The sequence below is a fragment of the Thermobia domestica genome, chromosome 14, assembly GCF_964235325.1.
Source record: "Thermobia domestica chromosome 14, izTheDome1.hap1.1, whole genome shotgun sequence".
NCBI lineage: Eukaryota > Metazoa > Arthropoda > Insecta > Zygentoma > Lepismatidae > Thermobia > Thermobia domestica.
This window is the reverse complement of record NC_137467.1, coordinates 164,062,345-164,134,433: the sequence shown is the minus strand read 5'-3', so window position 1 is coordinate 164,134,433 and position 72,089 is coordinate 164,062,345. Positions and strand designations below refer to the sequence as shown.

The following is a 72,089-nucleotide window of genomic DNA, read 5'->3' as shown; positions in this document are numbered from 1 at the left end:
AGTGGCCACAATATTTGCAGGTGAGGGTTGTGGTACGTCCAATGCGCAGAAGTCTTTCTTGTGTGGCAGGCAGTTGATGAACTATGGTCGTCCATACCGCTTGTGTGTGCAAAGGGAGGACATTGGTTCTTAGATTTTGCCAAATATGGCGCCATTGTTTATTTTGGAACATATCCTGTACCCGGACTCTCACATCTACAAGTGACGCTCTCCACAATTGCTGGTATAAGGTTTGGTGAGTATATGTAGTAGGGGAAGCAAGCTCACCAGAATATGTCCATGCTTGAACAAGATTGGTGACATAGGTAGGACATAATTTGCCATATCTTCAGAAAGGCGGATTCCTTGGTTGGGAGTATTCGGGCCAGAAACATTCGATCCACACCCGTGTATAGTCCATGTGGGGCTCAACGTCTTGATATGCATCTAGCATGTATAAAACTTGACTTTTAAGACGAATGTTTACGAGTCCAAGGCCCCCTTCGCTGCGAGGAAGATAAATAGTGTTGTGGCGGAGGCGGAAGAAGTAGCCCCGCCAAAGAAACCACATAAATACAGATTCAATTTGGCGAGCGTAAACAGAAGGGAGGGGAAAGGTGCGCGCGTAGTACCAAAGTTTAGCAGCAACATACTGGTTGAGATATTGAATCTTATGTATTATATGCAGACCTCGGAACCGTTGTAAGTATAGCATCTGCTTAATCTGATGAACGATAGGAAGCCAGACAGCATCCATTTGTTTGCGTACATCGCTATGAAAAGTTATGCCGAGTACTGTTAAAGCATCAACCGTGGGAATGTGAGAACGTGAATCAGGTAAGGAGGGTAGGGAGAATCCGTGAAATGACAGGAGTTTGGTCTTGTGTTTATTGTATGCCAAGCCGGAGCACTGGGTGAACTCGTTAGTTATGCGGATGGCGGTGAGCATATCTTTGGGCGTAGTTCCTATTAAGGTTACGTCATCCGCAAATCCGAAGACGTGTAATTGATGGTATTCCGGTATACCGGGAGAGGTAATCTGAGCCAGAGCCCGGAGATAGGTATCTACAACTATCACAAAGAGGCTCGTCGAGATGCTATCGCCTTGCCGTAATCCGCGTTTCAGAGCAAATGTGTCAGAAAGATGACCATTTATCTGTACTCGACATTGGGCCGATTGGTATAGTTGTCTTATAACTTGTTGAAATGCAGGAGGAAATCCCCAAGCGTCTAAAGTTTGAAGAAGAAACCCGTGATCAACGCAGTCATATGCGGAAGAAAAATCTATGCCCAGGACCCCCGCTTTAATGCGCCGAGTTTGCACGTACGCTATAAAATCCCGTAACGAACGTAACACATAGTAGATGTTATATTTGGGGTGGGTGGCTGCCTGAAATGGACTAATATACTTTTGCAATAGGGGTTTTAAACGTGCAGTCAGAATTTTCGTGAACAGTTTCAAATCGGTCGGCAGTAAAGTGATGGGTCTGTACTCCTGTACAGAATGGGAAGTGGCGGATTTCGGGATAAAGATTGTGATTCCGACGTTATCGCGGATGGGGCCTCCCTCTAAATATGTATTGAATAACTTGACTAGGGTATCTGAAAGAAAGGTCCAGTATTGTTTATAGAACGCGTACGGCAGACCTTCATATCCTGGCGCGCTCTTTCCTTTTGTTGCCTGGAGGGCCATCCATATTTCCTGACAAGTTATGGGGCGCATGAGATCACGACCCTCTTCCTCCGTAATCAGATTGGGAATAATCGACAAAAACTGAGTTGTAACATTGGTGTCAGAAGGTCGGGGTGGTACTAATTTATGGTAATTCTCACGGAAAACATTTAGGATCTGACTCAGCTACGAGAGCCGACAGCATTTAGCGTTTACTTTGTGCTATATTCACGTCATGACTCGTGATGTCACCAACAGGATCACGATATAGACGTCATTATTTTTCCTACATTGCAGAGTCCCCCGAGAATTGATCATTGTCTACTCGGACTGGAATTGTCATTTGGAACAAACACTTGAATATGAAGCCAAAAGTTCCTTTAAAATAGACGAAAACTTCGAAAGTTTTAAGAATTTTAATATTTTTGCCTTTTCCCATAAGGGGGTGTTAGCCGAAAAGCCCCCCAAGATTTGATCATTGACCACTCGGACTGAAATTCTCATTTGGAACCAAAACTTAATTATGAAGTAAAAAATTAAACTTTTACATCAATTTGAACTGACTGGGTTCCGGTTAACCACACTATTATGTTTAGTTAGTTAAGTGGTAATTTGTGACAGCTTCACATCATCAAAACAATCCTTCACTTCACCGCTCCCCCCCCCTTCCTCAGGAATCCGTGCTGGATCAGCCACTAGAATCAATAGACACTTTTCCTATTCTTTTTGTCACCCTTGGTTGTGTAGCAGCTCCCTCGAACAAATAAAGAAGCGGTAATATTACAATCAAGGGGAGCTATGTATTAGGTATCTCTTTAGTTACTTACCCCTACCCGCACAGGGTTATCTTCAGTAGAATTAAAAATGCTACGTGATATTCCAATCATAAACGGGGAGATGGTGATATAAATATATTTTCTTATTCATTTTGTCTGCCCTGCGTATCAGAAATTATGTAACGTTGTCCCTGTTTGTCAGTAACGTTGTCCTTGAGTTGAGTTGATTTTAGTTTAGCGTCCCTTTCAGCAGCGAGGCTATATGAGACGTGGACCTACTGATTAACGTGGAATCCGAACCACATGAACTCCCACCGGGAAACGAACCCGGGTCTCCCACGCCAAAGGCGCATACGCTAACCGCTTAGCCACGGAGGTAACGTTGTCCTTGTCTGTTGGGAGGGTACTGAAATGAGAGGGGCAAAAAACCGTCGTGCCACATCTAGTGATGGGCAGTGGGAATATTCCCGGTGGGAAGGAATTTAAAAATGGGAATATTCCCGGGTTTTTCCCCTGGCCAATAAATTCCCGGGAAGGAATTTATTTCCATTTCTTTAGTTTATCTTCCAAATTATAAGAACCATATGACTAATTACTTTATTTTAATATATTATGATTTACTTCTAGGTTTTAAAGAATTTGGAGGTTGGTACTTTATATAACTAATAATATAATTTCTTAAGTTCCATTTCCATTTGCACTAAAAAGTAAGGTAATTGTTTAGTATTGGAGAGCCAAAACTAGCAGAAAGTACGAAGATTTACAGAAGAAATGAGTAGATAGTAATGTTCAAGTAGTCAAGAAAGTAACGAACACATTTTTTTTAGAGCAGTAGGGGATTTATACGAAACGGAAAGGTAAGTGGATGTGATTTATGTGAGAAAAGAAAGTGAATTGTTGGTAACAAATATAGAAAACAACGTGCCATGCGGGGCTCTTACCCGCCTTCATTCGCTAACGCTCGCTCTGCAATGCTGTCTGAATTCAATGTTGGTAACGTAATTTAACGTATGAAACCACAAAACAACCGCATCGGAATAGAATATGTATCGCAAAAAAGTAGGTGCCAAATCTGGCCCCCAATGCTAAAGAACAGCCAAAATTAGCAAAGTAATAATTTACAAATGATGAAAAGGAAACATTTTGTAAAGTAATTTAGAATTATGTAGAAATAGAGATGAAGTAGGCTACTATTAATAAACATTGAACCACCACTAGTAGGCTTAATAGACGTCGGTCTGTCTCCTCTCTCTGACTCGAATTTCTGAAGAGGTACTCGGACTTCTTTTACATGTGAATTAATGTATGGAATTTCGAGAAATAGGTAGAATGAAAGGTTGTGTATGGCAATGTTACGTGCTAAAATATAAAGATAAGTAAGTATCTTGCAATTTTTGTGAACATAAATATGTATGCGCAACTGTTGATAAATTGGTGAGACATGTATCTTCTAGCATTTACCCAATCTAATTGGTTTATAACATTTATAAATATAATGTGTTCATAATATCAGTAATAGAGTCAAGTTCAGCAAATCCACTTACATATAAATTAAAACTGTTACTATATAATTTACTATATAATTTTATCACACATATTTAATTGATAGAACATATTGTAAATAAATATACATTTATGCGGCCTCTCTAAATATAATAAAGTAACATAGTACCGTTCAGAATATACATTTTAAAGAATACTCTGTGGACAAAAGTAATAATATGCTGTGATATAAAAATTAATTCGACTTTGAAATCATAATATAGTAATAGAATGCAATTATCTTTCTGATTGAACATAAATTCCCGGATAAATTCCCATTTTGGGAATCTTCCCGGGAATATTCCCAGGGAATATTCCCGAAAAATATCTTCCCGGGAATTTACCCATCACTAGCCACATCCCACATGGTTGCTCAAATTATTACAAAAGAAAGCATTTTAAACTAAGATGTCTAAGGTTACTACATTAGGTAAGTATGGCATCATGGGCGGCGATTAGGGGGGGAAAGGGGGGCATTTGCCCACCCACTTTTTTGAAGTAACCCATTAATGTATATAGTTTCATTTGGAAATGTAAAGTTTTTGTATGTATTACTGTCTCATAGAAAAAATGGTGCCATATAATATTGTGACTATATATTGCGTGAGTATATATTGGTTGTTTTCCCGTGAAGTTAAGAAAGCAACAGGAATTGCGTTTTAATTGCCACGGAAAACAACCCCAAAATTAACCTATTGAAGCACAACAATTCCAGCATACTTTCAATTCAGGGGTATAGAAGCAAAACCTGATAAATCCATTATTCAATTTTGTCAGGAAACGGAGAAGTGACGCCCTTATGCTTCAGAATTGTTGAACATTTTTTTTTTGTTCAGTGATCAATAATACAAATGAGTGAAATCAACAACTAAACAAAAAAGTTGTTCAGAAATTCTGAAAACATGAGGGCGTAACTTTTTCTTCGTTCCCAGACAAAATTCAAAAACGAATTTAGAAGGTTTTGCTTCTATACAACCTTCTTACAACGGCTCGATATGTTAGTCAGCCGCTTTGAAACTAATTGAGAGAACATTTGCAAAAAAAAAAAAAAAAAAAAAAAGTATTTCACAAGGAATTCTTTAATTGCACAAAAATTGACCGTTCCTAAAATGTCTTTTCTTCTTTCTAAAGTAAGGAATATTGATTAAAAAGAGCGTAATAAGAAACAACTTCTACCTTTTCCATTGTTTTGTAGTGTAATATACGAGTGAAGTGGTGTGTTTAGGGGTGTACGAGTGTATACACAATTAGATTTAGTAAATTCAACATAATTCTAGGTTTTAGAATTATTTTGTATAACTGGAGTGTGAAATGATTCTAAGTGTGTTTGTGTTTTGATGTATTCCAAGTGAGTTAAAACTGCACCTAATGGCAACGAAAATGTTTCGAGAAGCTGCACAAGCAAATACATGTATTGCTTTAAATGTCGCAGCAAATGTTTGTTGTATTTACTGGCTTTTATTTTCCAAGAGTAATAACATTCATTTAATGGCATATGTGGAATTAAAAATTAAGTTGTTCATTAATCCCCAGTTTCAATATTACTTCTACATAGCATACCTTATTATTCATTACTATGATTAATATTATCCTTTCTATTTATTTGTTTTGTAAATTTGTTATTAAATAATCTGATTACACAATTTTCCAGACAGAGTGTTAAGAGAAAGAAATGAAATGAAAGTTTTGAGTTTTATGTCCCACGCTTATGCCGGCTAGGCTAAAGAAGACAGTGAAGATGAGAAATACTGTAAATGAAATGGTGGAATGAAGAAAGTGGGAGGACCCACGCACACGGTGTTTGTCCGCCACAAGGTCCACTTGGCGAGAGCAGGGTTTGGACCAGGAACCCCATGCACCAGAGGTGAACGATCTACCACTGAGCCACCGCGACCCCCAGAATTTTAAGATGTTCATGAGCAAGTAATCAAATCTCTTCTTACACCTCCGTTGTTTAAGAGTACAAAGGGCTAGTGCCTACTTCTGTTGCCCTTGTCAATTTATTTAATAAAATATAAAAATACGATGTACGGTATTTTAACCGAAAAAGATAGTATCCTATTAGTTATACAACCTTTTGTCAAACAAAGTGTTGGAAACAACCAGGGAAACTAGCAGTGATATACAAATATTCAGATCATGTCTTGCCCCCCCCCCACCTTTAACGTCCAATCGCTGCCACTGTATGGCATATTCAGGATTATTATTATTATTATTATTATTATTATTATTATTATTATTATTATTATTATTAGAGTCTATTATTATTATTATTATTATTATTATATGAATGTCTTTGGAGCACCGAAATTGTGTAAGACGAACCATGGTATGTAGAGGTGGTTTAAGATGGGTGGTCATAAAGGAGGAAAAAACAGGATTTTTCTCCATCTGACTCTCTAATGTAAAGATTATGTGCTGAAGGTAAGAAGCATCATCATTCTACAATAGGTTGCTTTTACGTGGAATATCAGCTACTTCAGTTCTCGGGCTACTTACCTCATGGGCTAAATTCAAAACAATTTCAATTTAAAACAAATACATTGTAAAACTTTTCCGTAATGAAACATCTAGGGAAGATTAAACATTTAATAGGGAAATCTGTTATCAAAATGTCCAAACAAGTAGATAGAAGATTATTTAATGATAAACGTTGTGAAACTTTATAAAAATCTCCAAATTAGAATTAACGTTTACTGGAAAGCATTTGTTATACACCAGCGAGCATATTGTGAGCAGTGAGCACAGGGAAAATAATTACGAAACTGATTGCAAACAAAAATTAGGGACACTAATGCAAGTGCGACAACATTTTTTCTTTTTTGGTATTGTCATGAGTTTTACACATATGTTACAATTTGATTCTTTCCCACATAAAAAAGTATATCAAATAACCATAATAATAAAAGTCACAATTGCACTTCTATGGGGTTCGAACCAGTTACCTCCGGCATACAGAGTCGTTGCTTTAACTAACTGAGCTATTTGTTTTCTTATGCAAACTGAACATGTTCTACGGTAAATATGATTTTTCATTACGATCGTGCTACCAATTCGTCCTTTTCCATAGGTAATTTCAACTATTTGCTCTATCTAAACGCTAATACTTGGCGTAGATTCATATATTTGGAGTTCGCTGATAATGCATATAATAAGACATATTAGAAATATTTTGTTAATATTTTCGTTTGTAGATCTAATCCACATTTCTCTCAATGACATAGATGTCGCTGCTTCGTGTTGAACTGCAGAATTCCCTCGCGTTCTTGAAAATTTCCCACTTTAGCAGAGTTGGTAATTCTCGTAATTTCGGTCGATTTAATGTTTTTTGCTTCTAATTTATTTATTTTAAGCTGATATCTAACACAAATATGTAAAACGGGCTTGTTATTAACGTTTCCTGCTGGGGAATCCTTCCGAAATTTCGAACATATAAAGAAAACGGAGATATTTTGAAAAAACTTCAAAATAACGAGACGCGTCATTTATTTTGCTCATAGTAGTACAGTCAAAGTGCAGAAGTTATATGTACCAAATTTGGTAGAAATATATTTGAGAATGAGCAAGTCAAGGAAATAACGCCAAATTTTGAAAACGTTGCCATCATGGATCCTATTTGGCAGCCTAAATAAAATAAGGAGTGTGTATGCACAAACCAAATGGCTGAAGCTATACGAACACAGAGTTTGGTATAAATGTGCATTATGATAAATTGGTAAATCCATTAGGTAAATTGGAGGGAATGCAAGAATGTAATGGAGGCAATACGAGGTATTCGGCGTATACTCACCTTCAATTTTGAGACACCATTGTATGGCTACCTAAAATTTATGAAGTCTATATACCGCATCTATAGAGTGTGTAATAAATGTCAGAGCGTATACCCACCTAAAATTTTAGGATGACATCACTGGAGACTTTGAAAATGTTGTCATCTTGAATTCAATATGGCAACCGTACATACAATTTCAAAGTAGCCAGCATTTCCGTACAATGTAAGCGTAGTTTGTTTTCGTCCACTTTTTCGAGGGCTTTTCAAATATCTTCGCTTTTTTTTCTGTATTTTCATTTTGTGCTTTAATTCAGATACCAATTAGTAGTTGTTTCGATTAAAGTCATATACAGGGAAAAGTTCCTATTTCGTGATTGCGACCATATTGAATCCAAGATGAAAACCATTTCAAAGTTTCATATTATCCCATTTACGTAGTCATCATAATGCACATTTATACCAAATTCAGTGTTTCTGCCTTCATCCATTTATTGGGTTGTGCATATACTTTCGTTATTTATTCAGGGCGCCATACTGATCCACAATGGGAACTTTTCTACATTTGGTATTCTTCCCTTTACCTGCCCATTCTCATGAACATTTCTACCAAATTTGGTACCTTCGATTTTTATTTTAGGAGGCCATTTTGGATTCAAGACAACGACTTTTTCACACTTTATTTATCATTTCGTGATCACATCTTGATAATCAATATGTGTGTTTCATTTGGTATTTCTATCCCCAGCGATTGTGAAATACATTCTCATCCACCATATTGGATTCAAGATGGCGACTTCATGAACTTTTTAAAGAAATTATTTTCGTAATACACGTTTGGTGAAAGATTTTTATATCAAATTTCGTATTTCTAATTCTCATTCTCATTCCCATTCATCATAATCAACATTTGTCTTTGGTGTTTCTAGCTTTAGCCACTTCACTTAGAAATATAGATGAAGGTTCTGAGGTCCAGGGACTTTACCGTCCTTTAAAAATAGGACAAATTGCAAGAAAGGGTATTTTTGCGGGGATATGGAAGATTCGGTGTAGGGAAGTTCGGTGCAGGCCCTGGACATAAGATGAACGCTTCCAGACCCTGGACCTGTTGTATCAGCAATCCATCATTCCTAGCAATTCTTGTGCAGTTTAGCACATTTTACAATGATATAATGCATTGAGGAAAAATAGTTCTTAAATAAATATATATATATATATATAATTTCATCATCATCATCATCATTTTCAACCGATGTCGATCCACTGCTGGATGAAGGTCTCTCCAACTTTTCTCCATAACCATCTATCTTCTGCTTTTCTTTTCCATGCTATTCCACAGTGCATTTTCATTTCGTCACTCGATCTTGTATTAGGACGCTTTCTTGTGCGTTTCCTGTCTCTAGGTATTCAGTCGAGAACTGCCTTTGTCCATCTGTCATAAGTTCTTCTTACGATATGTCCCGCCCACTGCCACTTCAGTCCCTTTATTTTCGCAATAATATCCGTCACTCCTGTCATCTTCCTGATCCACGTATTTCTTTTCCTATCTCTTCGGGTTATTCCGAGCATACATCTCTCCATGCTCCTTTGTGTAGTCTGCAGACTTTGAACAGGTGGGGTGAATAGGAACAATCATTAATTTTTTTGTGTTACTTTCCTATTGTATTGCAACTGACATGAATTATCATCATTCCCTTACAGTAAGGCTTTTTCTGCGAGAGTTTCCTTTTTACCTACCCAAAATGGAAATCGAACACATCTGGAACGTCGGGATAGCCACACACGAACTCGATATCTGAGATTTTTCGGAATGACGTTGAAGAAAACGTACAAGCAAATTATTTTTGAACTTTGGAAATGTTTTCCCTTATTTGTTAAGATGTCTTTTGATCATCAGTGTTATGTCATACTCTTGTAGGGAATAACCCTACTCTGCACACTCCACAATTTTATCAATAATCATTTCTTCTGTATTTTTTTTTACAGTATTCGATCTTGAGACTTCACGTTATATTGGTTTACATGTCTCTGTAAAACTGCTGTGGCTTTGTCATATTTTTTACTAACACATCTTTTACGTTAGTTTGTTAACGATAATGCCCTTTTAGCTTTTTCAGTTAGGTCATTTGGGTATTTGCGATATTTTTTGGCACTGGGTAATGGTTTATAAACTCAAGACATTATGTACCTGTTCACCTACCACTCTCAAAAATGCTGTTGTTAATTTATCAAAAATGTCTTAAAATCAAATTATGAAATTTCAAAACTAGTTTTGCACATGAAACATCGAAGTGCAGTCAAAAACAAATGCTTGAAGCCCCACACGTCAAATTTCTTGCAGCGCCACCTTTGGAGTGAACAAAGTTAAACTAAGTTAATTAGTATTAAGATTCTTCGAACAGTAGACCTCGCGATAAATTTCTGAAAGTTTTACTTAGGTTCGTCAGTTCTCATTTTTGGATAATTCATTTTCATTTTCTGGCTACATCCTTATCTGATTTCACCCCCCCCCCTCTACCTTCCTCCGAAACAACAGTAATTCTCGAAGTATATTTGTTCATTTCCTGTCAAAGTATCGTTTCGATTCATCAGATTCCATTTTTGATCACCTCTGTTTCATTTTCTGGCTACACCCTTAGCTATTTTACCCCCACCCCCTCCGAAAGAATATGCCGTAATCCGCTAAGTACATCTGCTCGTTTTCTGTGAAACCCACACAGCACATAATGTATAATATACGTAAATTAAACGTCTAATACACGTTGGAATGTTTATTATACGTTTAATATACGTATATTATACATTGTGTATTGCGTAGAAAGTTTTGTTTCGATTCGTCAGTTTTCATTTTTTGATCACCCCCTTTTCATTTTCTGGCTACACCGTATCTCCGGAAACAAAGGTCGTAATCCCCGATATATGTTTGTTCATTTGCTGTGACAGTTTCGTTTTAATTCGTCAGTTTTCAATTTTAGATCACCTTCGTTTTTGTATTCTTGCGATTTTATTCCTTATCCGATTTTACCCCGCTCCCTCCGAAAAAAAAATGAAATGAAATCTTTAAGTTTTACGTCCCACGGCTATGCCGGTTAGGCTAAAGGAGACGATGATGATGAGAGATGAGTGAAATGGTGGAATGAAGAAAGTGGGAGGAAACGGGAGAACCCCGAGAAAACCCACGAGCACGGTGTTTGTCCACCACAAAGTCCACACGGCGCGAGCTGGAATCGAACCAGGGACCCCAAGCACCGGAGGTGAACGCTCTACCACTGAGCCACCGCGACCCCTCCCTCCGAAACAATAGGCCGTAATCCCCAAATATGTTTGCTCATTTCCTGTGAAAGGTTTGTTTTGATTCGTCAGTTTTAATTTTTTTAGATCTCCCTTTTCCATTTTCTGGCTGCATCCTTATCCTACCCCTCCCCCCCACATATACACACCTACAAAGTAACAGGTTGTAATGTCCGAAATATGTTTTGGTCATTTCCTGTGGAAATTTCGTTTTGATTCGTCCGTTTTCATTTTTAAATAACCCTCTTTTCTACTTTCTGGTTACACCCTTATCCGATTGTACCCCCTCCCCTTCCTCCGAATCAATAGCTCATAATTGCTTATTTATTATATTAAGGTCTTGTAACAGAGAGGAGTTCATCAAATTCGTTTTTAATTGTGGTTTTCTTCGTTTTTGTATATTTTCGCACTATTAAGAGGGAATTTCACCACCTTCCCCTGGTCCGATTTTGTTTCCCAACGAACTCGACCTGTCATTTGAACCAATAAACACTCTGTGAAACGAACAGTAGACCTCGTGATAAACCTGCGAAAGTTTCATTCGTATTCGTCAATTTTCACTTTTAGATAACCCCCTCTTGTAATTTTCTAGCTACACCCTTGTCCGATTTAACTCCCCCCTTTTCGAAGAAATAGCTCCAGATCCCCGAAGTATATTTGCTGATTTATAAAGCTCTTGCAACAGAAAATAGACCATTAAATTCGTTTTTATTTTTTTAATTTTCTGTGTTTTTCTACATTTTTGTACTTTTAAGGGGGTTCCACTCCCTCCCCTTGGTTCGACTTTGTTCCCCAACGAATGATCTGTAACTTGAACCAATAAACAATCTGTGAAAGTTTCATTTGAATCGGTTCACGCGTTCGACTTTTATCGTGTGACATACACACAGACAGACAGACAACACAAATGCCAAACTTTCGACTAGGAAACCTTCGCAAGCTCGGTCAAAAATTGTCAAAAGCAAGTCGCCAATCCTATTATTGCATGCATAGCAAGATTATAATATGAAGAGTACCTAAAACAATTAATATAGGGTTTCTCTTGCATTTATAAAACGGAAGAGTGAACAAATTTTTTAAAAAAATGAAAATTTTGTTCGTATTCACCCCACTTGACGGTATAAAGAAATTAGTGTTTGTGATTGTATTACGTGGTGAACATTTTGGAGTTCCAATTCAAAATAGAATCAATTTCCAACTAACGTATTCATTGATTTTTCGCGTCTGAAATGTAGAGTGGCGACGGTTTTCTACATGCTTTCAATTTATGCTTTAAATCATGTTCACTTTCACACGCGATCACCTAAGAAAATGCAATGTTACGCATTTGATTTGCAAGATATCTTGATCAAAAGTTGTTAGTACATTCTCCTATCCTTCGACAATAAAGATATAAAACTAAACTATGATCACTCTGGCGGTTTCTTATACAATTTTTGTCCGTGAGCATCTCAGAACGTTTAGTTCCTAGACCCGGGTTTAGTAGGCCTATTGGGAAATCCGGGCCTGCAGGAACAGATGATGAAACCTAATTGGAAACTTTCGAAATGTGGGCATGGAGAGAAAGGTAAATTATCAGACAAAATATGTAATGAAGGAGAGCAGAAGAAATTAAGTGCTGTAACAGCAATAATAAAAAGATGGAATTAAAGAGAAGTAGAATGGGTGAGACTACGCACTAACTGAAGAATGCGATAGGCCAGGGGGAGCGAGAAAGAAGCTTAGTATTAATGCAGAATCTTCAGATCAAATCTGTAACACTTGTACGAAAAGCAAGTATCAACATTTAGCTGCCCGTCTGTCTCATTTTCCTTGGATTAAAGTGATAAAACTATCCACTCTTTCATACACTGATGTCAAGCAAGAGAGTTCCACACAGAATATTCTCTACCATTCAAGACTACATCTGTATAGCTCAAACGTTTGATTAAATTCTAACATTGCAGTTTGGAAACCCACACTTTCTTGTAACATTGTTCTCAATCGAGATGGCGTCCGTAGAAAAACACACTGTGCGATATTGGAATATTCTTGGTTTATATTTCAAAATTGCTCATGTTCTCATAGCCCGAAAATAACATCAAGATTAGCACAAATACTTGTTGTCCCAGCCTAATGCTGCTATGACACTGTTAGTTTCCTTTATTGTAGTTACTGGTTTAAATAAAATACAGTGATGCACCTCTGAAAATATCCTAAATATGGCCTATACCCTCCTCTAAATATTCTAAATATGGCCTATACCCTCCTTAAACAAATCCTGGGTACTGCCCTCTTTAAGACGAACCCCATTCTCAGCTTTGGAACATCCTACTAAGGGGCACGCAAACAAAAATGCTCTACATGGTCATAGATCATGATTTTTTTTTAGATATTCCTTGTTCTATCAGATAGTCTTCCAGAAACCAGATATACTTAATTTGCTTACGATTGCTCACCAGATGATCTCCCCAAATAACTCACTTCTTCCATAATTGTTCATCAAAAAAATGCAAATTTTTTTGCGAAGTGTAGGCCTACTCACACTAATAATTGATTCACCTCCCGTAACGAAATAAGCGCTTTCGCGAAAAGAATTTCATAACACTAGGCATTTAACCTGATCAAAGAAAGCATTTAACCTGGGCGATGTTTAAGAACGCGCCCCTAGAGTCAGCGGTGCATGAAAACGTGGCTTTCACGACAGAAAAAATGAAATGAAATTTTTGCGTTTTACGTCCCACGATTATGCCGGCTAGGCTAAAGGAGACGGTGGTGATGAGTAATGAATGAAATGGTGGAATGAAGGAAGTGGGAGGAAACGGGAGAACCCCGAGAAAACCCACGCACACGGTGTTTGTCCACCACAAAGTTCACTTGGCGGGAGCAAAGTTTGAACCCATGACTCCATGCACCAGAGCTGAACGCTCAACCACTGAGTCACCGTGGCCCCACTTTCACAGCAGAGTCGCACGGTCCGTACTTACCATGATTTTTTGGCGGAAATATTGCAACGATTGCTAAATACTGCTTGTAATTTTTTAAGTAAAACAAAAATTTTGTAAATAATAATAATCTCTTTTAATAAAAGATAAATAAATTTAAAACAATTCGAAAATCCTCTAGTAGAGGGCAGTAGCTGACTGGCGAGGATCAGCGAATAGCGATATAGATACGAGTCATGCAACTCTATATTGAAGGGCATGTATGTATGGACTGGAAACGCCTTAACTGGCAGAGTTTGTTGGAACAGACATTTCGAATTGGCTCGTTGACGACAAGCCTGGACACATTCCTGAGGTGTCCAATCTTGTCGCGGTCGATCCCGACAAGCCTGGACACATCTCATTTTGGGTCGTTGACGACAAGGTTGGACGACGACAAGCCTGGACACATTCCTGGGGTGTCCAAGCTTGTCGTGGTCGATCCCGACAAGCCTGGACACATCTCATTTTCGGTCGCTGACGACAAGGTTGGCCAACGACAAGCCTGGACACATTCCTGAAGGTGTCCAGGCTTGTCGGGATCGACCCCGAGATGCTTTGACATATCTCATTTTGGGTCGCTGAAAACAAGGTTGGCCAACGACAAGCTTGGACACAAAAAGTGTCCAGGCTTGTCGTCGTCCAACCTTGGCGCGGTCCCAATGAAATCCAAAGTCGAGTCGAATGTCTGCTCCATTTCCATAATTTTCCTGACGTTTTACACACTCTCCTATTTAATTATAATTAATTCAACACTAATTTTTGGTGTAAGACTTTTCGAATTAGAGACGAAGTTGATTGTGCCAACTTCACTCAGTACCAGTGGTTTTAAGTACCAGGGGAAATTACAAGAGTTTACATTTTACAGGCAAGAGTTTAGGAATTAGGCCTGATTATAGCTACATTTTTATTTGCTGGGCGCATGGTTAGTATTTGGGTGTCAGATTAGTCTCCCGGCCCGCCATTTTGGCCTCACCGCTTTATATAAACAATAAACCAAGTTCATCTAAATCAGTCATGAAGGCATTAACAAACACCAATACATTTTTGTAAATAGAACAGGGACACTAATAATAATATTACAAATAGATAGAAACTTCGCATTTTATCTGCAAGGAAAAAAACTGTATCGCTCAGACCCCGAATACAAAGGATAATGATTTCACACCACCCCTGCGAGTAAGCAAGGATTAGAAATACCAGTTTTCCAGGCTTTCAGCATCTATGACAATATTAGCCCTTTACGTATAAGAGATGACGTCCCTCCGCGACCACACTGCAGGTGGTATTGCAGAGCGAAAAAGGAATCAGAGTTGAGTTGAGTTGATTTTGAGTTTAACGTCCCTTTCAGTAGAGAGGCTATACAGACGTGGACCTGCTGATTAACATGGAATCCAAACCACATGAGCTCCCTTCATGAATCGAACCCGGGTCTCCCATGCCAAAGACGCGTAAGCTAACCGCTTAGCCACGATGGAGCTCAAATCAGAAAGGAATCAGAAAGTAAGGAGATGCCTGGAACCATTATTTTAGGTTCGACCGTAGTGTGAATGAGGAAGAAACAGGAAAACTTCACTCAAGATGACTGACCTGAGCTTTCAAAATGTTTCAGGCGAATGTACTTACCGGGAATTAAACCAGGGACCGAAGGCGAGATTGTTATCGCTTACGCTGAGCGTGCAAACACCTACGAATTAATATAACGTGCATTAAATTACATTAATTTTAAAGGTGGAAGCATTCAATAATCTACCTTAAATCCTATTTTATTCATCAAGTTTTTCATATTTCCATAAGTGCTGACAAAATGAAGAAATAATATTTCTTGTATTAACTTAGCATTTATAAAAGTTTTTTTTTTTTAAAAAAAAAGGAAAACAACGTTTATACTGGATACATTTATACGTGTGTCCAACAAGATGTTTCTTCGTGGACAATACTGTGATTTATACCGTGAATTCTATTTTGAAATTTGTAGAAAAGTACTCAGTGGAATTATAACATGCATGTTTCACTTTTGAAATATACTTTAAAGGTTTAGAATGGAGCTGGTTAACAATAAATTCGTGGTCGACTGCAGTGAAAGTTCATTTATTTTTCATAAGCGTAACATCATTTCCTTAGTGGATAGTTCCTATTAATATATTAACAAAATGTTAACTTCTATTGTGAGAGATATCATGCCATCGCATTTTTATTGCATTTTTTCAGTAAACCTTTAAGAAACATAAGACGTAGAATTGAAGTAGTAATTTAAGTTTTGCTTTTTCTTGATTTTGGAACATAAGCAATTTATTCAAGTATACTACTGCATTAACAACATAAACTAAAACCTATGTAGATATATTATGGGAGAATCATGTCCTGCCATCTTACCTAAGATAAACCCGAAAGGAAGTTAATGGTGGGAATATATATTTCCGTTTTGGATACTGACCAAATCTGAATCTAAGAAAAACGTATTGAATTGCAGCATTAAACAAGAGCACACATGTAGACTGAGAAATTTATCTTTAAACAGATGATTTCCTTCTTTCTTTTCTTTTGCTTCCATTCCTTTGACAATGCAACACCGAAATAACGACATAAGTGAAATGAATTAACAGTGCCATATCTTCTATAATTTACGTTACATAAAACAACTCCTCTTCTGCGTCTTTAATTACATTACGGGCAAAGGCTTAGAATGCCTATCTATGCCCCTCCAAAAAGTCTACAACATGTGGTTTTCCAGAACTGGTCCTGAAAAAACTTTTTTTTTAATGCTAGCCCGCAGGCTAGCTACCCTGTAGAGGGCTACACCCTCTTTAAGGGAAGGGTTGCATAGGAAGTATATGGATGTGGAGCGACGGGCGTTGGGCTATGAGACTTTATTTAACAATTACTACAGATGTCAGGTCATTATGGTCTTTGCGACCATAATCATCAGTGAGGCAAAGGGTATACAAGACATAGAAAATATACACCATACATACATTATAGGTTACAGAACAAGTTGATTAAAAGTATTTTATTTGCAGAGATGATCATGAGGGATGAAATGAGTGCAGATGACGCCACAACACGTAGGGAATGTTAGCAGAACAAATGCGGGTTATCTTCTGCCTAGGGGCGACGCTAGGCCAATGAAGACGAGGGAGGCCCTGTTAGGTACAGAGGGTAATCACTGTGCTTGATGCGAGGGAAAAATATGAGGAAGATGGACATGCAATCGATGATCCTGCAATAGCTCTAGGTCGGGATGATTTGGCGGCAAGGTATAACAGTATAATGTAAACAGCAAATTTAGAGGGAGATGGTAAGAACGAGGGCGAGCAGATGAATTGGCAAGGTAGTGCATAGTGGCGAGGAGAAGTGGTTGCTGCTGCATATATCGGACAGTGATGAACTTGAGGCGAAGAGATTCGAGGTGGTAAAGTAATGTAGGGAAAGTAATGAGTGAATAGAGGTATCTAGTCGGACTGGGAAGAGAAATGCGGTAGGCAATGCGGAAGGCATGACGTTCAAATGTTGCAAGTTTGTAGTAGTACGAGGTAGGAGCTGAGAGCCAAGCGGTGAAACCGTATGTAAGGACAGGACGGAGAAATGCTTTATACGTGTTGAGAACCATGGTTGAGGTGGGGCCCCAGGTAGTGCCAGTGAGGCGTTTAAGGAGATTCAGACGATTATATACTTTGGTTTTGATGTAATTAAGATGAGGAAGCCAGGTGAGATGGTGGTCAAAAACTATACCAAGGTAAGTAACAGTTTTGGATGGACGGATCGCTGTATCTTGAATTTTTAGAGAAAGAAGTGATGGATTTCTGTGGGTCTTGGAGCGTTTGCGTGGCGGCAGAAATACTATGGCCTGTGTTTTCGAAGCATTTATGGTGAGGTTCCATTTATGACACCAGTGCGAAAAACGATTCATAGATTCTTGTAAGATGAGGTTGATATGGTTGATGGTGCGACCAAGCGCAAGGAAGGCTGTATCATCTGCATACTGGAAAGTATACACGTCGTCTGGAAGAGAAGGAAAATCGGAAACAAATAGTAAATACAGCAAAGGGGACAGAGCTGAGCCTTGTGGGACACCAGAATTTAGGAAGATAGGATGTGATAGATGGTTGTTGATATTAACATATATGATACGACATGCCAAGAAGTGAAAAATGAAGCGAATGTAAGACATGGGCAATTTAAGCTTGATGAGTTTGAAAATAAGTGCAAGGTGCCAGACTTTATCGAATGCTTTTTCTAGGTCGAACAGAACAAGGCAGGATGGACGAACGGAATTATAGTGATTTGTAATGAGAGTGGTTAGACGTTGAAGCTGATCGTTAATGGAATAAGATGGGCGGAATCCGGCTTGAAAAGAAGGAATGAGATTACGTGCGTGGAGGTATGGATGAAGTCTGTTGACAAGGATGCGCTCAAGAATTTTGCTGAAAGTGGAAGTAAGTTGTATAGGTCGGTAGGAAGAGACTACGCTAGGAGGTTTGTTTGGTTTCGGAAACATGAGGGTTTTGGACATCTTCCATTCAGCGGGGAAAAAGCCAGTTCTGAGAATAAAAGTGTAAATAGAGGCTAGAAGAAGAAGTAGAGAAATAGGACTTTCTTTGATATGACGATATGTGATGGAATCAAAACCAGGAGCAGAGTTTCGTTTATGCTGCACGACTGTTGTGATGTCTGTAACAGTGATTGGAGCTGTGAGTTCATGCTGCGGCAAAATATGATTGAGATTTGGTTGAAGGATAGGATGTGCGGTGTTGACATGATCGACTGGATGAGCAAAAATGTGGTCGTGACGGGATGGTGTGAAGATGTCTTGTAGATAGTCAGCAAAGGCGTTTGCTTTAGCTTGGTCAGATGGTGCGTGACTGTTGTCGATGATGAGAGGATATGGGGTTTTGCTGTACTTGCCACAAAGTGCGTTGAGACGTTTCCAATAACGTGAAGGGTGTGCATTGTCAGTAAGGTTATTACAGGCTTTGATCCATTGACGGCGTTTGTATGCTTGAATGTAGTATTTGACTGAACGTTGCAGTTGATGGTGAAGGTGAAGAGCTTCGGGGTTTCGTGTTCTTATGTATTCCCGATAAGCTTGCCGGGAACGTTTGATGTGAGTGAGGTAATGCGGAGGTAATTTAGGCTGATAAGGGGTGGAGCTGGTGGTGGGAACGAACAGTTCTGATGCATGGGTGATTTCTGAAGTGATCGTTTCAATATGTGTGTAAAGCTCCTCTGATGAAGTGGGAGGGTTTAAATGAGCTACGGCAGTGGTAAGATAGTTGCGATAATGATCCCAATCAGCTTTGTCGAAACGTGGAGTTCGAATTGGCGGAGGTGCATCGTGAGGTCGAGCATTTCCCATATGATATGAGAGCTTGAGCGGGGCATGATCACTACCGAGTAGGTCCAGAACTGTAAGGGTGATCTTAGCGGCAAGTGTATTTGAAGTGATAGCAATGTCAGGTGTGGTATTTGACACAGGTCTAGTAGGAGTCGGAGGAATGTGGAGAATGCCAGTGGTGTGAGTGGTTATATGATCTGAGAATTGTATGCGTTCAACAGGAGTGCGACTATGATAGTTTATGTCAGCGAGGATGATATAATTCTTATAGGTGTGAGAGATGTGACTAAAAAATGCGAGTGGAATAGGATGACCTGGGCGAACGTAAATAGTAGCGAAGGTGATCATGATAGACTTGAAATATAAGGTAGTGATTATATGCTCTGGGAGGTGAGGAATGGAACAAATGTGATTGCGATGAGGTATGTGATTTCGAAAACCTATTGCTACGCCTCCATTTGCCCGTAATGCTGGTGCTGTGTTGTCGTGACGCACAAGCGTATAACGAGGAATGCTACAGGAGGTGGTTTTCGTAAGAAATGTCTCGTTCAACAAGAAGGCTGAGATGTGTTCTTCAAGTAAAAGTGCTTCAAATAAAGTTTTATTCTTGGGCAGAGAGCGGATATTAAGGAAGAGAAAGACTAAATCCATAATGTACAGAGTTAGACGGCTGTTTCTTGTGGAGATGTATGGAAATGGACGTAGTTGTTCGTATAAGTGGCGTAGAAGTTAACGTTGAAAACAGATTTAGCGGCCTTGGTGAGTTGCTGTAGAATGTGATTGCGCTGAAAGGGATGGATGTTCTGTAAAGCGAGAGTTAAAAATTGAAGGAGTTGTTGAATGGTAACTGGATCGGTAGTTTGTTGGCTGGGAGGAGGTGAAGAGTCTGGGATACGGAGTGGAACTACTAAATGTGGGTGTTGTTGGTCAGGTTGTGGTTTATTCTTGCACTTATAGCTGTAGGCCGGATGTTGGTCGTGGCAGGTTGGACATCCTGAAAAAACTTTTTTTTAAGTTAGCTAGCTATGGTGTAGCTAGCACCCATTGCGAGGGCTACACCCTCTATTAGGGAAAGAGATTTAACATATTTCTGTCGGAAAAGAAATATTTTCTGTTGGGCAAAGAGACATTTATGAACTGTATTAAACCGCCATAAGTTTTATTTAATTATTTATTCATTTTATTATACGTGAGGAGGTCCTGTTAGAGACATGCGGGTTTACTGTGCATGATATGAAGGTGAGATATGGGCCGGTACGTGTGATGTGCTGAGGATACTGATGATGTTATAGTCCGGATGATTTGGAGGTACGGTATATTTATATAATGCGAAAAGCAGTGAGAGAGGTGTAGAGGTGTGGTGATGGCTGTGAGTGTAGGGAGCGTCGCTGTAAACGGTTTCAAAAAATAAAGCATGTTCGTTATCATACCGTTGAGTTATATATTTAATACGAAGAGCTTCAATATGATAAAGTAGGTGAGGAAATGTGATGCGGTCGTACAATTCACGGGTTGGACTTGGTAATTTAATGCGGTAGGCTAGGCGGAGAGCATGTCGTTCCATTATTAACAGCTTTTCGTAATGTTTTGCGCTTGCTGATATCCAGGAGGTAAAACCATATGTAAGTACGGGACGGAGGAAGACCTTGTAGGTGTTGATAAGCGTAGAAGAATGGAGACCCCACGTTGTACCTATGAGACATTTAAGTAAATTTAATCTATTTTTGGCTTTGCTTACAACGGTAGCGAGGTGTGGACGCCATGTAAGATGATGATCAAATGTTATACCCAAGTATTTCACTGTCTTTGAGTGCTGTATGGCAGCATCATTGACGGTAAGGGCAAGACGAGCTGGGTTTCGATGAACTCGTGATCGACGTTTTGGTGGAATAAAGACTATGGCCTGAGTTTTGGTAGCGTTTATTGTTAAGCGCCACGTCCGACACCAATCGCTAAAGCGACGGATAGCTTCATTCATCGCAGTGTTTATTTGAGAGATAGTCTTTGTTAACGCCAGGAAAGCCGTGTCATCGGCGTACTGAAATGTATGAATATTTTGCGGTAAGGACGGCATGTCAGCGACATAAAGCAGATACAGCAGTGGGGACAAGGCAGAGCCTTGCGGAACGCCGCTATGAAGAAAAACAGGATAAGAGACACTGTCATTGATGTAAATGTAAGCCAGGCGGTTTGAGAGAAAATTAAAAATGAAGCGGATGTACGTGATTGGAAGACGGAAAGACAGAAGCTTGAATAAAAGTCCCAGGTGCCATACTTTATCAAATGCCTTTTCGAGATCGAATAAAACTAAACAGGCAGGCTTGGAAGAATTGTAATGATTAGTGATCATGTTGGTGAGGCGAAGTAACTGATCGTTAATACTATATCCTGGTCGGAAACCAGCTTGATGTAAAGGTAGCAAATTTTTCACTGTTAAGTGAGTGTGAAGTCTTTTGACAAGGATGCGTTCCAAGATTTTACTGAAAGTCGGAGTTAATTGTATGGGCCTGTAAGATGATACGGAATTTAGTGGTTTGTGTGGCTTAGCAAACATGAGTGTTTTGGAAGTCTTCCACTGAGGGGAAGATAACCTGTGCGGAGAATAAACGTAAATATAGTTGCTAAAAGGTGTAGTAAGGCGAGAGGCGCTTCTTTGACATGACGATAAGTGATTGAGTCCAGACCAGGGGCAGTATTGCGCTTGCGAGCCGTGACGGAGTTGATATCTGTTACAGTGATAGGCGTAGTAAGAGGATGTGCGGGTAAAACATGAGACGTGCTGGGTTGAAGTTCTGGTGAATTTATGTTAAAGGTATGTGTGGGATGCCTGCGAGGAATGGCTGCTTCAGACGGAGTGAAAATAGATTGTAGATAGGTTGCGAAGGCGTCTGCTTTTTCTTTATCTGTGTGAAGAGGATTTTCATTCTCAAGAAGAGGATAGGTAGTGTGGGTCTTGCGACCAGTGAGCATGTTGAAACGGTTCCAGTATCTGGATGGGTGTGCATCGTCTGCCAAATTATTGCAAGCTTTTATCCATTGACGGAGTTTATATGCTTTAATATAATTGTGAACTGTGCGTTGAAATTGACGATGTAAGTGCAATGACTCTAGATTTCCTGTACGTTTGTAATCTTTGTAGAGCGCTCGTGCACGTCTGATAAGTGGTAAATAATGGGGTGGGAGCGTTGGGCGATAACTATGGGATGTACTAGTCGGAATAAAACGGCTGGTAGCGTCATGGAGTGCTGTAGTTATTCTATCCAAAGAATTATGAAGATCTTCCTCCGTTTCTGATAAAGTTGAGTTTGCAAAAATGCTACTGAGGTAATTTCGGTATCCTGGCCAGTCGGCTTTGTCGAAGCGCAATGTGGTACGAGTGACAGGAGGTAAGTGGGGTGTTGGACGGTGTGAAGAAGTGAGTGATAATTTAACGGGAACATGATCACTACCAAGCGGGTCGAGTACTGTGAGAGTACACCGTGCAGAGATACTGGCTGAAGTAATGACAACGTCTGGAGTGGTATCCGAGATCGGTCGGGTAGAATGAGGCAGGGTATGGAATGTGCCGGATGTTTCAGTTGCAATGAAATCTAGAAATTCTTCCTTTTGGCGGGCTGTTCGACTGTGAAAATTTATGTCTGCCATAATGATGTAGGTGCGGAAAGTGTCTGAGATATACTGAAAAAAATTTAGAGGTATGGCATGACCAGGGCGGATGTAAATGGTAGCCAAAGTGACATATATATCTTTGTAGTATAGAGTGGTAATGATGTATTCCGGGATGTTTGGTATTGACAGTAAATGTTGGCGATAGGCGATTGATGGAGAAAACCCAAGGGCGACTCCGCCATTTGCACGGCACATGGGTATGGTTGTGTCATGTCTGAGCAGTGTGTATCGTGAAAATTTGCAGCTTTGTTTAGGCTTCAGATGAGTTTCGTTAAGGAGAAATGCATTGACTTGTTCTTCTAGTAGCAGTTGTTCAAACAGTGGTTTATGTGATTGAAGAGACCGGATATTAAGAAACAGAAATATTAAAGCCATAATGATCGATATACAGTAAGTGAGGTTTTTAAGAGCTAGGTGGAACCGCAGTAGCATGGAAATAAGCATACGGACCTGAATATGTAGCATTTAATGTGACGTTTAGAGTTGCCTGAGCTGCAAGTTGGATTTGTTGGAGTACATATTGTCTTTGAAATGGATGAATGTTTTGCAGAGCTACGGTGAAAAATGCAAGAAGTTGTTCGATTGTGATAGGTTGATATACTGAAGTGATAGGTGGAGATTCAGATTTAGTTTCGGGCGTTCTGATAGGCACGACAAGTTCAGGTTTAGTCTCGTCCACTGGTGGCCTGGCTTTGCATTTGTAACTGAACGTAGGGTGTTGTTCAGGACATGTGGTACATTTAGGCGGTTGGTGGGTATTTGGACAGACCTTAGTGAAGTGAGACCCGGAGCAAAAGCCACACGTTGGTTGATTTGGGCATTTTGATGTTGGATGCGAATTATATTTTTGACACTTTTCGCATCGGAGCGGGAGAGGTTGTGGGGTGCGAGATGCCTCGACCCGGTGTCGACGTTTGAAGATAAATGCCCCTGAAGTTAGAAGTTCATCGATAGTTTCTTGGCGCGAAGTAAGAACACGCATCATATATGTCGGGCCCATATTATTCTTAATGCGGATGCATTTCGTAATGACATGGCCTTCCTGTTTGAGCTCGTCGGCAACTTCTTCGTCTGTGATCGACGGGTCCACACCACGTATAACTACAGACAAGGTAGGCGATTTTCGTGGTGGTGGTGGCTGTTTGGCTCTTTTGTCGGCTAATCGTGCCATAGTGGCTGTTTTGCCAAAGACTTCATAGCTGCAGCGGTTCAGAATTTTATAGGCCAGTTTCTCATCTGTGGATTTTATGATGATGCCATTGCGAGTGGGTATTAGTTCAGAAATTGACGTACGAGGTACGTACTTACAGAATTGCTGGAGCAGAATTTTGAGATTGGCGAATTTAGGATCAAACTGTTGAAGGATAAAGTTGTATAACGGTGGACGTTGCGGTGTTTGTAATCTGGGAAATTGCCGGTCGTCTCCTAGATCTATCTGAAGCTCAGATTCAGAATCGCTAATTGTGTGTGCTTTCTTTGATGGCTGGGACAGAGGTTGTCGTGAAAGAGCTGGTGAACGTGAGCGAGATCGAGATCCAGATGGAGATCGACTAGTGCCTTGAGCACGTTTGTGGCTTTCCCTGCGTTGTCTGTCAAGAGCAGCAGCGTCAGCCGGACCTGGGATGATCTGTGGTAATCCGCAATGCTGATATGAGGGTTGTGTAGGAGAAGCCATGGTACTGTTAGGAAAACAGAAAACGAATTCGTTTGCCGATAGATATGCCAAGGTCGTCAACTGTGTACAGGTATCTCTGCCTCCAAAGAGGAGAGTATCAAATAAATCTAGAAGCCAAAAACAATAGCAAGGGTCGTCAACTATTAGGATCAATTTAGTATTTTTGCCTCCGTGGAGGCTTATAATCAATTCGACGGTTGTTTCCTTGGACCTCGAGGAGGCAAGTAATCCAACCGTATACAGAAGATCGCGAGTAAAATCAAACAATGGGGATGGAAACACCAGAGGACTAGTTTATTTTTCTCCGCCAGCAACGGATACCCTATTTTTTTACCTGGTTAGAGATTCCAGGTGGCCAGTTCGTGAAAAAACATTTTTTTTAGTGTGTTTTACCGCAGACGATAACGTCGTCTCTTCGGGAGTGATTGAGATAGACATTGGGTATGAGTTATCACATATATGGGCTATGAGGTTTAACAACAATAATAAAGTAAGTCACTTTATTCATACACAGGTGAATTATTATTGTTGTTGTGAAACATAGATAGTAGAAACTAGAAGCACAGATATGAATATGAAATATTAACATGTAGTATTGAGGACAGATAGTAGATAACAATGATCACATGTAAGGATGATGAATTTTTAGAAGGAGATGTTTATTCAGTGAGCGAAGCGAATGATGAGATGAAGTGCTTGGACGCCACAGTACACAGGGAAGAGTTAGTATTCACAAATGAGCTTATCTTCTGTGTTGGGGCTACTCAACACTGATGATAGACACGGGGGAAGCCCTTGTTAGGTGGAGTCACTGTGCAGACGATGGGTAGATGTGCGGATTGAATTCTGATGGATGATAGGTAGCAAAGAAATGATGGTCAGGGTGCTCTGGATGCGTCCGGCTATAGATGGAGAGAAGATGTCGCAGTGGAGGATAGTAATATGTAGGTGAGGCGAAAAGTCTACTATCAATGTGTATGGTGTCCATAAGCGTATGATGGTGTATTCTCCATTTCTTGTCTATGTAGCGAGTGCGAAGGTCTTCCAGATGTCGAGTGATGGGCGGGAATGTTAGTCGTTCGTATAAGAGACGTGTCGGGCTGGGTAATTTGATTCGAAATGCGAGACGCAAAGCATGGCGTTCTATAATACGTAGACGCTCGTAGAAATCATCACTCGCACTAACCCAGGCAGTGTGACCGTGAGTGAGACATGGGCGAAGAAATGCCTTGTACGTGTTTAGAACAGTATCTGTATGCAAACCCCAGGTAGTACCGACGAGCCGCTTCAGGAGATTTAAACGATTTTGCGCTTTCTCCTTGATGGAAAGAAGATGAGGTTTCCAAGATAACTTGGCGTCGAAGGTTACCCCCAGATATTTAGCAGTAGTTCTAGGGTGGATGGGTACACCATCTACATTAATGTTAAGTAATGATGGATTGCGGCGTACTCGACTGCGTCTCTTGTGTGGAATGATGACGAGAGCCTGGGTCTTAGTACAATTTAATTTCAACTTCCATCTACTGCACCAGTTGGTAAAAGCATCTATGGCTTTTTGCAGAGAGATGTTGATTTGGTGCATAGTTTTGCCACAAGCGAGCAGTGCGGTATCGTCTGCAAATGTGAAGGTATAAATAGGCTCAGGCATGACAGGCAGGTCACTGACGTACAAGATATATAATAGTGGCGATAAGGCTGAACCTTGCGGAACACCGGTGTAAGGAAAAATAGGGAAAGATAAACTGTCGTTGATGGAGATGTATGCAATACGATTCGTAAGAAAGTGGTACACCATACGTATATATGCGGCAGGAAGATTGAAGAAGTGTAACTTATACACAAGACCATTATGCCACACGCGATCAAAGGCCTTTTCAAGATCGAATAAAAGTAGGCATGAGGGTGCAGTTTAATTATAATGGTTCGTAAGAATAGTGCTAAGTCGTAAGAGGTTATCAAGGAGACTATGCTCAGGACGGAAACCAGCTTGGTGTTTAGGTAACAGATCATGTATTAGCAAATGCCTATGAAGTCTGCGGACTACGATGCGCTCAAAGATTTTGCCGAGTGTGGACGTGAGCTGAATTGGCCTATAAGAAACTGTATCCGTTTTATCTTTGTGGGGTTTCAGAAACATTAGCACTTTAGAGACTTTCCAAGTAGGTGGATAGTAGCCGGTTCTGAGGACAAAATTGTAAAGCGTTGCCAAAATATGTAGCAAAATAGCAGGGCCTTCTTTAATATGTCGGTAGGTTATACCATCAAACCCTGGCGCAGTGTTTTTCTTGTGACGTATCACGTCTGTAATATCCACTGGCGTTATTGGCGATGTTAAAGGATGCTGGTCATCCAGAGTATGGTCGACGGTAATTTGAAGATATCCATTATGAGGGTTGGTATATCTGGCAATGCGTCTGTAAAGTATCGACCTATCTCGAAAAGAAGTTTCTGGTGTAAAGGTGGTCTGAAGAACATGCGCAAAGGCATCCGCTTTCGCAGAGTCCGTTGTAAGAGCAGTATTCTTGTCTAGTAGAGGATACTGAGTGGTGCTGGTTTTCCCTATTAGCCGATTGAAATGTTTCCAATACTTAGTTGGATGACTTTCCTCTGCTAAAGCGTTAACTGTCTTTATCCAGTTGCGTTTTTTGTATGCTCGGATGTAATTTTGAACCATACGAAGGTACTGACGATGAAGTCGCAGTGTGACATCGTTACGGCTGTGTAGGTATTCCTTATACGCTTTCCGAGCTAGAGATATGAGTGAGAGATAATGAGGTGGTAGTTTAGGCCGGTAAAGATTACCTGTGGTTACAGGAATGTGGTTTGCACCGCTGTTTTGAATGCTTTGCGTAAGGCGATCTAAAGTGGTGTCAAACGTAGGAATGTCAGATGGAAGTTCAATATCTGCTAGTGTGTCATGTATATCCTGCCGATAGTCTAGCCAATTAGCACGCTCAAAATTTGGCCGGGAACGGAGAAATTCCTGAGGTGGTTTTGATCGATTAGGAAAATTTATATCTACCTTTATAGCATCATGGTCGCTACCAATAGAATCGAGGACACTGATATCAAGGTATGGTACTATACTAGAGGAGGCAATCACCACATCAGGAGTTGTATTAGAGGATGGACGAGTCGCTCTAGGCAGTGGACAAATTTCGCCGTTCGTGTGAGTGTTAATGAAATCGGAAAAAGAGCGTTTTTCGATAGCACTTCTGCTATGATAGTTAATGTCAGCCATGACGATATACGATCGGAAATTATTATCCAGGTAAGTGAAGAACGAAGTGGGTATACGAACATATGGTCGGATATATATGGTTGCTACAGTGATAGGTCTGGAGTTGAAATAAATGGTGACAATATTGTGCTCCGGTAAAGATTCAGTGAATCTATGATTAATAGTTTTGCTGGGTAACTTATGTTTAGTTCCGATAGCTGTTCCGCCATTAGCTCGCTGGCCCGGTGGTCCATCGTGGCGTATGAATTGATAGCCAGGAAAATAAACAGATTGTTTGGGAGTCAGGAAGGTTTCGTTCAGGAGAAAACTATGAACCTTGTGCTCATTTAATAAAGCAGTAAGTAGGTTTTTTCTGGTACAGAGTGACTGTATATTGAGGTAAAGTAACGTAATAATGAAGCCCGTATCCATGATATATGACAATTAAACTTCGGTTGCGAGTGGATAGATTTGAAAATGTACTGTCTGTCCGGAATAAGTTGCTTTGACATCTAGGTTGTAGAGTAGTTTAGTTGCATAGACAACTTGGTGAATTATGTGAGTCCGTAAGAAAGGATGTATATTTTGGAGAGCTAGACTAAAGAAGCGAATCATGTCTTCGACTGTAACTGGTTCTCTGAGAGAATTATGCGGAGGCACTGGTGTATCTGGTGTACGTAAAGGCACCACCAGTTCGGGTTTAGTGGGTTCAGGTTGAGGTTTGGCCTTACATTTATAGCTGTAAGTAGGATGCGCATCATGGCAGGTGTTGCAATTTGGTGGCGCTGCTCCATTAGGACAGTCTTTAGTCAAATGATTTTGGCCGCAGTAACCACATTTAGAAGTGTTCGGACAGTTAGATGTCTGATGCTGGTTGTAAACCTGGCACTTTTCACAGCGAATCGGAAGGGGTGGAGGTGTGCGTGATGGTTCTACTTTATGGCGGCGTTTAAATATGTAGGCCCCATATTGTAATAAATGGTCAATAGCTTGCTGTTCGTTTGTCAGAACTCTAACTAGATAGGTCGGACCAGTATTGTTGCGTATGCGAATACATTTGTGGATCTTGACGCCTTCAGCAGTAAGCTCTTCTTCCACTTCCGAGTCAGTTATCTCGGGATCGACACCCTTGATGACGACAGATAATAGCGGTGGTTTTCTTGGTGGTGGAGCTTGCGTCTGACGTTTGGGTTGCAAGATAGTAATATTTGCATTCTTGCCAAAGATCTCAAAGGAAGCCTTGTTACGAACGTGGCGATGAAAATCTGGGTTCTTTGACTTGAGAATGACACCATTGTTAGTGAAACGAATCTCGGCTATCTCCAATCGTGGCACATATTTAACAAGCTGTTGAAAAATATGCTTCGAATTTTTGAATTTAGTATCAAAGTTTGTCAGAAGGAAATTATAAATTTGATCGCGAGATGGAGTTGGTGTAGGGTCAGAGCTAGTGGAAGGTTGGATGTCCATACTCAAGTCCTGGTCATCAGCAGTGTTAACATTGGCCGCCTCAGGAGCAGACCCCGAACGGGGACGCTTATCAACAGACTTATCCGAGGTATCCGATTCCCGCCTAGTGCGCCTACGTTGATCCCTAGGCTGGGGGGCCACAGGTGGTAGTTTATGCATAGGGCCAGCGGCCCTTCAAAAGTGATGAATGTAAACGTATAGATGATACTCGAAACCAGCTGAGAAGAAATGAAATGAGATGAAAACAAAAATACAGGTTTGAACCCTCCAAAAGGCGCAGAATCCTTTTGTCCACCCTGTAAAAAGCGTATTTGCACCGATCTCAGAAATACGTATTGCTATACTTTGTCATCGGAAGGTGCAATAACTGCTTTAAGACAGGTTAGGCTAACCCAGAGAACAATGATGTTTTGAAAAAACGTTTATTTATTTTATTTTTTTTACATTGCTAGCTAAGGCTAGCTACCTCTGAGAGGGTTACGCCCTCTTTTAGGGAAGTGATTTTAAAGGATTGTTGGTTTTTAGGGCTGTGGTTGGTCTAAGTGCTTTATTATTTATTTCATAGCAGTAATGGTCATAAGGAACTTTGCGTTCCTTAACATTAGGTGTAGAGATAAACATAAATACATATATTTAACATAAAACATACATACATAGCTGGTATGAAAGTAGATGAACAATGATTTACAAAATATTAAATGAGGAACACTAAATATACAATAAACACGATAAGGAGATTAGCAGATAAGTGATAGTAATGTAATAGTTATATAATTGATGAGGATGAAGGATGAGATGAGGTGCAATCACAGGACAACACATAGGAAAATGTTAGCGGACGAATGCAGTTATCTTCTTGCCTAGGGGGACTCTAGGCTATAATGAGAGACATGATGAACCCAAGTTAGTATGAGAATATTACTGTGCATGAAATGATGGAAAAATGAGAGGTAAATGAGCATGAGTGACGTAATCGTTCAGAAGCAAGAGTGAGGGATCATCAGGAGGAAGAGTGTAATGGTATAACGTAAACAAAAGAGATAATGGAGTGTGAATATAACGGGTAGGTGTAGGAAGTAGTGCTAAATAGTGCATTGTGTCGAAAAGTAGTGGATGGTGGATTTGAAATCGGCGGCGTATGTATGAGAGTCGAAGGGATTCGAGATGGTACTGCAGGGCGGGAAAAGTAATGCGCTGATATAATTCTCGTGTGGGGCTAGGTAATGTGATGCGATAAGCAATTCGGAAGGCATGGCGTTCGAGAATAAGAAGTTTGTGGTAGAATTTTTCTGATGCGGCAATCCAAGCTGTGAAGCCATAGGTGAGAGTAGGGCGAAGAAAGACTTTGTAGGTGTTCAAGACTGTGTGTGATTTGAGACCCCAGGTGGTTCCTGTGAGACGTTTAAGCAGGTTGAGACGATTGTAAGCTTTTGTTGAAATTGTTTTAAGGTGTTGCATCCAGGTGAGGTGTGTGTCAAACGTGATGCCTAAGTATGTGACTGCGTTTGTAGCTTGCAGAGGAACCTGGTCTACATGGAGAGAGAGGCAACGTCGATTTCTGCGGACTTTGCTTGTTTTCTTTGGTGGAATGAAGATGATAGCCTGCGTTTTTGTAGCATTGATGGTGAGTTTCCAGTGACGGCACCAAAGGCAGAAGTCAGAGATGGCTGTTTGTAAGATCTTATTTATATGCTGGATGGATGTTCCTAGAGCGAGAAAAGCAGTATCATCTGCATACTGGAAAGAATGAATGTTGTCAGGAAGGTGTGGCATGTCAGCAACAAACGGAATGTATAACAAAGGTGAAAGGGCAGAACCCTGTGGAACTCCTGACAGTAAGAAGATAGGATGAGACAAATGTTCGTTAATGGCAACATAGGTGATACGACCTGAGAGGAAGTTGAAGATAAGTCGTATGTATGCTGGAGGAAGTTGGAGCCTGATCAGTTTATAAACAAGACCGAGATGCCACACTTTATCGAAAGCTTTCTCGAGATCGAATAAGACTAAACATGATGGTTTCACTCTATTATAATGCGTAGTGATAAGGCTTGTGAGACGTAAGAGTTGATCGTTTATGGAGAAACAAGGACGGAAGCCTGCTTGAGTGAGAGGGATAATATTTCTGGTGTTGAGGTAAGTATGAAGCCGTTTAACGAGAATGCGTTCGAGAATTTTGCTAAATGTGCTTGTGAGCTGGATTGGTCTGTAAGAGGAGATCTCATGAGGAGGCTTATGTGGCTTTGGAAACATAAGAGTTTTAGATGTTTTCCAGGGTAGAGGAAAGTAACCTGTACGCAGTACGAAGGTAAAGAGATTGGCAATGAGGATGAGTAATGTAGGTGGACACTCTCTGATCTGGCGATAGGTAATATTATCAAAGCCAGGCGCTGTGTTTCGTTTATATTTGATATTATCTGTGACCTCTTCAACAGTGATAGATGAAGTAATAGCTTGGTTTACACTGAGTTCATGCATGGTGTTGGGTTGCAAGAATGCAGAGGTGTCAGCACTGTCTGCAACATGGGTGTAGTTCCAGGGGGCGGTGGAGTGAAGATGTTCTGCAGATGGTCTGCGAAAGCATTTGCCTTCTCCGTATCTGTTTGAGCAGCAGAATTGCCGATCAGAATTGGGTATGGTGTTTTCGTGAACTTGCCGCACAAAGCGTTAAACTTTTTCCAGAATTTGGTAGGGTGACTGGTGGTAGACAGGGTATTGCAGGTTTTAACCCAACAACGAAGTTTATATGCCAGGATGTAGTTGCGCACAGTTCTTTGCAATTGGTGATGATGGAGTAGGGCTTCAGGGTTTCTGGTGTGAATGTAATCTCGATATAGTTGACGAGAGCGTGAGATCATAGTCAGATAATGTGGGGGCAGTCGAGGTTGATATGGGATATTTTTGCTAGTAGGAATGAAGAGAGTGCTAGCTTCCTGTATGGTTTGAGTAAGTGTATCAACTGTGGTGTATAGATCGTCTTCTGTAGTGGGGGATGACAGGTGTTCGGTGCGTTGAGCGAGGTAAGAGCGATAGCTGATCCAGTTGGCTTTATCAAATCGAAAACAGGTACGGGAAGGCAGTTGCGAGCGAGATGATGCAGAAGAATGGAAGTTTATGGTGAGTTTAACAGGAGCGTGATCACTACCTAGTGTATCAAGTACTGCAATGCTGCTATGGGTTAGGAGATTGCTAGATGTTATAACGATGTCAGGTGTGGTATTTGACTCTGGGCGAGTAGGTTTGGGCAACTGATGAATAGTTCCAGTAGTGTGTGTGGTGATAAAAGCTGCAAAATTGGTACGATCGAGATCGGAGCGACTATGCATATTGAAATCTGCCATGATGATGTAATGGCGATAGGAGTTTGAAATGTGCTGTACAAATTGTAGTGGAAGAGGATGCCCAGGCCGGATGTAGATAGTAGCAACAGTAATGATAATAGATTTGAAATACACAGTGGTAATGATGTATTCGGGTAACGGAGTAAGAGCACAGTAGAACTGGCGATAAGGCAAATGAGGAGAAAATCCAATCGCTACACCCCCATTAGCTCGCTGTGCAGGCAGGAGATTGTCAGCGCGTAGAATTGTATATCCCGGTAGGCGACATGAAGTTGATTTGGTTAAAAATGTTTCATTGAGGAGAAAAACTGTGATATGTTCCTCTAGCAACAGAGTTTCAAACAGTAGTTTGTTCTTTGAAAAGGACCTGATGTTCAAATATAGAAAGTTAAGTGCCATGATGAAAATTTAACTGGTTGGAGTTGTTGGAGATGCATGAAAATGTACTGAAGTCCCAGAATATGTTGCGGTGAAGTGAATGTGAAGTGTTGCCTTGGCTGCAAGTGTGATTTGCTGTAAAATGTGTGGACGGATGAAAGGGTGGATATTCTGTAGTGCAAGAGTGAGAAAGGTGAGAAGTTGATTTACGGTAACTGGAGTATCTACTGTAGGAGTGGTGGGGGGAGTAATGGACGTTACACGTAATGGGACAACCAATTCAGGATGTTGCGGCGTTGGTTCCGGTTTCGCTTTACATTTGTAACTATATGTAGGATGGTTGTCTGGACATGTAGCGCATTTCGCCGGCTGATGCAAGTTAGTACATAGGCGTGTAGAATGTGGTCCTGCACAGTAGCCACATTTGAAATCATTCTTACATTCAGCTGTACTATGGGTGTTATATGCCTGACAACGTTCGCAACGTACTGGTAATGGTGCCATTGAACGTGATGGTTCGACTCTATGTTTCCGATTGTATATGTAAGCTCCATGAGCAAGCAGGTCGTCTATTGTCTCCTGATGGGGGGTAAGAATGCGAACCATGAAAGTTGGCCCACGGTCATTGCGGATTCTAAGAACTTTGGAAATGGTGAAACCATCCAGTTTGAGTTCATCGTGAACTTCCTCGTCCGTGTAAGACGGGTCGACTCCGCGGATGACAACGGAAAGTTGGGACGGCCTCCGAGGTGGAGGGGGCTGCTTTCGAGTCGAAGTGTTAAGATGAGTGATTTCGGCTTGTGCCCCGAAGGTATCGATAGGAACTTTGTTCCGGATCGTGTTGTATAGATCAGGATCAGTTGTTTTAAGGATGTAGCCGTTTCTGGTGTGCACGATTTCCTTGATGGAAGCACGTGGAAGGTATTTCCTGAGCTGAAGAGCAACAAATTTCTCATTTGAGAACTTAGGATCATAATTACGAAGAAGGATGGAAAATGTTGTTGGAACAGCTGGAAGAGTAGAAGCTGCTGGTGCGTTTCCTGTATCCATGGTGTCATTATCAGAGTATTCCGTGTGATGCTTTTTCTTTGGAGGAGAGTCTTGGACTCGGGCGGCATAACTACTCTTGGATTGAGGTGACCTGGATCGAACTGAAGCAGAAGATGCAACGGATGTACCGGAAGTTTGAGAGTCTCTCCGTTGGCGAGAGCCTGAAGTACTTTGTTGTGATTTTGACGGCCCCTTCCGTGGCCCCACCTTCGTGGAACAAACGGATGGTCCATCAACAACAGAAGGTAAATTTTGATGTCGACCGGTAGTTCGTTTGCCAGGTTTCGTGAAAGAGTCCGCCATAGTGAGATCTATCCAGTGGGCTAATGCCCAGAAAACAAAGATAATACGATAGTGTGAATATGATGAGATGTAATGTAATGTAATGATCTGATAGCAAGGTTGGACTACCCGTTTGGATAGTAGTCCAGGTAAGACAGTTCTCCTATTAATGCAGTGACACTGTACACCCTTGGCTGAGATAAGTCTGATGAACAGTGTCCTGAAAAAACGCGGAGAAAAGCCCAGGAATAGGAGTAGGAAGGTTTTTTCAAAAAATCGTCACCGTTCTAAGTAGGTGGCGCTTCAGAGGCATACCTCTGGAAAAGTATCTTTGGAAAAAAAAACATTTTTTTTAATGCTAGCCCTAGGGCTAGCTACCCTGTAGAGGGCTACACCCTCTTTTAGGAAAGGGATGGAAAGGAATGAAGGAATTGAAGTTTATAATCGTTGGGCTAAGAGATATTTCTTTATTTATTACTGTATATGTTTGGTCATTATAGTCTTTGCGACTATAATCATTTTATAGATTAGGTAATTAACAAAATTATATAGTTACAAGTACAATAATTATGATTAGAATAATACAAAACAATTTGTGGAAATAATGCAATCTGTATAAATGAATATGAGGTATGAGATGAGGTGCGATGCACGCCACAACACATAGGGACTGTTAATATAGACAAATGCGGGTTATCTTCTGCCTAGGGGCGACGCTAGGCTAATGTAGACAGAGGAGGCCCTGTTAGATGACAGAGGAGTTACTGTGCTTGATATGACGGGTAGATATGCGGTAGATGGACATGAAGGCGGTGATCTTGCACAAGTGCGAAGTCTGGATGATTAGGCGGTAAGGTATAGCAATAGAGTGTGAAGAGTAAATTAAGAGGGAGATGGTAATATCGAGGTCGAACAGATGATAGAGCAAGGTAATGCATGGTTTCGAAAAGCAATGGTTGTTCTTGCTGGAAGCGAATGGTGATGAACTTTCGGCGGAGAGATTCAATGTGATAAAGCAAGGTAGGGAAGGTTATTAGAGAATACAAGTAGCGAGTCGGACTAGGAAGAGAAATACGATGAGCGATACGAAAGGCGTGGCGCTCGAAGGTTGCCAGTTTGAAGTAGAATGAAGGTGGTGCTGATATCCAAGCAGTGAATCCATAGGTAAGTACAGGACGAAGAAAAACCTTATATGTGTTTAGAACGATGTGTGATGTAAGTCCCCATGTCGTGCCAGTCAGACGTTTGAGAAGATTGAGACGGTTATAGACTTTAGTTTTTACGTAGTTCAGATGAGGAGTCCAAGTAAGGTGTTGATCAAATATAATGCCAAGATAAGTTACTGTTTTGCTGAGACGAATTGGCGAATGCTGAATGGAGAGAGAGAGGAGTGATGGATTTCTATGGATTCTGGAGCGTTTGCGTGGTGGAAGAAATACGATGGCCTGTGTTTTTGAAGCATTTATAGTGAGCTTCCATTTTCGACACCACTGAGAGAAACGATCAATTGATTCTTGTAATATTAGGTTGATGTGTCTGATGGTACGGCCGAGAGCGAGGAAGGCAGTATCATCGGCATATTGAAAGGTGTGTACGTCTGCGGGCAGAGTTGGAAAGTCGGAAACGAATAGCAAGTACAGCAAGGGAGACAGAGCTGATCCTTGAGGGACGCCAGAATGTAAAAATATTGGATGTGATAAATGATTGTTAATATGAACATAGGTAATACGGCAGACTAAAAATTGATAGATAAAACGGATATATGGTAATGGCAATTTAAGTTTAATGAGTTTGAAGATGAGGGCGAGATGCCAGACTTTGTCAAATGCTTTTTCTAGGTCAAAAAGCACAAGACAAGATGGTCGCACAGAATTATAATGATTTGTGATAAGGGTACTTAGTCGTTGGAGCTGATCATTGATGGAATATGACGGGCGGAAACCGGCTTGGAAAGATGGAATGAGACTGCGTGCACGGAGATAAGGATGAAGCCTATTGACTAGAATGCGTTCCAGTACTTTGCTAAAAGTCGAAGTGAGCTGTATAGGGCGGTAGGAAGATACGGCGTTCGGTGGTTTATTCGGTTTTGGGAACATGAGCGTTTTTGACACCTTCCAGTCGGCAGGAAAAAAGCCTGTTCGAAGGATGAAATTAAAGATAGAGGCCAATAAAAGCAGGAGTGAGGGCGGACTTTCCTTGATATGGCGATAGGTAATTGAATCAAAACCGGGAGCAGAGTTTCGTTTAGTCTGGACAACGGAAGTGATATCGGCAACAGTGATGGGAGAAGTGAGTTCATTAGGCGGCAATGTATGACTGGCACTAGGTTGGAAGAGAGGACTCGCTGTGTTTATTTTATCTGCTGGATGAGAAAAAATATGATCAGAAGGTTGAGGAGTGAAGATGTCCTGGAGGTAGTCGGCAAAAGCATTAGCCTTGTCTTGATCAGAGGCAGCTGGACTATTATTGATGATGAGTGGGTAAGGGGTTTTAGTGAATTTGCCACAAAGCGCATTGAAACGTTTCCAGTAAAGTGATGGATGTGCTGTGTCGGCGAGAGTGTTACAAGTTTTAATCCATTGGCGCTTTTTGTATGCTTCAAGATAGTTTTTTACGGAACGTTGGAGCTGATTGTGAAGGCGTAGAGCTTCAGGATTTCGTGTCCGAACGTAGTCACGATATGCTTGGCGGGAGCGTTTGATCTGAGCGAGGTAGTGGGGAGGCAATTTAGGTTGGTATGGAGTAGAACTGGAAGTTGGAATGTACAATTCAGATGCACGGGTGATTTCGGAAGTGATTGTAGTGACGTGTGCATAGAGTTCGTCAGATGATATAGGAGGGTGGAGATCTGCGACAGCAGTCGTAAGATATGTACGATATTTATCCCAATTGGCTTTATCAAAGCGAGGCGTTCGGAGTGGTGGAGGTGCATTTTGCGGTCGAGCAGTACCAAGATGATATGAAAGTTTGACCGGGGCGTGGTCACTACCAAGAAGATCAAGGACTGTGAATGTACTGTTTGCAGCGAGTGTATTTGAATTAATGGCGATGTCGGGAGTGGTATTGGACACAGGTCTAGTAGCAGATGGGAGAGTATGTATTATGCCGGTAGTGTGAGTGGCGATATGGTCTGTAAAGCGTGTGCGTTCATTCGGAGTGCGACTATGAAAGTTTATATCGGCGAGAATGATGAAATGTTTATAGGTATTAGAAATATGACTGAAAAATTCAAGTGGGATGGGGTGACCGGGTCGAACATAGATAGTAGCAAAAGTGATGATGATTGACTTGAAGTACAATGTAATGATGAGATGCTCAGGGAGGTGTGGAACAGGACAAATGTGATGGCGAGATGGTATGTGATTGCGAAAGCCAATTGCTACTCCCCCATTGGCCCGTAATGCAGGAGCTGTATTGTCATGACGAGTGATTATGTAGCGAGGAATATTACATATGGTAGACTTGGTGAGAAAGGTCTCATTCAGCAAAAATACAGAAGCGTGTTCTTCGAGTAACAGTGCTTCGAATAGAAGTTTGTTGGTAGGTAATGAGCGAATATTCATGAAAAGGAAGACTAAATCCATGATGATGTGTAAGTTAAACAGTTGTTTCTTGACGTGAGGTATGGAAATGAACATAATTGTTGGTGTAGGTGGCGTAGAAATTGACGTTGAAGACAGATTTAGCTGCTTTAGTAATTTGTTGTAGAATATGATTGCGTTGAAATGGATGAATGTTTTGTAGGGCGAGCGTGAGAAATTGAAGAAGCTGCTGTATGGTAACTGGATCTGTGGTGTGGAGATTGGTTGGAGGTGAAGCGTCTGGCATCCGGAGCGGAACGACTAAATCAGGATGTTGTTGGTCAGGTTGAGGTTTATTTTTGCATTTATAACTATAGGCCGGATGTTGGTCGTGGCAAGTGGGACATTCAGGTGGCTGCTGAAGATTAGTGCAAAGGCGCGTATGATGTGGTCCTGTGCAATGTCCACAGACTGGCGGATTTTTGCAATTAGCAGTGTTGTGGTCATTGTATATTTGACAGTTTTCACATCGCACAGGAAGAGGAGCTGGAGTACGTGACGGTTCAACCCTGTGACGACGTTTGTAAATGTATGCGCCAGTAGTGAGCAATGTGTCGATCGTATCTTGTGAAGCTGTAAGAACGCGCACCATGTATGTTGCCCCTTGATTGTTCCGTATGCGGATGACTTTGTGAATGTTATGTCCCTCATGTTGAAGTTCTTCATGAATTTCGGTGTCTGAATATGTTGGGTCAACTCCCCGGATGACAACAGACAGAAATGGTGGGCGTTTTGGTGGTGGTGCTTGTTTCTGTCGTGCAGAGGAGAGAGATGTAAGACTGGCGTTCTTCCCAAAGATCTCAAACGAGGCCTTGTTTCGAACGGTGATAGCGAACTGCGGGTCTGTGGACTTTAAGATGTAACCGTTACGAGTCTTGATGACTTCTGCTAGTGGAATGCTGGGTAAATACTTCCGTAGTTGTAATGTGATGAACTTCTCATTGCTGTACTTTGTGTCAAAATTTTGAAGTAGGAATGAATGAAGAATGTGGCGATTATGAGGCTGATTATTGGTGAGAGATGTTTGAGAGTTTAGAGTAGTTGTATTGCTATTCTCATCGGCTGCATCCATATCAGAAGTTGCTGAAATGTCGTCTCTGTGCTGCTTTTTCGACTGATGGGAGGCTGCTTGAAAGTATCTGCATACAATTGTGAGTTTCGTGGGGACCTCGAACGGGTGGAGACATTTGAGGCTGATGAAGCTGTAGAGCTACCGGATATGGTTCGCTGCCGGCTGCCAGTGTCCTTCCGCTTGACCACCTTCGTGCTCGAAGCGGTCGGAGTGACAAATACCGGAGGAAGACCACCGTGCCGTCCATCCACCTGTGGTCCAGAAGCAGCTTGATCTGCCATAGCAGAGACCGATAGATTTCGAAAGAGCCGTGAGACCCGAAGATGATGTGTAGTGAGTTATGAATATGATGAAGGTAGGACAACCCGTTTGGATAGTTGCCCAGGAGGAGCGGCTCCTCTGGCTCGATCCGTAGATCCGGACGCCCTTGGCTTGATAAGTCTGACAGACGGATCTCTAGAAAGAAACAGAGGAAGAGGCTCAGGATATGGAAAAGGAAGGATAATTCAAAAATCGTCACCATATGCAAGGTAACGCTTCAGAGCAAGCTCTGGGTAAGTATGATGGAAAAAAACAAAAACTACTTTTTGGATACTAGTTCTAAAGAACACAATATAAAATTGCGTTTGTTTTGATGATCCTTCATAATACACTAAGATGCTAACAGGAATATCCATACTAAGGATACATTCTAACGAAGTCTATTACACGAAATAAGAAATTTAAAAAATTGTTCAGTACACTTTAAGATTGTTAACACATTTGGCAAACATTTACTAAGTCAAACATGCTGCCATCTATTGCGAACAGTAAACACTGATGGAAAAATGAAACTATAATTTTTCCACCTTCGCTAGTAACATAAGTAAGTTGCTTGTAGATTAACATGTCTCTTTCATGTTAATCATATGGTGGTTCTGCCTTCTGTAATTATCCAGAACTTGTAAATAAATCAATATCTCTCACCAAAATGCATCTTTTTCAACAAGTAGTTGTCTATTGTTTCCAACCTTAATCCAAGGAATAGATTATTTTTTGCAAACACCAAGTGCTTCCATTAAATTTATTTTTTTCTCCAAGAGGTAGCAACAGTGGTTTGAAAGAAGTGGTAGATAGTGATTAATATCGATTTCATTAATTAATTGTTCGACGAATAACGCATTTCTCAAACTCATTCAATGAGATTTTGGTTTTTCGTTGTGCTCGCTTCTTATTTGGAGTAAGAAAGCTCTTTCTCATAATTCTGTTTATTTCTCGCGCACTCGTAACACGTTTTAGAGTACTTACTGAAACAACGGTAGCGTCAGATACTCCCCTTTGCACTTCTTTTACGTTAATTTGATTTCAATTGTCAGCCTCTATGTTCATAAAATCATAAACATTAACCAAAACCTCTCAGCATTTCCTGGGAACCGTTTTGGTTTTCAAAGTTTTCTATCCTTTTTAACAGGTGCATTTCGCCAGCCCCCCACCTTGGAATTTGGAAACAAAACCTATGCCAATCGTTTGTGCTAGGTTCGATCCGGAATGTACCGAAAAAAGTTTCGTTTGTACTACTTGCGGTACGAAGTTATAAGAGTTTTAAGGTGGGGGCCTGGGGAAACGGCAGCCTCCAACCTTGGAATTTCGAAACAAAATCTATGCCAATCGTTTGTGCTAGGTTCGATCCGGAATGTACCGAAAAATTTTCGTTTGTACTACTTCCGATACGAAGTTAAAAGAGTTTTAAGGTGGGAGGCTGGTGAAACGGCAGCCCCCAACGTTGAAATTTCGAAACAAAACCTATGCCAATTGTTTGTGGTACGTTGGTGACGGAATATACCGCAAACATTTTCGTTAATATCGCCTCCAGTACAAAGTTATAAGAGATATAAACTGGGGGCTGGGGAAATGGAAGCCCCCAACTTTGAAATTTCGAAAAAAAAAAACCTCTGCCAGTGGTTTGTGCTAAGTTTGTGCAGAAATGTACCGGAAAAATATTCGTTATTTCCACTTCCGGTGCCATGTTATAAGATTTTTAAAGTGGGGGATGAGGAAACGGCAACCTCCAACCTTGGAATTTCGAAACAAAACCTGTGCCAATCGTTTGTGCTGGAATGTACAGCAAAAATTTTTTTTTGTACCACTTCCGGTACGAAGTTATAAGAGATTTAAAGTAGCGGGCTGGGGAAACGGCAGCCTCCAACCTTGGAATTTCGAAACAAAACCAATGCCAATCGTTTGTGCTACGTTTGTGCCGGAATTTACCGCGAAAATTTTTGTTTGTACCACTTCCGTCACAAAGTTATAAGATTTTTAAAGTGAGGGGGCTGGGGAAAAAGCAGCCCCACTTTGGAATTTCAAAACAAAACCTATGCCAATCGTTTCTGCTACGTTTGTGCCGGAATGTACCGCGAAAATTTTCTATTCTACCACTTTCGGTCCGAAGTTATTAGAATTTTAAAATAAGGGGCTGGAGAAACAGCAGCCTCCAAACTTGGAATTTCGAAACAAAAACTATGCCAATCGTTTGTGCCGGAATGTACCGCAAAAATTTTCGTTTGTACTACTTCCGGTACGAAGTTATAAGAGTTTTAAAGTGGGGGGCCAGGGGAAACCGCAGCCTCCAACCTTGGAATTTGGAAAAAAAAAACTATGCCAATCGTTTGTGCTACGTTTGTGCCGGAATGTACCGCAACAAATTTCGTTTGTACCACTTCCGATACGAAGTTGTAATAGTTTTAAAGTGGGGGGCTGGGGAAATGGAAGCCCCCGACCTTGGAATTTGGAAAGAAAACCTATGCAAATCGTTTGTGCCCAAATGTAACGCAAAAATTTTCGTTTTTACCACTTCCGGTGCAACGCTATAAGAGTTTTAAAGTTGGGGCAGGGTAAGCGCAACATCCAACCTTGGAATTTCGAAACAAAACCAATGCCAATCGTTTGTGCTAGGTTCGACCCGGAATGTACCGAAAAATTTTTCGTTTGTACCATTTCCGGTACGAAGTTATGAGTTTAAAAGGGGGGCTGGTGAAACGGCAGCCCCCAACCTTGGAATTTCGAAACAAAACCTATGTCAGTCGTTTCAGCTACGTTTGTGCCGGAATGCACCTCAAAAAATTTCGTTTGTACCACCTCCAATACAAAGTTATAAGAGTTTTAAACTGGGGGATGGAGAAATGGAAGCACCCATCCTTGGAATTTCGAAACAAAACCTATGCCAATCGTTTGAGCTAAATTTATGCCAAAATGTACCGCAAAGATATATTTTTTTTCCACTTCTGGTGCCACGTTATAAGATTTTTAAAGTGGGGGCTGGGGAAATGGCAACCTCCAACCTTAGATTTTCGAAACAAAATCTGTGCCAATCGTTTGTTCTGGAATGTACAGCAAAAATTTTCGTTTGTACCACTTCCGGTACGAAGTTATAAGAGATTTAAAGAAGCGGGCTGGGGAAACGACAGCCTCCAAAATTGGAATTTCGAAACAAAACCTATGCCAATCGTTCCCGCCACGTTTGTGCCGGAATGTACCCCAAAAATTTTAGTTTGTATCACTTCAGGTACGAAGTTATAAGGGTTTTAAAGCGGGGTGCCTGGGGAAACGGTAGCATCCAACCTCGGAATTTCGAGAAAAAAATATGCCAATCGTTTGTGCTACGTTTGTGTTGAAATGTACCGAAAAAATTATCATTCCTACCACTTCCGCCACAAAGTTATAAGAGTTTTAATGTGGAGGGCCTGGGGAAACGGCAGCCCCCAACCTTCGAATTTCGAAATAAAAAATATATGCTTATTGTTTGTGCTACGCTTGTGCTGGATCGTACCGCAAATTTTTTCATTTGTACCATTTCCGGTACGAAGTTATAAGAGTTTTAAAGTGGAAGGCTGGGAAAACGACAGCCTCCAGCCTTGGAATTTCGAAACAAAACCTATTCCAATCGTTTGTGCTACATTTGTGCCGAAATGTATCGCAAAAAGTTTCGTTTTTAAAACTTCCGGTGCAACGTTATAACAGTCTTAAAGTGGGGACTGGGGAAACGGGAGCGTCCAACCTTGGAGTTTCGAAAGAAAACCTATGCCAATTATTAGAGCTACGTTTGTGCCGAAAGGTAGCGCAAAAACTTTCATTTATACCACTTCCGGTGCAATGTCATAAGTGTTCTATAGTAGGGGCTAAGGAAACGATAGCCTTCTCCTTGGAATTTCGAAACAAAACCTACGCCAATCGTTTGTGCTACGTTTGTGCCGGCATGTACCGAAAAAAATTCGTTTCTACCACCTCCGATACAAAGTTTTTAACAGTTTTAAAAAGGGGGCTGCGGAAACGGCAGCACCCAACGTTGGAGTTTTGAATCAAAACCTATGCCAATCGTTTGTGCTACGTCTTTACCGGAATGTACCGCAAAATTTTCGTTTGTACCATTTCCGATACAGAGTTATAAGACATTGAGAGTGGGGTCTGCTGAAAGGGCAGCCGCCACACTTTGAAGTTATGAAACACAACCTATGACAATCGTTTGTGCCGAAATGCGGCGCAAAAATTTTCGTTTGTACCACTTTCTGTACAAAGTTATAAGAGATTCAAAGTGGGGGCTGCGGAAAGGGCAGCCGCCACACCTAGGAGTATTGGAAATAACTATGCCAATCGTTATTGCTACGCTTGTGCCGCAATGTAATGCAAATATTTTCGTTTGTAATATTTCCGTTACAAAGTTATAAGCGTTTTAAAGTGCAGGTTTTGCGGAAACGGCAGCTCCCCACCTTGGTGTTTGTAAACAAAGCCTACGCTAATCGTTTGTGCTTCGTTTCTGCCGGAATATTCCGCAAAAATTTTCGTTAGTGCCACTTCCGGTACGAAGCTATAAGAGTTTTAAAGTGGGGGCTGGGGAACAACAGCCTCCAATTTTGGAATTTCGAAACAAGGCCTACGCCAATCGTTTGTGGTACGTTTGAGCCGGAATGTACCGAAAATATTTCGTTTGTACAGTTTCTGTTACAAAGTTATAACAGTTTTAAAGTGGGCGGCTCGCGAAACAGCAGCCCCTGATCTTGAAATCTCGAAACAAAATCTACACCAGTCTTTTGTGCTACGTTTCTGCTGGAATGTAGCGCAAATAATTTCATTTATACCACTACCATACAAAGTTATAAGAGTTTTAAAGTGGAAGTCTGGCGAAACGGCAGCCTCACACATTGGAATTTTGAAACAAAACCTATACTAATCGTTATTGCTACGTTTGCGCAGGTATGTACCGCAAAAATTTCGTTTGTACCACTTCCGATAAAAAGTTATAAAGTTTTAAAGTAGGGGGTTGGGAAGCCGCAGCCTCCAACCTTAGAATTTCGAAACAAAACCTATGCCTATCGTTTGGGCTACGTTTGTGCTGGAATGTACTGCAAAAAGTTTCGTTTGTACCACTTCTGATATAACGTTATAAGATTTTTAAAATGGGGGACTACGGGGACTGCCGCCCCAAACATTGTAATTTCGAAACAAAACCTAAGCCAATCGTTTGTGCCGGAATGTACCGAAAATTTTCCGATTGTACCACTTCCGGTACGAAGTTATAAGAGTTTTAAAGAGGGAAACTGGGAAAACGGCAGCCTCCAACCTTGGAGTTTCGAAAGAAAACCTATGCCATTCTTTTGTGCTAAGTTTGTGTCGGAATGTACCGAAAAAATGTCGTTTGTACCACTTCCAATACAAAGCTATAAGAGTTTTAAGATGGTGGTGGCTGCAGAAACCGCAGCTCTTCACCTTGGAATTTCGAAAAAAATGCCAATCATTTTGCTACGTTTGTGGCGGAATATACCGCAAAAAGCTTAGTTTGTACCATTTACAGTACGAAGTTATAAGAGATTTAAAGTGAGGTGCTGAAACACGGCAGCCTCAAACCTTGGAATTTTGATACAAAATTTATGCCGATCGTTTAACTACGTTTGTGTCGGAATGTACCGCAAAAAATTTCGTTTGTACCACCTCCGATACAAAGTTACAAGAGTCTCAAAGTTGGGGGTCTGCGGAAACGGCAGCACCCGACCTTGGAGTCTGGAAACAAAACATACGCCAATCGTTATTGCCATGTTTGTGCCGGAATGTGCCGCAAAAATTTGGGTTAGTACCAATTCCGGTACAAAGCTATAAGAGTTTTAAAGTTGATGCTAAAGAAACAGCAGCCTCCAACCTTGGAATTTCAAAACAAAACCTATGCCAATCGTTTGTGCTACGTTTGTGCCGCAATGTAATGCAAATGTTTTCGTTTGTGCCACTTCCGGTGCGAAGTTATAAGAGTTTTAAATTGGGAGGGCTGGGGAAACGGCAGGCTTCTCCTTGGAATTTCGAAACAAATCCTACGCCAATCGTTTGTGCTACGTTTCTGCCGGAATATGCCGCAAAAAAGTTTCGTAGTGCCACTTCTGGTCCGAAGCTTTAAGAGTTTTAAAGTGGGGGGTTGGGGAACAACGGCCTCCAATCTTGGAATTTCGAAACAAAGTCTATGTCAATCGTTTGTGCTACGTTTGAGCCGGAATTTACTGCAAAAATTCTTCTTTGTTCCACTTCCGGTACGAAGTTATAAGAGTTTTAAAGAGGGGGGCTAGGAAACGGCAGCCTCCAACCTTGGAATTTCTAAACAAAATATTTGTCTATCGTTTGTGCTACGTTTGTGGCGGAATGTACAGCAAACATTTTCGTTTGTGCCACTTCCGGTGCAAAATTATAAGAGTTTTAATGTGGAGAGCTAGGGAAACGGCAGCCCTCACCTTGGAACTTCAAAGCAAAATCTATGCCGTGCGTTTGTGCTACGTTTGTCCTGGAATGTACCGAAAATATTTCGTTTGTACATTTTCCGTTACAAAGTTTTAACAGTTTTAAAGTGGGCGGCTAGCGAAACAGCAGCAACTGATCTTGGAATCTCGAAACAGAATCTACATCAGTCTTTTGTGCTACGTTTGTGCCGGAATGTAGCTCAAAAATTGAGTGTGTACCATTTCCTTCCAAATTTATAAATGTTTTAAAGTTTGGTCTGGCCAAACACCAGCCCCCACATTGGAATTTCGAAACAAAATCTACGCCAATCGTTTGTGCTACGTTTGTGCCCGAGTGTACCTAAAAAATTTTCGTTTTTACCATATCTGTTACGAAGTTTAAGTGTTTTAAAGTGGAAGGCTGGCAAAATGTTAGCCCCACGCATTGGAATTTTGAAACAAAATCTATGCCAATCGTTCGTGCTAAGTTTGTACCGGAATGTACCGGGAAAAAACTTCGTTTGTACCATTTTCGTTACAAAGTTACAAGAGTTTTTAAGTGTGGGGCTAGGCAAAAAGCAGCCCAACAGCTTGGAATTTCGAAAGAGAATCTATGGCAATCGTTTGCGCTAGGTTTGTGCCGGAATGTACAGGAAAAATAGATTTTGCTTCGAAATTTCAAGGTTTGGGGCTCCTGTTTCTCCAGCCACCCACATTTATACTCTTATAGCTTTGTAACGGAAATGGTTCGAACAAAAATTATTGCGGTACATTCCGTAACAAAAGTAGTATAAACGACTGGCGTAGGTTTCGTTTCGAAATTCCAAGATGGGGGGGCACCGCTCCTTCAGCCCTCCACTTTAAGACTCTTCTAACGTTGCAATGGAAGTGGTAAAAACGAAAATTTTTTGTGGTACATTCCGGCAAAAACGTAGCACAAACGATTGGCATAGCTTTTGTTTCGAAATTCCAATGTGGGAGGCTGCCGTTTCGCCAGACTTCCACTTTTAAACTCTTATAACTTTGTAATGGTAGTGCTATAAACGAAATTTTTTGCGGTACATTCCGGCACAAACGTAGCACAAACGACTGGTGTAGATTTTGTTTCGAGATTCCAAGATCAGGGGCTGCTGTTTCGCTAGCCGCCCACTATATAACTTTTACAACTTTGTAAAGGAAATTGTACAAACCAAAATTTTTTCCTTACATACCAAGAAAAAAGTAGCACAAACGAATGGCATAGATTTTGTTTTCATGTTCCAAGGTGGGGGGTGTCGTTTCCCTAGCCCCCTACTTTAAAACTCATAACTTTCTTATCGGAGTGGTACAAACGAAAATTTTTGCGGTATATTCCAGCGAAAACGTATCACAAACGATTACCATATGTATTGTTTCGAAATTCCAATGTGGGGGGCTGCAGCTTCGCCAGACTTCCACATTAAAACTCTTATAACTTTGTAATGGTAGTGGTATAAACGAATTTTTTTGCGCTACATTCCGGCACAAACGTAGCACAAAAGACGCGTAGATTTTGTTTCGAGATTTCAAGATCAGGGGCTGCTGTTTCGCTAGCCGCCCACTTTAAAACTCTTATAACTTTGTAACGGAAAATGTACAAACGAAATATTTTCGGTACATTCCAGAACAAACGTAGCACAAACGAACGGCATAGATTTTGCTTTGAAGTTCCAAAGTGGGGGCTGCCGTTTCCCTAGCCCCCCACTTTAAAACTCTCATAGCTTTGTATTGGAAGTGGTACAAACGAATTTTTTCCGGTACATTTCGACACAAACATAGCACAAACGATTGGCATAGATTTTGTTTCGAAATTCCAAGGTTGCGGGCTGCTGTTTCGCTAGCCTCCCACTTTAAAACTCGTATAACTTTCTAACGGAAATGATACAAACGAAAATTTGTGGGGTACAATCCGGCACAAATTTAGCACAAACGATTGGCAGAGCTCTTGTTTCGAAATTCCAATGTTGCGGCTTTTGTTTCGCCAGACTCCACTTTAAAACTCTTATAACTTTGTAACGGAAATGGTACAAACGAAAATTTGTGGGGTACAATCCGGCACAAACTTAGCACAAACGATTGGCATAAACTTTTGTTTGGAAATTCCAAGATTTGCGGCTCCTGTTTTTCTCCAGCCCCCACTTTAAAGCTCTTGTAACTTTCTAATGGAAGTGCTACAAACGAAAATTTTTCTGGTACATTTCGGCACAAACGCAGAGCAAACAATTGGCATAGATTTTATGTCGGGTAGGGGCCTGCCATTTGGCCAGTCCCCACTTTAAAAATCTATTATAAATTTGTAATGGAAACGGTACAAACGAAATTTTTTGCGGTACATTCTGGCACAAATATAGCACATACGATTGGCATAGATTTTGTTTCGAAAATCCAATTTTGGGAGCTGCTTTTTCGCCAGCCCCCACTTTAAAACTCTTATAACTTTGTAACGGAAATAGTACAAACGAATCTTTTTGCGGTACATTACGGCACAAACGTAGAAGAAATGATTCGCTTTAATTTTGTATCAATATTCCAAGGTAGGGGGCTGCGGTTTCGCCAGCCACCAACTTAAAACTCTTATAACTTTGTAATGGAAATGGTACAAACGAAAATTATTGCGGTACAGTCCCGCAAAAAATAGCACAAACGATTGGCTTAGGTTTTGTTTCGAAATTATAAGTAAGGGGGTTGCCTTTTCGCCAGCCGTCCATTTTAAACTCTTCCAACTTCGTAATGGAAGTGGCACAAACAAAACTTGTTCAGGTACATTCCGGCACAAACGTAGCACAAACGACTGGCATAGATTTTGATTCGAAATTCCAAGGGTGGGGGCTGCTCTTTCGCCAGCCCTCCACTTTAAAACTCTTATAACTTTGTAACGGAAATGGTACAAGCGAACATTTTTGCGGTACATTCCGGCACAAATGTAGCACAAAGGATAGGCATTGGATTTGTGTCAAAATTCCAAGGTTAGAGGCTGCCGTTTTCCTAGCCAACCACATTAGAACTCTTATAATTTCGTACCGGAAGTGGTACAAACGAAAATTTTTGCGCACCAACATGGCACAAACGATTGGCATAGATTTTGTTTGAAAACTCCAAGTTGCGGGGTTGCCGTTTCGCCATTCCCCACTTTGAAACTCTTATTAATTGGTAACGGAAATTGTAGAAACCAAAATTTTTGCGGTACATTCCGGGACAAACAATTGGAAAAGCTCTTGTTTTGAAATTCCAAGGTGGGGGTGCTACTGTTTCGCCAGCTCTCCAGTTTAAAACTCTTATAAGCTTGTAACGGGAATGGTACCAATGAAAATTATTGCGGTACATTCCGGCACAAACGTAGCAGAAAAGATTGGCATAGATTTTTCGAAATTCTAATGTGGGGGGCTTTCGTTTCGCCAGACCCCACTTTAAAACTCTTGTAACTTTGTGCCGGAATGTAGCAGAAAAATTTCCTTTGTATTACAAACGCAGAGCAAACAATTGGCATAGATTTTGTATCGGATAGGGGGCTGCCATTTTGCCAATCCCCACATTAAATCTATTATAACTTTGTAATGGAAACGGTAAAAACGAAATTTTGTGCGGTACATTCCGGCACAAACATAGCACAAACAATTGGTATAGATTCTGTTTCAAAATTCCAAGGTTGGGGGCTGCTGTTTCGCTAGCCTCCCACTTTAAAACTCTTACTAATTTGTAACGGAAATGGTAAAAACGAAAATTTTTGCAGTACATTCCAGCACAAATGTAGTACACACGATTGTTATAGATATTGTTTCGAAAATCCAATGTTGGGGGCTGCTATTTCGCCAGTCCCCCATTTTAAAACTCTTATACCTTTGTAACTGAAAAAGTAAAAACGAAATTTTTTTCGATACATTCCGACACAATCGTAGCAAAAACGATTGGCATAGGTTTTGTTTCGTAATTCCAAGGTGGGGGGACTGCCGTTTCGCCAGCCCTAAACTTTAAATCTTATAACTTTGGAAAAGAAATGGTACAAATGAAAATTATTGCGGTACATTCCGGCACAAACGTTGCAGAAAAGATGGGCATAGATTTTGTTTCGAAATTCCAGGGTTGGAGGCTGGCGTTCCCCAGCCCTCCACTTTGAAACTCTTATAACTTCGTCTCGGAAGTAATACAAATGAAAATTTCTGCGGCACTTTCCCACACAAACAAAGCACAAACGATTAGCTGACGTTTTGTTTCAAAACTCCAAGGTGGGAGGCTGCTGTTTCCGCAGCCCCCACTTTAAAACTCTTATAAGTTTTATCGGAAATAGTACAAACGAAAAATTTCGCGCTACACTCCGGCGAAAACGTAGCACAAACGATTCGCATAGGTTTTGTTTCAAAACTCAAAGTAGGGGGCTTCAGTTTTCGAAGCCCCCCACTTTAATACTCTTATAACTTTATATCGGAAGTGGTACAAACGAACATTTTTGCGGTACATTCCGGCACAAACGTAGCACAAACGACTGGCATGATTTTGTTTCGAAATTCCAAGTTCAGACGCTGCTGTTTCGCCAGCCCTCCACTTTAAGACTCTTAAAACTTTTTTAACGGAAAAAGTACAAACGAACATTTTTGCGGTGCATTCCAATACAAACGTAGCACAAACGAATGGCATAGATTTTGTTTCGAAATTCAAATGTTCTGAGCTGCTGTTTCGAAAGCCCCCACATTAAATCTTTTATAACTTTAAGATCTGAACTTCGCTCCAGCGCCTAAGTTCATTCCGTCTACAGAAATAATCTCCAGCATTGAACAAGCTATACACTCTCTTCCAACAGCAGAAGCAGACGAAATTCGCCATGAAGTAAGTTTGGCCCTGAAAAGGGCCAGAATACCAAAACCTAATATTTCCAAAGAAGAAAGAACAGCTCTCAAAAATCTCCGCCAAGACACCAACACCACCATATTACCAGCAGACAAAGGCAATGCAACTGTACTTATGCCTACAGAAGTCTACAAGAACAAGATGTTGGAGCTACTCAATGACACGGCCTACAGACGCCTTAAGAGGGACCCTACAAATGCAGTCGAACGGAAAGTAGCTGCTCTTTTGAAAAAAGCCAGTTTATCTGATGAAACCCGCAAAGAAATCACGCCACACGTTAGTCAGCCACCCCGACTTTATGGCCTGCCAAAAATACATAAGCCTGACATCCCGATGAGACCCATCGTCAGTGCCATTGGGGGTCCAACTTACTGCCTAGTCAGGTATCTCACCTCTCTGCTTCAGGCATTAGTAGGACAGTGTGAGCATCATGTGAAAAATTCATCCGACTTCGTGAATATACTAAAAACAATACGCACAGCTCCAGGAGACCTTCTAGTCAGCTTCGATGTAGTTTCATTGTTCACCAAGGTTTCAGTTCAAGATACGTTACTCCTACTTAGTGAACACTTCACACCGGAAATTGTGGAATTATTCAGAATCACCCTAACTTCAACATACTTTCTATATGATGGACAGTACTATGAACAGACGGATGGAGTCGCCATGGGATCACCACTTTCACCAGCAGTTGCGAATTTCTTTATGGAAGATTTTGAACAAAAGGCAATAGAACTGACACCTTTCAAGCCGTCATGTTTTTATAGATTCGTAGATGATACGTTTGACATCTGGCGTCACGGGGAGAAGACACTGTATTTGTTCCTAGAATTTCTTAATAAACAACATAGTAACATCAAGTTCACAATGGAGATTGAAAAGGACGGATGCTTGCCATTTCTGGACATTCTCATCCTCCGGAAGCCCGACGGTAGTCTCGGCCATAGCGTCTACAGGAAACCTACTCACACTGACCTCTATCTCAATGGCAACAGTTTTCATCATAAGTCACAGCGAAACACTGTCTTTAGCACACTAGCACATAGAGCGAAAGACATTTCAGAGGAAGAATCCCTCCCTCGGGAACTGGATCATCTCAAGAAGACGCTACACCAGAATAATTACAAGAAGCATGACATCAGTTTGGCCCTGATAAGGACCTTTTCTGAACAGAGGAAATCCAAAGAAGAAACTGAAGAACCATTGAATATAGCAGTTTTACCATACACTGGACAACTTTCTGGAAAGATCTCCCGGATTCTGAGAAAACACAACATTAAGACCATACACAAGCCGCCACCAAAAATCAGAAACTTACTTCGCCCGATCAAAGATGACTTGGGCTTAAAGACACCAGGCGTGTATCGTATACCCTGTGAATGCGGAAAGCCTTATATAGGACAAACAGAACGCACCATTGAACAACGTTGCAGAGAACATGAAAATTACATTAGATTATTCCATCCAGAAAAATCAGGTTTAGCTGAACACAGTTTAACAGAAGGCCATAAAGTTTTATTTAAGGACACATTACCAAGAGCACCAATTACTGGACCAGGATAGTAGCTGAATCTCTTGCCATAGTTCATGAACCGAACAACGTTAATAGAGACACTGGATTTCAACTCAGCCCCCTGTGGAACCCGGTCATCAGTACCACAGCAAAGAAAACGACACACAAACATCCAGATAACCCTCAGCCAATCAGTACCACGGACTACGGAAATTAGCGAGCCAATCACAGCTCCAGTTTTTCAGATTGAATGAGCCAATCAGGAAACAGCATTTTCAGCCAATCAGGAACCAGCATTTTCGCCAGTCCAGAGTATATATTACTTACATCCGCTGATCTCTACATAATTGCCCTGATGATGAGAACGATGACAGTTTTCGAAACGTTGGCCAATCCACCAGTTTTCACCTGGCTGATTGCCCGAGAAGAACTTTATCATATTTTATAACTTTGTATCGGAAATAGTACAAGCGAAAATTTTTGCGGCACATTCCGGCACCTACATAGCACAAACGAATGGCACAGATTTTGTTTCGAAATTCCAAGGTGGCTGGCTGCCGCTTCGACAGTCCTCCACTTTAAACATCTTATAACTTTGTAACGGAAAAAAACTAAGTAAAATTTTTGAGGTACATTCCGGCACAAACGATTGGCAAAGATTTTGTTTCGGAATTCCAAGGTTCGGAGCTGCTGTTTCGCCTGCCCCCCCCCCCCACTTTAAAACTATTATAGCGTTGTAACGGAAATGGTACAAACGAAAATTATTGCGGTACCTTCTGGCACAAAAGTAGCACAAACGTTTGACATAGATTTTGTTTCGAAATTCCAAGATGGCGGGTTGCCGTTTCTCCAGCCGTCCACTTTAAAACTCTTGTAACTTTCTATTGGAAGTGGTACAAACGAAAATTTTTGCCTTACATTCCCGCGCAAACGTAGCACAAATGACTGGCATAGATTTTGGTTTCGAAATTCCAAGGTGGGGGCTAATATTTCGCTAGCCCCTAACTTTAAAACTCTTATAACTTTGTAACTGAAATTTTACAAGCGAAAATTTGTGCGGCACTTTCCGGCACAAAAGTAGCACAAATGATTCGAATAAATCTTGTTTCGAAATTCCAAGACCTGGGGCTGCTGTTTCGCCAGCTCCCGACTTTAAAACTTTTATAACTTTCTATCGGAAGTTTTACAAACGTAATTTTTATGCGGTGCATCGCGGCACAAACGTAGCAGAAACGATTGGAATAGATTTAGTTTCAAAATTCCAAGGTAGGGGGTTGCAGTTTCGCCAGCCCACACCTCAAACTCTTATAACTTTGTAACGGAAATGGTACATTTTTTGTATTGCTCAGACGCGCCTCTTCGGAATCGGCACCTGAAGATTTGAACCGAAACGGGCTATCATCATTGCAATATCATTCTTCAACCTTTATTTCATCTTTCATATTTATTTCAGGAACGGGGACAAAGACAAGGTCGAGGACAAGGTTGGATTTGACAAATCACAACGTTGAACAAGAAAACAAGAAAACAAACAAAACAAACAATAAAATTTGAAAAAAAAAACAGGATCCTAACTACTAATTATTATCTAATAATGAGTAATCTTCCTTTATATAATCTAGCTAATCTACTTTGATTCTGACTCGAGTTGAACGTGACGTCAGTCCTATCATTTTCATCATTCATTGCTTCTGATCTATACCTAGCCTTTCCCGTACTATTTCCTCTTCTTTTTTTTCCGTTTTGTTCAAGTTTTTCCCTGTATGGTTTCTTTTGGTTTCACATATATGTGTAATTTGGCTCTCTCCTGTGTGAGAATTTACCACATTCTCCAATTATAACACTAATCACACACATCGCTTATCACTATTTAGCACTATCCACACTGAATTGTTGTAGTTTGAACACTAGCACACTATCTCATTCCTGTGTGAGAAACACAATTTAACACTATTTCACTTCACTCATTGCACTCACTACATTCCCCAGTGGTGTATTCTTCTCTAATTCCTTGTTTCTAATTTATGTTCCTCGGTTGTTTTGTACGTCCTCGGTCCCTCGAGCAACGGCTTGGGGCCCAGGACCCACTCAGAGCACTTAGTGTGGGCTTTGGTCAGTTGTGTCCCTCCGCCGTTGCACCGGAAACGGAAATGGCGCCTGTTTAGCTGAGTCACATAGGGTCACGTTATCTTTCGTATTGATTCGTGTCGTTATTTAGTTTCATGACATCTTATATATTTGTTTATTGAAGAAACACGTCCCGCCACCGAAACTCAAAATTCACTTCGGCCCGACGCATCCGGAGTTCCATTCCGGTTTGTGCCGGGGATGTGTCGAGCCCACATTAACTCACGCGTTTCCTTCCGGGGCACGCGGAATACCAGCGTTCCAGGAGATGTCCTCCGGTCCGAAAAGAAAGACATAAACACACAACTCACACACTCCGCTTCTTTCTCTTTCATATCTATTGATTCCTTATTGGTTCCTATTTGCTAAATTCCTTTCCTCATATTGTTTTTTACTCCGTTGGGAAAAATCATTAGTTATTTTATTTACCACTTTGAAGTCTCTTTCATCGGAGATAACATCTTCCATTCTTCTTGTTCTTATGATATTCCTGGCGTTTATTCGATCCTCAAGTAGAGGGCACCATATTATGTAATGTTCCGGTGTGCCAAATTGGCCACAATCACAGTTTCCGTTTTCTTTTAGTCCAAATCTTTGAAGGTATTGGCCATAGGGGCCATGTCCCGTGAGAAAGTGGACAAGGCCAGCAGATGGATCAAAGTGGTGCCATTTAAGTCTTTCCCTTATGTTTGGGATTAAGCTATATGTTCTTCTTGCTTTTTCTGAATTATTCCAATCTCTTTGCCACTTGTCTAATATTCCTCTTTCTATATCTTGTATGTTATCCACTTCTATCCCAATTAAGTCCTGTACTCTATTTTATCCCCTTTTTTGAGCCAGTATGTTGCCGCCCGTTGGATTATTAATAAGTGCATCGGCTTTAACCCCATCAGTACAGCGAACGCATTGTGGGGAGTAGTACCAAAAACTCCGCTTAATCTGATCATTATATTTCTTTGAGGTATTTCTATTTCTGTTTTAACGTGTTATTTTCTAACAATTTGAATTTCCAAGGTGGGGGTTGCTGGTTCGCCAGCCCCCACTTTGAATCTTTTATAACTTTGTAACGGAAATGGTACGAACGAAAATTATTGCGGCACATTCCAACAAAAAAGTAGCACAAACGATTGGCATAGGTTTTGTTTCAAAATTCCAAGATAGGGGGTTGCCCTTTCGCCAGCAGTGCACCTTAAACTCTTCTAACTTCGTAATGGAAATGGTAAAAACGAAAAGTTTAGCGGTACATTCCGGTGCAAACGTAGCACAAACGACAGGCAGAGATTTTTGTTTCGAAATTCCAATTTGGGGGGCTGCTGTTTCTCAAGCCCCCACTTTGAAACTCTTATAACTTTGTAACTGAAATTTTCCAAGCGAAATTTTCTGCGGCACTTTCCTGCACAAACGTAGCACAAACGGTTGGCATAGATATTGTTTCGAAATTCCAAGATGGTGGCTGCTGTTTCGCCACCTCCCCACTTTAAAACTCTTATAACTTTGTAACGGAAGTGGCACAAACGAAAATTTTTCAGGTACGTTATGGCACAAATGTACGCTTCAACCACCAGACCCGACTTTGCGATTCATATCAGAATATGTTGTTCACGATCATCTTCCTCTTATACATCCATCATTTCCCGCATAGTAATAACCTTTGTTTATTAACTTGGGCTCCCTATGTTCTCATCAGCGCCTGAGCAGCTCCTAGGCTGAAGAATAAGTTCATTCATCTCACTAACTTCACCTAAAGTGTTGTATTGTGTATCGCACTTCCCCTCATCTTTCATGCTTATTGAAATATTTTGAAATGTTTATATTATTATTTCTATTCTTATATTTCACGTTCATTTTTCAATGCACGATTTCATGTATTTGTAATCATTATGTTTTCATGTATTGTCCGTTCACTGTAGCTTGGCGCTGTGTTTTGACACAAAACCTGGCCAGCGAATCTTAGCAGTCCTTCCCCTACTTTCCCCTTATAGCAGTTGTAACAGTGGAACTAACTCATCAATTTTAGCACTAGTAGGGTTTGGTATTTGCAAGTTCCGTAAATTTCGAAAGAGTTTACTTCTTCTCTAATCAGGACCGTAACTTGTGTGGGACAGGGGAGGGGCAACTTCCCCCCAGGGAGGTTCCCCGCCGTTCGAAGGGGCCTATTTGGAGACGAAATTTTCTTAATCCATATACAATACGAACATGAAGCATTAAACAGTTTCACTACATTACATAAAGCAGCGCACAAAAGGTAAATAAAACAAAAGTGAGCCTTGTGCCCACTTCAGTAAGAAACGTCTATTATTAGGGGCCCTAGAAATAACATTTATTCGTATGGCTTTGAGATTTGTCAATGTTGTCCCCTTAATTAATTTGTCATGTATGGAATGAGCCCAAGGGCGTAAGTAACGGCCCCGCAGACCTTGCCGTGAGGGAGGGCCCACAGGCTCCGGGGGGCATAAATAGTAAGAAAAAGGTAGAAAGAGGGGGGCCAAGAATGAGAAAAACAACTTTTTCTAGGAGGCCCAAATACACATATTAATGCTTGCCCCCCAGAAAAAAATATAAGTTACGGCGCTGTCTCTAATGTGAATTTATTGGTACACTTCTGCTAATAGTTAACTATATCAGGTTGGTCTCTTTAAACCTTGGGCCGTGGAGAGAAACAATATTACAGGAGGATAGTATTCATATTTTAAGAAGGTGGGGAAAGGAGAGCAAGGATGAGAAAGATGAGAAGAAAGAAAGAAAGAGAATGAAAGAAACACTTCTACATTTACTTCATAATGAATTTAAACACACATAAACGAAAAAGGGATGTCGGAACCCTCCACCATAATATTTGTGGAAGTGTTGAGAACATAATATTCTGAAGGAATATATTTCCCGCCAATTCTGGGGCCTCGGTGTTTGGCCCAATTCTGGCCTTGCAGCAGTGGTGGATCCAGGGGGGCGATCATGGCGATTGCCCCTCAGGAAAGGAACGTTTCTCATTTTATATATTTAAATAAAACCCAATCCCAGAGTTTGGAGCTCTTAAAAATAGCTCTAAGTAGCAGTATTAAAACCCACCGCCCTCAAGAAGTCCGTCCTGGATCCGCCCCTGCCTTACAGAAGCTACTATCTAGTCATTCACCTCGTGGGACTGAGGAAAACTTTAATAAGGAATACCGGCCAGAGCCGGGTTTATGCCCACGCTCGATCTACCTATTTTAATGCCTTTTTTCGTGTTGCACAGTGTCTGGTAAGGGCACCCAAACAGGGCAAATGTGTACAGCTTTAAAATGTTTAAATGTTAAAATTCGCTTTATACTGTACTTTGAACACTTAATTCAATGTGTATTATATTCTTCTTACAGCAGCATGGTTTATTTCCTAATACTTTAAGTCTATGGTTGTTAGTATTTATAATTATTGCATCATACTAATCCTTCTCAAAGCTCGTTCAATTGGTATGAAATTCTACACTTAGCAGTTTGCAACATTGCAAACCTTCACCAACAGGCAATATGTGGGGAGAATATTTCCACCTATACTCGCATCGAAATTCCCAGCCCTTGTTTACAATCAGTACAATATGTTTCTGTCGCCTTATCATGAAAACAACGCTGTCCAGCGAACCTAACGGTCTTCACTACCTCTGTTTATTGTTTACAACACAAACTGCCATCTTCCAATATTGCCAGGCGTACAAGGTTTTCGCACACTTTCGAACAAGAACACTTGTACAAAATTGAGTGTGCATTATATGTAAGATTGTATTACATAATAACTAACTCAATTTTTCATAACGTTAATATCTCAGTCATCTCAAAAGCAGCAATTTATGTAGTAAGAGCACTTGGTCCATGACTGTGCAGAAGTAGGTACATTCGGTTCGGAGATTCATGTGCCTGGCAACCATGAATTAACCATGTAGGGGTGAGAAGCAAGGTTTTGACGCTCGCACTACAATTGTTGTTTGTAAACAATCTTCCATCCTAGAGTGAACAGACAATATATTTAACCTTGTCTTTTCACCTCACCAAATGTTAACAATCAAAGTTCCTTAAATCACCCCATTTCTTTCTCTTGTTTTTGACAATTTGGAGTTAATAAATATTTAATGAAACACTTAGCCCAACAACAGTAGCCGGAGCCTATCCTGTCATTGCACCTCATTCCTAATAGAGGGCATAACCCTCTTAAAGGTGGCTAGCTCTTCTGGCTAGCATGTAAAAATAAAAAAAAACTGCCACAAAAGCGACCAATTTTGATATTCCTTTTTTATCACTTTTTAGAAGGGCATAAATAGGCAATCTAAGCCTTTGCCCTGTACAGTAATTAAACACAAATATAAAATTTGTCTTATTGGTATATGTAAAGTATAGCAAATACCAATATTCTTATCACGCTCATTTTATTTCCGAAAACTTCAAAGACATTACTTAAACTTGTTCATAGAATCACCATTTTTTAAACAGCAAGACTTAGATCACTTGTGCCCTAATTGCAATGTCTCATTGCCAAAAACTACAAGTTAAAGGAATGGAATACTTTATTTGAAGATAAATTTTTCGATGTAGGTTTGTGCTGTATGACCTCCAGAGATAAATGTTTTATTTCATTGTTTTAATGTTGCAATTCAATACATTTTTTTTCTTAGATTCAGGCTATGGTCAGTATCCAAAACGGAAATCCATGCTTTGACCATTAGCTTCATTTCATGTTTTTCTTAGAAAAGATCTCAGAACACGACTGTTCCATGATATGTCTAGAGTTTAATTTATGCCATCAATGCATTGATATACTATTCAATAAATGGCGTGTTTTTCCAAAATCGAAAGGAAGTTCCACTTACAGTGTCACGTCATTACTACGTCTCATGTTTCTTAAATGTTCACTGAAAAATACACATAAAAATACCATGACACAACATATCTCACGAACAATATTTTTGAAATATATTCCTACGCAGGGTGCGAAATAATTTGAAAATGGTGGGGAGGAAGAAGTTCAGCGGTCCTCACTGTATTATTATTATTATTATTATTATTACTATTATAACAACAATAATAATAAATGTTCAAACTAGTCGTCGTTTTTAAAATACTTTAATAACGGTATTTATTCATTTTACGTAAATTAGTAGACTTATCTACTGCATTTAATGTACAATTCGGTACGTATGGTCCAGGGTTAGACTCCCGTGGGAGCACAGTCCCCTTGTGTTTACCATCATAAGGAGGAATACTTTCACGAAAATAGTTGTGTGAGACCTAGAAGTCAGAAATAATAGCGCGTGAGAACCGATGTGCTAAGCAAGCATTAGACATACGAAGTTGAAGCGCTCCACCTGACCAGCCACAGAGTCCCATGAGCTGTAGAGTCAGAGTATAGTTTTTATTATTATTTGTGAAATTCACGTTTCTTCACTGTATTTAGTGTTTCAATTTCGTCGCTCAGATATCCGACCACCTATATAAATTTAAATAATACTATGTATCTATATCGCATTATTAGGAAGAATATATTATTATAAATAACATATGATTTCAACATAAATACTTGCAGGCACAACGAAAAGCCGCGTTATCTCAGTGGTAGAGCGTTCACTTCAGATGCATGGGATCCTAACTCGCGGCAAATTCTGCTTGTGGTATATAAACACTCTGTATGGGGGTTTTCTCAGAGTCCTACCATTTCGTTCCACTTTCTTAATCCACCATTATCATCTATCTCATCATAACTGCCTTCCTTAGCCTTGGTGGATATTCGTCGGACGCTAAACTTTAGAAAATGAAAGCACAAGCACAAGCACAACAATACGATTGACTTGGTAATTTAAGTTTAGCATTCGTTTTCAGCAGCGAGGCTATGAGATGTGGACTTACAGTTTAAGGCAGAATTCGAACTACCGTAATCGTTCAAATTTTTCTGAGGTGGAGATCAGGAATCGAACCCGTGACTCCGTACACCAAAGATGGTACGCGCGTGCTAGCCACTAGTCCAGTGGGGAGAGCCATAATAATACGAGTATTGAATGATTTATAGATCTAATATATAGTTTGCAATAACGTATTACCTTAGAGAAAAAAATATAAGATTAGACTTCTCCTCTTCACTTTTTTTACCGTGTGTAACGAGAGTTGGACATGTGATGGTCAGACGAAAACCACGTATCAGCAGCAGTAACAGCATCCCATAATTTTAAAAGAGACCCATTCAAGAACGGATCCAGGGGCCATTGCCCTCCCCCCAAAAGAGAAAACTTTTTTATTTTATATATAAAAAACCCATCCCAGAATTTGGTGCTCTTAAAAGTAGTTCTAAGTAGCAGTATTACAACCCCCCTCCCCCAACTCTCAAGCATGGGCGCTCTAAAAAAACTTCAGGGGGGCTCATCTTCCTGGTTGCTATCTTAAGTTTGGTATTTTTTTTATTTGTATTAAGAAAATCTTAAAGAAATTTAATACATTTTCGTGAGCCAGGGGGTGGGCCCACTGCTCCCCTTCGGGCGTCCATGTACTCAAGAGAGCACCCCTTATACCCATTATGTTAATTACATCATTATATGTACGTAATAAACAAGAGAGTCCTTGTAAAAATGGTCTCGCCCCTGGGTCTATTGAATTGAATTGTCAATAAAGATTGCAAGGTACTCATCAACATATAGTTTCTTTCGGAACTTTTAATTATTATGAGCAACACCGAATCCACGTTCACACGAGCAGTTGATAATGGCACAGAGCTAACTTCCCTCGTTAAGGCTTTAATAACTGGAAAATAATTTACCGACTTAGAGCTTGACTTGTACTCTCTCCATTCGGACATTGCACTATCAGGATTCAATTCCAATTGAACTGCATTATATAGACCCTACGTCTATGTTACTGTATAAACCACTCATGCTATTATGATCCTTATTTTCAAACACTGAAAAGCATTTTAGCACATCATTGAACGAAACCTTCTTTTCACTTCGCCTACTAAATCCTGGATTACCTGACCCTTTATTTGATCAAATTCCCTATCACTACTCGCTGTATCAGACGCTTGTCTGCAGTGCACTAAATATTTTTCCCATATAGTCTATAAGGAAGTTATAGGCATGCTACTTATTTATTTTAGCACTATTTAGAAGGTGTGACTACGAATTTTTTTTTTCATTTTTATTAATTTATGACATTTGCTTTCCATTTGTCCTTCCCTCACCTACAGATTTGGGGGGAGGAATGCAAGCATAAAATTTTTGGTGGGGATATTCCCCCGTCCCCCCGTGCCCTGTTCCTATGTTTTGTTAATATGTTAATATATCGACTGTGCTTATGAAAAATAAATGAACTTCCACTATAGTCGAGCTTGAATTTATTGTTGACCATATCCATCCTAAATATTTAAAGTATATTGTAGAAGTGAAACATAGATGTGATAATGCTTCTGAGTACTTTTGTACAAATTTCAAAATACAATTCACCATGTAATCATTTTTTTTCTTGCCAATTCATTTCCTAATGCACGACGTCAGAATATATTCTTGGTAATAAGGAATGTATCAAGTATAAAAATTGTAATAAATTGTTTTCCAAGTATTAACTTAATACAAAAAAAATGTTATTTCTTGATTTTGCCAACACTTATGGAAATGTGGAAAGCTTGTTAACTAAAATAGTATTTAAAGTTTGTTATTGGTTTGTCCAGGACTATTTAGAATTAGAATTTATAGAATTAGAATTTATTAACATGTATATGAATACAAAACAGTTACTTATCAATCTTTACAAGCGATTCAGGGAGAGACCAAGTTTTGCTGTTTATGGTTCTCCCTTTCAGGAATTATTTACATATTATAGGATGGCGGGTAAATACTTAATAGGCCTATAAATACTTAACAAGTTCAAAATAAAAATAGTAATATTAATAATGACACATTAACAGTATTATTTCTATTTACAAATACACTTTCAGCTGTTTTTAAATTTGTTAAAATTTGTAGTTCTCTGATACTTAGGGGAAGGGCATTCCAGGCCTTAATACCTTGGTACCTGATACTTTTAACGCCATGACTTGATCGTGGTTTTGGTTTTGCAAGTTTTTGGTTTGTCTTTACACGTGCACTAATTGAGGGTTTATTTCTACAAATTGTGTTAAAAATATAATTACATCGTTCTTAAGGATTCTGTACATTTGGCAATTTGTCCTATAAAAATAAAGTTTATCTAATTTTAATATGTTCAGGTCATGGAATAGCGGTTCTGTATGTGCAAGAAAATGTTATTTTTTCATTATTATTATTACTTTCTTTCGAAGAACAAGGGGCTTATATTTAAGCTCAGTACTTAATTTTCCATAGCAGGCTTCGATTCCGTGTGAAAGGTATGGGTGGATGAATACATAGTAATATATTCTTGCGATCGATTCCGGAAACGTTTTTGATATTTTAAAGCAATAACCCAGTGTATACCGAAACTTTTTTCCTGATTTCAGAACAATGTTACTCCCATGCGAAATGGTAATCAAACCAAACACCTAAGCATTTTGTGTTTTCAACAAATTTGATTTTTTTGGGAGTTCATTGTAATAGGACAGTCATTATCATTTTGCATTTTATGTTTGCTTCCAAAGAATACGCACTTAGTTTTATCAACATTTATTAATTCGAAATCACTGTGATAATCTGTCTAACTCAAAATTAATCGACTACTGTACTGTTTTAAGCTCTGGTCCTTTCATGAATATAACTGTATCATCCGCAAACAAACTGCACTGTAATTTTTTAATACACACGGCAAGTCGTTATAAAAGGAATAGTAATGGCCCTATAATGGAACCTTGAGGAATTCTACAGTTCACAAGTGCTGTAGTTGATGTGTGTCCATTCACACTAGTGTATTGCAACCGACTCTTTAAGTAGTTTTTCATAAGCCTGGAAGTGACTTCCTGTATTCCATAACACTGTAGTTTCTGCAGTAATATTTTGTGATTTACGGTATCAAGCGTTTCTTTAAGATCAATGAAGACACCTGTCACATAATTACTCTCGTCAAGAGCATCTGAGGTGTAGTTTGAAAGACTATTTAATTGCAAGTTGTGTAGACTTACTTTTCTGAAACCCATGTTGTTCTTGAGTTATTAGTTTATGTACTGTTATGAAGTCTATTAATCTGGAATAGATTATTTTCTCATGTATCTTGCTCAAAATATGGAGGATCGAAATTGGTCTGTGCGAAATTATGCAACTTACATTAATTCGTAGGTGTTGCCACGCGTAGCATAGTCGCCAACAATCTCGACTTTGGCCCCTGGTTCAACTCCCAGTAGGTATGGTAGCTCGAAAAATGTAAAAGCTCAGGGCAGTCATTCTGAGTCAAATATTCCTCATTAACACCACAATAGTACCTAAAATAATGAGCCCAGGTATCTTCCTTTCTAATTTGTTCCTTGCTCTCCAATATCGCGTGCTGTGTGGTCGAGAAGGAACTTCATACGTCATATGTAACGGGCTAGTATCGTCATAGATGCCTAAAGCTTAGTAAACTAATTTATAATCCTAGAAGAATCGTAGGGGTGATGTGAAATCATTATTTTCTGTGTTCGGGGTCTGAGTGGAAAAGTTCGTTTTTTGGAGTAAGAGAAATTTCTATATATTTCTGATATTATTACTAATTTTCCTCTTTTATTTATACAAAACTGTATTCGTGTTTGTTAGTGTGTTCGTGACTGATATACTATGAACGTGGTTATTTGTTTATGTGAAGCGGTGATGCCAAAATGGCGACCCGTGGGACTAATCTGATACCTAAATATTTATCACGGAAATAAAAATGTAGCTACAATCAGTCCTATTTTCTAAACTCTTTTCTGTAACACCAAACATAACTCACCTGACCAAGACAAGACTAATCGCTTTGGTCATCAAGCTCTTTTTGGATCAAAAGATTAAATATAGTTTAGACAAAATTTTTCTTGTAGGCCTTAGATTTCGAGAACTACATGTAGTGTAGCCAAACCCAAACTACCAATCTACTCAGTATGATGTGCTTATTTCGTATATATATATATATATATAAACTCGATTTAAGTGCCGTTTAAAGATTTTGTAGCTCCTGATCCAGAAACTAATTATTGGCCAAGATCGCAATTTTTTCATCCATTTTACGGATAATTCATAAAATTCTTGTTTTTTGAAATATGATCAAAGTGCTTATGCGTTCGTTCGAACCATTTGCCAAAGCATTTTTTCAATCTTCTTGAGACACCTCCATAATATGGTTTTGGAACGCATCAATTGCTTCTTCCGGCAACGAAAATTGTTGTCCACACAATTTATTCTTGACATCGTTAACAAGAAGAAGTCATTGGGTGCAAAATCAAGACTGAACGGCGAATGACCCATCAATTCGATTTTTTGAGTGTTCAAATAGTCGGTTGTTAGACGAGATGTGTGATATCTCGCATTGTCTCAATGAAGAATGATCGGACGGCTCTTGCTTGTTTTCCGTATTTGACCGAAAACCTCCGGCAAACAAATTGGTATGTACCATTCAGAGTTGACCGTTCTACGTTCCTCTAAAGGCACGGTTTCCACATGATCAGCTTTATCGAAAAAAAACAGGCGACAATTTGTTTCGATGTGCTTCGAGCGCGAACAACTTTTTCTGCATTTGGTTCATCTTGAAACATCCATACAATCGACTGCTGTCTACGTTCCGGCTGATATGCATGTATCCATGATTCGTCATCTGTTACAATCTTATATACATCTCTTGGAGCATCGCCATTGTATTTATTGAGCATTTGTGTGCACCAATCGACGCGAGTTTCTTTTAGAGTTTTTGTCAAAGTATGTGGGATCCAACGACAACAAAACTTTCTCACAGCTAGATGATCATATCATATTTTGAATATACTCGTGGAATTAATCCCTAGGGTTCCTTTAATCTCACAGTATGTGACATGACGATCTTGCAGTTTTAGGTTTTGCATAGCATCAATATTTTCTTAAATAACAACTGATTTTGGACTACCTTCGCCAATTTCGTCAGTGAGCGAATGGCGGCCATTAGTAAGATCGTTATACCAGCGTTTCACAGTAGCTAAGGATGGGGCTTCGTCACCAAATGTGGAAATAAGTTGATCGATGTACTCTTGTCTTGAATCCACGTCGAAAATCATAATAAATCGTCGCACGAAAATTTTTACGAGTTAATTTCAGTTTTCTGTTGTCACGCAATCTTCAAGTCAACGTAAACAACACAGGTCAACAATGTCAAACATTGCTATGCAAACAAACAATAGTCCCTAATTATAATCAGTGTTGCCAAGGCTCAAAATATAAATAGTGGCCCCGGTATTACCTGCAGTTCCGCGGTGATAGTGAAAGTGTGAACATCTCAGATAGTGAGCTGCTGAAGAGGAAGTGGTTAAAGTGAAAAATTTTCATCATACATCATCTACACTCATCACATTTAAACACGAAAACATTTATACACATTTACAAGTACTTTACACGTATTCATTTCATCTATATTTCACTTTATCCAATATTTTCACCCCGATCACCTGGGTAACTGGCCCTCTTCTTCCCGCTGGAACTCCTTCCCGATTTTGACCATTTACATAGGTATATCCAACTAAGACATTACAATTATTACCTGGATTTGACAAATTATTTTTTAATATTCCATAACCTACTTGACTAACAATTTATACTTTAAAACACATTTAACATTATATGTAACAGGAAATACGACTTGGAAGTCGACCAGAAAAAATGCAAATGGCGGTTCACGCCATTTGCAAAAATAGTTACAAAATCAATAAAAACATTCCAATTTACATATATTTTTAGCATACTTGTCTAATAAAGCTGATGCTTCTATTAAAAACACCGATAGTTGGTGAAGAAGACAAGACAAGGTATTACCTGACCAACTACAGTTGCTGGCTCTGATATCAGTGATACAGAACAAAACATATAATGAAAACGCAACTCGTCAATCATCCAAACCTAATTCTTTTTAGAAAACAAGCAGACTCATTCAGTCAATGGGCACGGCCGGATACTCAAATGAAAACCTGAAATATGTTCCGTAATGGTGACCGTCTTGGGAGCCACATGAAGAAGTCGAAGTGGACAGAGTGTTCTTGTGTTCAGCGAAGTGTGGTGCTGATTGTGTATATTTTTGTAATGTTTTAACCTGTGTTGTGCGCTGTTTTTTTTTTGTGTATATATAATAATGGAGTGTAAGATAAAAAGAAATCATAAAAGAACAAAACTGATTCAGAACCAAAGCAGAGACAATTAGAATAATGTTTATTATTTTATGAAGAGAGAGGATCATATTGAAAATCCAGGTCGCCGGTATCTGAAGTAAAAAGTATTTCAGTACTTACACTAAAACGTGTTTTGAGCAAGCGGGAAAAAAAGCAAAATCATGGGAACGAATTTTACTACTTCCAATAAGAAGCAAGCACAATGAAAAACAAAAAACTTAATGAATGATTTTGACAAATGCGTTATTCGTCGAACAATTGAGAAATGTTATATTGTTCACTCTGAACGACTTTCTGTAAAACCAATGTTGGCAGTTCTACGAGAAAGCATTAATTTTCATCGAAACAATATGTCTTGCCCGACAATAATCCATTCCTTAGGAACTAGATGGATTAAGGTTGAAAATAATAGGCGACTAGATATGAAAAAAGATTAATTTCGGTCAAAGAGATTTAGTTATTTATGAGCTATAGATCATTACAGAAGGCAGAACCGCCCTATCATTTATATAGATCAGACATACTTGTATGCATCGCCCACAAAATCAAAATTGTGGAGCAATAAGAGGAATTCAGGTTTACTCATACGAATTTACAAAGGACAATGCTTAATAATCATGCATGCTGGTGGGTAAATGGTTTTATTCCAGACGCGTTAATCACGTTTAAATCGAGAGAAATCTGTCGATTGTGACAAAGCCATGAATTATCGAAAATTATAAATATGGATTGAAATAGGCAGTAATTCCTAACTTGCCAGACAATTCAGTTCTTGTGATAGACAATGCACTATATCACAATGTCCACTTAAATCCTTGCCCGACATCATTAAGTCGTGGAGATGTACTGATCGACTGGCTTGTAAGACACAGTATTCCTTTTGGAGAAAAAAGGTACAAACTACAACTTCATAATTTAATCAAAGCTAATAAAACTCGTTCCTGAGATAAAAAGTAGATATGATCCTTGCTGAATATAGACATTCAAGTCTTCGTTTGCCATCGTATCATCCTGATCTAAACCCGATATAGTCGATTCGGGCTGGAGTCAAAGAGTATCTAGCAGCAACAAATACTACTGTTTTCATCAACGATGAGATGAAACTCGCTGCAGACATTCTTACAATGATAACACCAGAAGAGTAGGTGAGGTGTGATCAAGTATAAAGATGTGTAAAGTATTTTTAAAGTGGAACCCGAGTTAGGCGTGATACTGAAAATATTACGTTAAAGTTGGCCGATGGCAGTGACAGTAGACAATAGTGACGCTTCAGGAGAAGTGACAACGAGACGGTAGACGAAGATTACATGGATTGTATGGCCAGAATTGACACTTTGTAAATACTTTAATCTGCAGGTAAACCTAGTTTAATGTACATATGTTATGTCAAGAAGTTATTATTCAGTATTTTTTTTACTTATATTGTAGGCATGAATTAAAAACACTATCAAAAAGTCTTTCTTCTCTCTCCGCTGTTCCCTCACAGCGATTAACGTTCTTCCTACCTCCCACTTACAACAGCTCATGCTTAGTGATGTGAGGTGGAAAATTTTCTGCTATATTTTCCCGAAAAAATTTCCGTTCCAAGAAAATATAAGTAATCAAGTAACAATCCCTTAGCAATCATAAAATTCGTTGAATTCATGTATACAAATGTTAAAAAGTGAAAGATCGTTTAAAGAATCTGAAAATTTTCATGAATCAGATAATTTTCAGTACTATGTAGGAACAAGTTAAACATTTTTTTATGAATTGAAATATTTTCTGTCTTATATGGAAAAATTGTAGGACTTTTTCTGAGTCGGAGAAATGTTCATCATTTTGAAGCTAAAAGTAAAAAAACTTTTTGAGAATCGGGAAGTTTTATTGCTCTGTAGAAACAAGTGAAAGGAATTTTCATAAATCGGAAAATTTTCATAACGATGTAGAAAGAAGTGGAAAAACTTTTCATTAGTCGGACAATTTGAATATTATGTATAGTGATGTTCAGTGGAGAATTTTCCACTATATTTAACTGCACATAAAGCTACAAAATTGAATTTCTGTAGAGGAAAGTTAGTCAGCCACAAATTATAATTTTCCAATTAGCTTTCGGGAACCGGAAAAGTTTCTAATATTTCAAGTCGGGAAGTAAAATTGTACACAGTGTTTCTTCCCCTCTCTTCTTCTGCGAGCTCCTTCGTTGCTAAGGGGTTGGCATACGCACCTTAGGCATGGAAGGCCTGGCTTCGATTCCCAATAGCTCGGATTCACGTTAATCAGTTGGTCCCGTCTTATATAGTCTCACTGCTGAAAGGGACGTTAAACTCAAAATCAACTCAATTCAATACCTCTCTCTCTCTTTCTCTCTCTCTCTCTCTCACTCTCTTTCTCTCTCTCTCTCTCTCTCTCTGTATGCAAAGTGCAGAGAACCTGCATCGAGTTCGTAGAGTACAAATATCCCATTCTATTATTTAAAATTTCAATTTATATAAAAGTCATGAATATTTTCCAATTCATAAAAACGTACTCCATTAATTCCTACATCATTGTTTAGCCTAAAAATTTATTGGTAATAAATATTATCTTAAAACGTTTCATGAAGTGAAAATTTAATGATTCTTCATTTCAAAAATGTTTCAAAAACTTCAAAGTGTTGTTCCCTCAGAAACCACCTTTGATATTACAATATTAGATTTTGTCAGTTTAATGCGCATAAGACGGTTTTCTCATAGCTTTACTACTTTTATAGATTTACATACCACAACATTTATAAATAAGTAGATATAATATAAAGTGCCTACTGTGAAGTTTTGACTACTCAAAAGTCGAGTTTAATTAACTCATGAAAGCAAATACTGACCATTTTCTGGAAATAAATATTTATTTATTTATTCAATCATATATTCATACAGAAGAGAAAGTGAAATATAACAAATAAGGAAGCTGATTTGTGTAGTTGTTCTTCCAATAAAATAATAAAAGAAACATAAAAAGCTGCACTGTTAGCGCTGCGTTCTAAAAGCAACAAGTAACTTCATTTTAATTTACAAAATAAAAAACATATTTCTTTTATATATATATATATATATATATATATATATATATATATATATATATATATATATATATATATATATATATATATACTTATTCTATCGAATCTTCATTATTTCTAATATATTTTCATACATAATAATGGGAGTTTTACAAATATCTGCTCTAAAATGTTGATTATACAAAATTCCAATATTGAAATTATGATTTACAAGTGTCAAACACAATAAAATTATTTTTTCTTATTTTCTGTTACAAAAATTATCTTCATAAGAACTTTCATGTAGTTATTTCATTACATAGGCAGGCCTACATATGAAGAAATAATGGGATTTTCTGTTTCTGAAATTGATAAATTCACAAAGGTTTATTTTCAATTTCTTGTTACATTTTAATATTGGACTGGGATGTTTGTTCTCTACGAACTCGATGTATGTTCCCTGCACTTTACCCCCCCACACACACACAAAGAGAGAGAGAGAGAGAGATAAACACTGTATATTTTTACTTCCCAACTTGAAACATTAGAAAATTTCGGGTTTCCGAAAGCTAATTGGAAAATAATAATTTGTTGCTATCTAATTTTCCTCCACAGGAATTGAATTTTATAGCTGAATGTGCAGTTAAATATAGTGGAAAATTTTCCACCAAACATCACTATACATAATATCCAAAATTGTCATAATTATGAAAAATTTTTTCACTTGTTTCTACATCGTGATTAAAAGTTTCCGTTTCATGAAAATTCCTTTCACTTGTTTCTACAGAGTAATAAAACTTTCCGATTCACAAAAAGTTATTTTACTTTTTGCTTCAAAATGATGAAAACTTTCCGATTTGTAAAAGGTTCTTCATTTTTACCATACAAGACAGAAAATATTTCGATTCATGAAAATTTGCTTCACTTGTTCCAAATACTACTGAAAATTGTCCGAGCCATGAAAAGTTTCAGATTCTTTAAACGATCTTTCACTTGTTAACATTTCTGTACATTATTTCAATCAATTTTATGAATACTTAGGAACTGTTACTTGGTCACTGATATTTGTTAAGAACGGAAAAGTTTCCCGAAAAATATAGAAGAAAATTTTCCACCTTACATCACGGCTAAACAACGATGCAGGAATAAGTGGAGTATGTTTTTATAAATCGGAAAATTTTCCATTTCATGTGTCCTGTTTCGAAGCATTGTTTTTTTCTAACACGCCATAGGGCTGAGAATAATATGTGAAAATTTCTTTTCAATATCTCAACACGTGAGTTCAGTAGCACAGTTTTTGTAAACACATGTTTCAGAGTAATTGTTGTGAGCCTGTTGAATCATAACATAACCCACTGATACAGTGTTATTGTAGTTTGTGACTTAAGTGTTCATTATTAATTAATTATTGTGGTGGATATAACTGAGCCAGTCTAAAAGAAGAGACAATTGATGCATAGATATATAAGTAGAAAACGCGAAAGTTCAAATATTATTAAAGTTCGATGTGAAGAATATGTTATACACAAAAATAACGTAATTCCATCGAAAGCTTTTACATTGGTTAGTGAGTGTTGTGCAAGTCGATATTATAAACAGTTTCCACTTTAAGAACAGTGAAAGCTAGTAAGTTGATTGTGTTGATTTTTAAGTTTAACGTACCGTTCAGCAGCGAGGCTATGTAAGACGTGGACCTAATGATTAACGTGGAATCCCTTTTTTCACTTTAGCTTTTTTCTGATTTATCGAAGGCATCAAATGAGTGTTTTGTCTGTTGTGTGAGATATTTAAAGAATATGAAGAATAAGAAATATATGAATAAGAGATTTTGATGTCATCTGGCATGTTCTTTGAGAGTTGTAAGTGTGTTATATATGTCACTTATTTCTCGTCGGAATTATATGAAAGATCTAAAATTCAAGTTTTAATTCATTTTTCAAGTTTCCATATGAAGATTTCCAATACTGATTATTATTTTTTTCGCTAAAAGAAACAAATCATGCAGAAAGGGGTTAACACCAAGCCAAAAACTAATGTTCGTGGAGAAAGTGAAAAGCATACTGTATAACCGTATATTCCGGAACCTAACCAGACAGAAACAGAAATCGCTGTTTAAAAATTAAAGAGACACACATTTCCGGGTGTACACGAAAGTATATCTGAGTTAATTTTAGTTGGAGGGGAAAAATTATAAAGCAAGATACACAAACTCATTCTCCTTATCTGGAACAAGGAGGAATTACCACTAGAGTGAAAATAATCAATCATGTCCCAGTTCAGAAGAAAAGCAACAAAACTGATTATATAAATATTGAGACATTTCTCTTCTGTCAACATCCAATAAATCCTCTTAAACATCCTATTAGCAAGATTGACTCCATACACAGATGAAATTATTGGAGATTATCAGAGCTGATTTAGGTAAACTCGATCAACTATCGACCAGATATTTACCTTTTCACTAATACTTGAAAAGAAATGGGAATGCAATATCCTGGCATAGACTATGGTAGAAGGGAAACATTGTACAC

The 72,089-nt window shown here is 39.6% G+C and overlaps 3 protein-coding genes across 3 annotated transcripts; 1 reads left to right on the top strand and 2 right to left on the bottom strand.

Moving 5' to 3' along the window:
• Nucleotides 1-15,658: 15,658 nt before the first annotated feature.
• LOC145670086 (uncharacterized) lies at nt 15,659-19,978 on the bottom strand. The gene is made up of 2 exons (XM_081738454.1): nt 18,650-19,978; nt 15,659-15,679 (listed from the first exon to the last, which is right to left on the bottom strand). Exons 1-2 carry the CDS (start codon nt 19,976-19,978, stop codon nt 15,659-15,661), a joined length of 1,350 nt encoding a protein of 449 aa, XP_081594580.1.
• Nucleotides 19,979-31,820: 11,842 nt separating this feature from the next.
• Nucleotides 31,821-33,101, bottom strand: LOC145670085 (uncharacterized). Its single transcript, XM_081738453.1, has one exon. It carries the CDS (start codon nt 33,099-33,101, stop codon nt 31,821-31,823), a length of 1,281 nt encoding a protein of 426 aa, XP_081594579.1.
• A 6,487-nt stretch (nt 33,102-39,588) lies between these two features.
• LOC145670084 (uncharacterized) lies at nt 39,589-53,677 on the top strand. The gene is made up of 3 exons (XM_081738451.1): nt 39,589-39,619; nt 50,538-51,783; nt 53,620-53,677. The coding sequence occupies exons 1-3, from the start codon at nt 39,589-39,591 to the stop codon at nt 53,675-53,677; spliced, it is 1,335 nt and encodes a 444-aa protein (XP_081594577.1).
• Nucleotides 53,678-72,089: the final 18,412 nt, after the last annotated feature.

Coding starts and splice junctions, on each gene's coding strand:
- LOC145670086 (XM_081738454.1), bottom strand. CDS start 19,978: ATGGATTTAGTCTTTCTCTTCCTTAATATCCGCTCTCTGCCCAAGAAT. Junction 15,680..18,649: donor TTACAGACATCACAACAGTC/GTGCAGCATAAA, acceptor ATTAATTCGTAG/GTGTTTGCACGCTCAGCGTA.
- LOC145670085 (XM_081738453.1), bottom strand. CDS start 33,101: ATGGCACTTAACTTTCTATATTTGAACATCAGGTCCTTTTCAAAGAAC.
- LOC145670084 (XM_081738451.1), top strand. CDS start 39,589: ATGCAAGGTAACGCTTCAGAGCAAGCTCTGG. Junction 39,620..50,537: donor CGCTTCAGAGCAAGCTCTGG/GTAAGTATGATG, acceptor ACTTCGCTCCAG/CGCCTAAGTTCATTCCGTCT. Junction 51,784..53,619: donor CACCAGAATAATTACAAGAA/GCATGACATCAG, acceptor TATTTATTTCAG/GAACGGGGACAAAGACAAGG.